We start from the raw sequence: 71,291 nt of genomic DNA, 5'->3' as shown, positions 1-71,291 counted from the left end.
GTTTACCCTTTAAAAATAAAACAAAAATAAGTGGCGACTCCAAGTCATTTTTCTTAATCAATAAAAATCATTTTCCAAATAAAAATTGAGTTTCGCCATCGAGTGGGAAACGCATTGAGCCGAAATGCGGGGTCCACAAAATGGAGACTCCGCTGTGGATCATTTAGAGGGTCAAGCTTGAACTTAAGATGAAAGAAACATGACATTTGATGAGTAGATTAGTGGGTACTCATCTCTTGAGTGCACATTGAGAGTTCCCGAGTTTTCATTTGGGACATCAGCATGTTGATCGTGTTTGTTGATATCTTGATTGAGGATCTTGATATAGCGATGCTTTTTGTGTTTCATTGATATATTTGGTTGATTTGACATGCTGATTGTGATGATAGATTTGTTTTGGTTGAGGATTCTAAGGTATCCATTTCTTCTGTGCTTCATTGCCATGTTCATTTGAGACATTGATATGCTAGCTGTGTTGATTGATTATCTTACATTGCTTAACATAGAGACTTTGATTTTGCCATGTTCATTGATTTGACACGTTGATTCACTTGCTTGTATATTCTCTCGATCGTCTTTGAGCATGATGTTTGTATCGCTTTTTCATCCGATCGTCATAGTTTGTATGTGTGCATGAGTGATATATCTTGTACTCTATCTGATTGCATGTTGCATGATCGCCCTCCCTCTGCATGATTGCATATCGCTTGTCCATGTGGGTTGCACTTTTATCCCCTTACCTCCAAATCTCTTGGTTTCGGTCATTCATTTCATTCCGGTTCTCACTATTGCAAGTGTGAGGCCTTCTGTGTGCTTGTTCTCTGACCGAGCCAGAGATTAGGAGTAGGGTCTACCGACGGGTTATATCGATGTACGGGAGCATCCTGGAGGTGACTGACACACTGATGTAGATTGGAGTCCGATCATTGAAGACCTGTATAGCCCGGAGCTAAGTTTTCACGGATATTTGTGTGGCTAGTGTGTTTCCTTTCCCGTTTTAGCTTCCTAGGGTTTTCGGATGCACCCACACCATCACTGTGCACTCTAGTTGACTATTGAGTGTTGAGAGTTTGAGAGGTTTCACCATAAGAAACCCCTTGGGATGTCGAGGTAGTGCATGTGTGGAAGTGATTACCACCTTGCATGGAAGCGCCCAGTCTCTTCGGAGGTGTGCAGAGGGTTGCATATCGCCGGAGGGTATGATCGCTTCTGCTAGGGATCTTTTAAAGTCCACCCATATCCATTTAGAGCCATCTTCACCTTGTAGGTTGAGCCGTAGATCCTCCGATTAGGACTCCCTCCCTACACGTGGGTGCATCTGAGGGCTTTCAGGGCCTCTGTGGTTACACTTCGGATTTGACATTCCCTCTTTTTAGTTTCCAGTTGAGAGTGCTTGGAGATCGGTATGAGTTTGAGTACAGTTGGATCACCTTTCATCTTGTCACCTTAGTTTGTGTTTTTCACTCGACGAGTTTAGCATGTTTTCCCCCTAGGGTTTTCGTTCTCATTTCCTGGCTCGACACACCTCTTTACTTTGTTGTCACTTACTCGATACTTTGGGATATGTTCATTGATCATTTTTTTTACACTGTACACCTATCACGGGCTCAGTACCTCATTCTTCGTTTGATCCTTGCTTCGATTTTTTACTCGATGCTCATATTTTCATTACAGAAAGGTGAAAGACACATTTTCATATTCACACATTTTTCGGGAGATTCACCTTGATCACCTTATCATTTTTTTTCCCTTATGGAGCTCGAGTTGAAAGTTGAATCCATGATATTTTGTTATAGACTGAGTATCGAGCTCGTGATAGTGTTGTTCTTCACACCCCATTTATTTCCTTCACACCCTGATCATTTTCTGGATCATCGATAGAAATTCTTTAGTCATTTTGTAGTTGTCTCATACTAGAGACTCATGTGACTCTAGAGTTTCTATCATACATCCAGATTTCTGATTGTCACCATATGATTGTGTATCACACCTTGTCATGTATTAGGTTGTATTGTGTCATGTTTTGGTCATTGTTCGTTGCATCCCGTGTCGTTGCATGAGTCGTGTTTGAGTCGTTTTGTTTGGGTTCTTTTGTAGGGGTCTGTTTGTAGTCCCAGTCTTGGTTGAGTGCCCTGGGTTGAATGGGATAGAGGATGATTCGTATCTCTGAGCTGCTATAGACGGATTCATAGTCAGTTTCGATTGGTTAGCTTATCGCTTCTGTGGTTTCGATTCAGGGGGCATTGACCAGTTTGAGTTAGAGGATGGATACTTAGCAGAGTAGGCATGTAGTGCTTGAGGACACGCCATCTGATATAGTGACACCACCTGTTCTACCCGTTTAGATGCCAGCTACACAGACTTTGCATGATCAGGCTGCTGTCATTCCACTTATTGTCAAGCCAGTTACCATTATTGAGGATCCTCGTTCTCGTATGGACAGACTCGAGCAGAGGATTAGACAGATGAGAGATCTTGATGAGATGATTTCATGGGATGACCCTGACGATGTGCCAGTGGCCACTTTGCCAGTCGGTTTCAGGATGCCTGATATAGAGAGATATACGGGTGTTGGATGTCCTTGTATTTATCTCAAACTTTATAACACAGTTATGAGGGCTCTTGGTCTAGACGAGGCACAGTTGCTAACTTTGTTCCCATTGTCATTGAGCGGCATGACACAGAGATGGTACACTTCATTAGAGACATCTCGTCGGAGAACTTGTGAGGATTTAGCACAGGAGTTTCTGGGACAGTATTCCTTCAAAGGTGATACGAGCGTTACACGTGGAGAGCTTGAGTTTCTTAGATAGGGATCAGATGAGTCTGTTTCTTCTTTTATCTCCCGGTAGAGGGAGAAGGCTGCGGAGATGATTGAGCGACCTACCGAGAGTGATCAGATGGGCATGTTTTTGAGGAGTTTGCATCCTAGGTTTGCTCGACATCTGATAAGAGTCCCATTCCAGGATTTCAGATCATTGGTTTAGGCTTTATTCGATGTAGATGATGGCATCTCTAAAGGATTATGGTAAGATATTATTCCTTCTCCGGATACTGAGGGGAAGGGAGTTGGTGGATCATTTGAGAGCTATGGAGGCGTATGTTCTGCGGACTTTCAGCATCGACGACCTGAATATCATCCCTATGCAAGATCATTGCAGATACCCAGGAGTGTTTTTCTACCCTTACAACATCGTCATCCTCATTCAGTTCAACAGTATCCTTCTATGCATCCTCATACTGTCCCGGCGCGACCTCCATTTCAGTTTCAGCGTCCACAGACTAGTATCCCACGACATGAGCAGTCTCATCCCTATCGGCGACGTTAGAGGACTTATTCTGATTTGAGGATGCCTTTGGATAGAGCTTTTGAGCGACTCAGGGCTACTAGTTTTTAGTACCATTGGCCCCCAAGCCACCCCCGAGTATCTTACCTCCACGTTTTTGTGCTCATGAGTTCTGTGCATTTCACCAGATGGCGGGCCACCGTACTGATTATTGTGCTTCTCTACGTCATACCATACAGGATCTTATTGACAGTGGTGCGGTTAGCTTTTCTATATCGACCACAGATACTGATCTTAGTCCAGATATGACTGCTGATTCCTTTCCAACCTAGTCCACACATGCAGTTCCTCTTCCTTCGGGCTTATGCCATCACGTTTTGGACACCCAGGGCACCGATATCCACATGACACTTTGAGACTTTGTTGGTGTATTTTGGGACTACATTGTTAGTTGGTCGTCTGGGTTTTTTGTTCTCTTTTATTTTATATTTGAGTCTTGTTTTATAGTTAGTGATTCGTGTTCATACCTTGTGTTTCGAGAGTAGACCTTAGTGTCTTCTTTTGCATGATGTACTCTCATTTCACTTAGTAATACTGTTGTTTTCTTGGGTATGTGTTTCTGTTTTCTTTTTATTATTATCATTGTTTCGTATCATGCATTTTATGTGTCGTTATCTTGGGTAGCATCGTGTGTTGCTTTGTTTTGTCTCGTGCATGTGTTTGCCTTAGAGTCTTGGACAGTTTTAGTGTCGTGACTGGTCCCCGAGCAGAGATTGATGGCATGATGGTTATGATATTTTCAGAGTACATTGAGATTAGACTTCTTCAGTTGAGGTTCACCATGTCGGACGAGATTGCACCCATTACTCTTACTACTCTTTATGAGATGATGATGGATTTGACACGGAGAGTTGAGAGGATTGAGCTCATTTTGTCAGAGTATCCATCGTTATCGAGAGGAGCTCCAGGAGTAGCGAGGCCTTCATTGCTACATTTGACTTCATCGGCATCTGTTACTTTGGGTGCCTCACATCCACGACCTCCATCCCGGTTTCGAGGCCCTCCAGTTATCACAGTTTCTCATGAGCGACTTCACCCTCGTCGACGATGTCAGAGACACTTTTCAGATTTGAGCACACCCTTGAGTAAAGTTTTTGAGACGTTTCGGGCCATGGGATTTTTGGCTCCTTTGGCTCCTAGGGCACTTCCGGATCCTGTGCCTTCACAGTTTCGACTTGATTTATATTGTACGTACCATCAGTCAACAAGACATCACATTGATCGTTGCACTGCTCTACGACATGTCCTACAGGACATTGTTGATTCTGGGACGTTTGGGCATCCTCAGTCCGATATGTTTCCTATTCCTACTTCAGCTCAGGCCATGCATGCAGACGCCCCTTCGCCAGCAGTCCCTGATCTTATTGATTTAGGCGATTGACTCATGATTGGCTTACCTTGGTACATTGGTGCTTAGATTTTGTTCCTTCTATGGCCAGAGATGTGATGACAAGACCTGTCGTTGTTTTTGTTTTTGTTTGTTTAGTCTTGTTTTGCTTTTGAATTTTAGAGACTATAACTCGATTCTTGAGTATTGTCTTTGTTATCCTTCTTTTGCATGATGTACTAATCGGATTATCCCATTGGATGCATTTTCTTTTATGGACATATCTTTGTGTTTTGTGATATGATGTGTTGTATTTTTTTTTTTTTTTTTTTTTTTTTTTTTGCTTGAGGCATCTTTTCACTTGCACATTGTGGTCTTGAGGATTGACCTATCATGGAGGATATTGAGCCTATTAGCCTAGGATTAGAGATTTGACTTAGGGAGTTCGAGACTGTGACACATCTTCTTATTATCAGAGCAGTACCTTGCTCACTTCCCACACCTTGCCTTTGTTTTGACCTACATCCATCCGTTATTATATTTGCACAACGTCACCTTTGAGACCATTATATGACCTTTCCATCCTCGACTTTTTCTAGCTTTGCATATCCCCTCTCTGATTCGACCAGGTAGAGTGTGAGGAGTTTGAGCCCATGGTTGATTTTGCATGACGAGGTTTAGCTTATGACCTTTGGGGCAGTTTACGATATGTGGATTGGTTGATTGCTTGATGAGACTATCACTTATTTTGCCGTGAGTACAGAGGTTGATATTGTATGATGAGAGTTGGCTTGTGATGGGCGGCCGTGCCTGATGAGATCGCCGTTTACTTTGCTTTGAGAGGATCGTCTTTGAGATTATCATAGAGCATTTGGAGTACGGTTGGTGCATGATTCTAGAGGGTTGATGTGGTTATATCAGACGGACATCGATCTCTAGTATTGATCATTTGAGGGTTTGATAGCATGATGTCTGGGACCGTGGTCCTAGGATGGGTGGCCTTCATTTCGGTTAGCTCATACCTTATTACCTTTATTGGCATCATAGTCCGTTGCTAGCCCATTGAGCCTCGCATGCGCATTATAGCCTTTCTTTCTTATCGCCTTGCTCACATTTTCACACCGGGATAGGGGCCCTTTAATGTATGCATGCATTGTTTGGGAGTTTCATGAGCCTTGGACCTAAGGGCACGTTTTTCTCATTATCTTTTCCTATCACTGCACCCCTGCATTTTCATCTCATCTCGTTGGTTGTGTTCCTCATCTCTTTTTCCTTATCCTATCTACTACTTGTTTGTTTCATATTTCTCTCCACCCTGAGTGGTGATCCTCCTCAGTTCATCACATGGAGGATAGTCACATCATTTCCACCATCTATCTCGCGGACACTGGTTTAGAGATCCTTAGTTTGAGAAGGTCATCTTGTCAGAGAGAGTTTGTTTGTTACCTCAGCACTTGGGAGTGTGTCTATTTGTTATTGATATCATCTTTGGGGTTCATTTGTTCACGTTCAAGGTACGCGTATTTGTATATATGTAAAAAAAATATAAATTATTATTATTATTAGCACATGTGTGTATGTGCATAGTGTTCTCGATCATTGAGTATGTATATTGATGTCTGGGGGTCATTTTTATCGAGTATGTTCGTTATTGGGAGTTCGTATGTGAGCTCTCTGAGATCCCATGTTATTTGTATTGCTTCGTCATATCTATTTGTGAGAGAGATGAGTGACCTTCTCCTAAGGACTCTGAGTCATTGTCCTTTTCATCATTATATTCATTATTGATGTAACTTCACTTCATGTTTGATATGAGTCGATCACCACCTTTCTTCATATATTCATTGTTTCACTGTCATTTTTATCGTCGCTTGTGTTTCACCTCATTCACTTCACGTCTTATTCTCTCCTTACGGCAACCCATCTCGGGTTTGATACTCACTTCGCATCATCATTACACATATCACTATCATTTCATTTTGCTTCATTTGTCTTCTTATCGACATCATTACACATATTCACGTTAGGCATCCTCAGGTCCATGGCTCATGAGATTTTCTATACATGTTGCATTTTATACATGAGGGCATGGGTTTTGATCATTGGGTATTTGGGCCTAGTTTCCCTTCATTTCTATCACCCTATTACCCTAGCCTTCGTTACGTCCTAAGTCTTAAGACCACCCTGAGGCCATGACATCACATTTTGTGTTTGACAGCTCTTATGTGAGCGATACTCGGGATTGATTTGAGAGCATTCTGTTTGTGATGGACTAGGAGTTATGGTATGGCCCTACACTGGGGCATAGCCATCTCAGAGAGTTTTTTTATCGGATGACCATTGCGTCGAGGCATACTCTTCTCAGTCGATGACAGATTTTTGAGCCATGTCCATTCCTCGGAGGATATCAGATGTCTTTTTTCACATTGGAGCGTGAGACATGATTGGCGCATTTCATCTGGAGTACTTTGCACGGGGGCATACCCCCTTTGGTCGATGATGGTTTTTTAGGCATAGTTGTTCATTGGAGGCGATTAGATTCATTTCACATTGGAGTACGAGATATGACCGGATGATTTCTTTGATGTGATTACAAGAGCATAGCCTTCTCATCATTGTTGACATATTTTTTTGAGATGATTGGATCAGGACACGCACACTTATGGGAGCATACAGCAGAGTTTAGTCATTTCAGGGTTTGCCCTATACTGGGGCATAACCCTTTCATTGGCGGTTGATATTAGAGATACCAGTTCACATTGGGACATGCTCTTTTTTTAGAGAAGGTCAGATACTCTCTTCACATTACTGCGATGACTTTGAGTAGCAGAGATTCATTTTGATCAGATAATGCATGATTGGTTGTACTCTTCTCATGGATGTTTGATTTGGAGATGCTTACACTGGGGCATAGCCCACTCATCGATGATGATTTTGTGAGATGACAGTTTATGCTAGACACATACTTCCCAGGGTTTATCTTGCACTGAAGGCTTACCCATTTTGAGGTGATGCATTCACACTGGGGCATAGCCACCTTGCTGATTTTGACATTGAGACTCCACCTCCTATTTACGATTGCTGCTTTTGATGGATCATAGAGTCGTTGACATCCTGGGTTCAGTCTTCTCAGCATACTTGGTCCGACTTGAGTACCCACTTTCTTTTGTTGCACACCCATGCATCCTACATTGGACACCGTTATACCTGCACCCATCTTATCAGAGCCTTACGTCTTTTGAGCCCACATATTTCATCGTTTTACATGACCTTATCCCATTTTCTTGATCAGAGGAAGATACAGACTAGTCTCGAGCTTTCTGGTTGAGTTTTCACGTGCCTTTGGACATTAGGTTCAACATCTTCCGTGATGGTAGGGCCTGTTAGATTGTTGATGTATTTGTGATGATGTTCTCATATTGATAGTTGACACGTCGTGTCTTGATTTGCTTACATTTCAGATCTAAAGTTTTGGTCAGCATTTGTTTGATCCATTATTTTAGTTTTGCTTCGTTAGCATAGTTTCGGTGATGCTTGGACTTGTTTTAGCATTTGTTCATTGAGGCTATGTATGTGTTTTTTCATTGCATCATCATTAAGCATATCCCATAGTGTCTTGTTTGGTAACATTCTGTGTCTTATCTTGGTTACTATTTTACACTGGGGCATACCCCCATCCTTCAGTTCATTAGATATTTTGCGGGCTTTCTCACTGCTCATTCTATTTCTTGATCTTTATGGGTCGTCACATTAGGGCATACCCCCATCCTTGAGTCCACAAGATCTTTTGCGATTTTTCTCATCACTTGATCCACTTCTTGATCTTTGCGAGTCGTCACACTGGGGCATCCCCCCTTTAGCACTTTTCTATTAGGGCATACCCCTCTCTTTGGGTTTACCGTGTCTCGTTTTGATTTCATGGTTGTTAGACCCATTTGTCGATCTTTACGAGTTATCACTTAGGGCATCCCCCTATTGTCAGTTTGTTTAGGGCATCCCCCTATTTTCAGTTTGTTTAGGGCATCCCCCTCTGTTTCAGATTCACCATCATAGATTTTCATCTATGAGCATTTGCTTCACATTCACCACCATAGATCGGACATCTATGGGCTTTGATAAGTTTTTCACCATCATAGATTTTCACCTATGAGCATTTGTTTCAGATTTCACCACCATAGATCAGACATCTATGGGCTTTGATCAGTTTTTCACCATCATAGATTTTCATCTATGAGCATTTGTTTCAGATTTCACCACCATAGATCAGACATTTATGGGCTTTGATAAGTTTTTCACCATCATAGATTTTCATCTATGAGCATTTATTTCAGTTATATTACCACCATGAGTTTTCATCCTTGGGCTTTCAGATTCACCACCATGGATTTTCATCCTTGTGCTTTCGAGATTATCACCACCATAGATCGGACATCTATGGGCATTTCAGTTATTTCACCACCATAGATTTTTATCTGTGGGCATTTGAGAGTTTCACCACCATAGACTGGCATCTATGGGCATTTCTATTGTATCACCACCGTAGGTCTTCACCTATGGGCCTTCTAGTTTAGCGTTTAGAGTTAGCTTTTTGGTTTGGCTTCTAGAGCTATTATTTTCTTAGTTTGATGCTTAGAGTCAGTCTCGTCATTCAGAGTCACAGCTCTTAGCATTCATATTCACTGGCATTGCACGTCTCACCTTCATGGATTTTCACTTATTCTCATTCTCCTCACCTTGTTACCTTGTGCTTATCGTTTCATCATTACTCTTCTAGGCTTCCCCTCCCATTGCACATGACATAGTCCTTTGAGTTCACGTCACATATTTTAGTCATATTGTTGGGCACGCATAGCATTCCCATGTAGTTCACATAGGGCGGTCCCCTTTAGACGCATTCTTTCTCGTACTCCAGGGTGGTTCAACTGTTACTCATCTTTGATATGGTTTTTCGAGTCATTTTTGGAGACGTCTTAGAGGGAGCCTAGGTCCTTAGTGTAGCTTCAGAGGCGCTTCGAGACATCATTTTTTTCTTTTAGGATTAGAGCCTTTATGTTTGTTTGTTGGCCTGAGTGACTTTGCGTTTCACTCGTGCCCCTATAGGGGTCCCCTTGGTTTTTCGGTAGAGTTCACTTCATTCCACTCACTATTCACACTTTCTTTTCATTCCAGTGTTCATATTTCTTACACTCGTGAGCTCTACCGAAGAGGGGCATATTTGTAGACCCCCATTTTGGGGCACTTTCTTTCTCACCTTTCATGCAGGTTATTTGGCTAGGTGGCACGATCTCGGAAGACCACGTGGCGTCTTTGGAGAGGCTGACAGAGAATCAGGTTAGTGCTTTGAGGAGCTATCGGAATTCGACACCTGTAAAGGGGATTTGGAAAGCTGCAGACTGTAGAGGTAGGGGACCCTCAGTTGAGGGTTTGAGGCCGGCGACAGTAGGTGTGCAGCAGTAGAGAGAGTGGTTGGGCAAGCCATGCTTGCTGACCAATGAACAGTAGGGTAGAAGAGTGGCTTGCAGGGGAAGACAAAAAAGAGAGAAAGAAAGAGAAATAAAAGGAAAAAAATCGGGAGGGGGGGAGGGGGAGAGAGAGAGATATATATATATATATATATATATATATATATATTCTGGAGAAGCGAGCTAAAGAAAACAGAGCATTTTCTAGAGAGAGAGGCAAGGAAGAAGAAAGGTGTTTTGCTAAGTTCTGGTCGATCTTGTGGGAGGCAATCATTTTCAGGTATGCTTTTCTTTTCTTTTTCTGCTCATTCCTCGGGTGATGTTTGTGGATTGAGGGCAAGTATGTCCATATATCTCTTTTATGGTTCTTGTTGAAGGTCATTTCGCCCTTATTTTGGTTTCCCCATTGATATATCTGCTACTATGCTCTGACTTTTATCTGGTATTCATTTGACTTCACCCACCTTCGTATGAGTTCATTGATTGATATATGAAATAGAGGCTCTTAGAAGCAACCGCGTCCATTTGGCTAGTGAATTTGAGGTCCTGCTCATAGAAATTGGTTCAAGGCTTGTTACCTTGTCAGAGGAGAGACTTTTAGTAGTGGTTAATGCTACCGTCTTCTTTCCATTTAACCCACGTCCTCTATGGCTTCCCCTCCCATATTTTGCCACCGCCTTCAATCTATTCTTTTCATATATGCCATATATCCTTCACCACCTTTTATATCTCTGTGCCTACCACCACCACCTTTCTTTCTCTCCCTTGCACATGCAGACGGTCCCCCTTGAGACGCGTGACATAGCTCGTTCCACCTCCTCCGGATGTCTCACATCCGGAATTTCTGTCCGGCCAACGTCTCCACCTCCTCCGGATGTCTCACATCCGGAATTCTATCCGCCGACGTCCCACCTCATCCGAATGTCTCACATTCGGAATCCTGTTCGGCCGATGTCCCACATCCGGAATTCTGTCCGCCGACGTTCCACCACCTCCGGATGTCTCACATCCGGAATTCTATCCGCCGATGTCCCACCTCATCCGGATGTCTCACATCCGGAATCCTGTTCGGCCGACGTTCCACCTTCTTCGGATGTCCCATATCCGGAATTCTGTCCGCCAACATCCCACCTCCTCCGGATGTCTCACATCCGGAATCCTGTCCGCTGACGTCCCACCTTCTCCGGATGTCTCACATCCGGAATTATGTCCCGCCGACGTTCCACCTTCTCCGGATGTCTCACATGCCTACGCCTGAACTGTCATTCTCTCTATGTTTCATCCTTATTTGTTTTTTATGAATAATCTCTCATACTTCTGTTTCTTACATCTTTTTCAAATTCAAGCTTTTAAATAGTTTTCCAATCTCTAAACCCTTTCAATAATTTTAGTTTTCTTAAATTCTCATCCTTAGGGTTTTAGGTCCTAAAAATCACATTTTTAATAAAAATTGGTTGCCACTTTCTTTCTGGCAAGCCATTTTCACACCTCATCTGTTTTAAAAATGTTTTGAAAAAAGCAAAGAATCAAATGTTGTAATTCTGAATAATGGAATTTACGGATTTGGTCCCCACATACATGATCTTATGATCGATTGATTGTTCTGATTGATTGACTTGGTTATCATACATGATTTATTTACCCTACTCTTTGACATGCATGTTATTATTCCTTAACTGTGCACTAACCTTATCTTGATAGCGCATGAAGGTTCTTTGCCCAGGTACGCACTCATTCTCGCTCTGGTTAGTCTATATGCATCTTTTGACTCTCATATGTGCATGATCGCTCTAAGTATTCATTGATTTTCTTATTGATTGTCACGTCAACTTCACCTTATTAGTAGAGATCTGACTTTAGGGGCTTAGAGGGGTGCTACGGTTTTTATCGTACCTTCCCGATAAGTAACCTGACCCCCGAACCCGATCCGGTTTTTCACAGACCATCTTTTCCAAATAAGAAGTCACACTTAGGGTTTTTCTTTCTTATTTTGTTTACCATTTAAAAATAAAACAAAAATAAGTGGCGACTTCAAGTCATTTTTCTTAATCAATAAAAATCATTTTCCAAATAAAAATCGAGCTCGCCATCGAGTGGAAAACGCATTGAGCCGAAATGCGAGGTCCACAAGGTGGTATTAAATTGGTGTGTATTTTACCCTTTACTTTTGAGGGTAATTATTGAACAAATTTAAAAGCACTATTGAAGTGTATGAATAGATAATATTTTTTCCCATTTTACACTAAAATTAAAAAAAAAAAGTACAGTTCTAAGATCTCATATTTTTTTTGTAGTTGGTGTATGATTACATGATTTCCTCTATTTTTATTAAATTCTATTGAAAATGATTTATTATTTAAATTCTTCAATAAAGGTATATGATTTATTTAATTTTTTTTATTTATCAAAATAAGATCTTTTCAATAATGGTATATGATTTTATTTTTTTTATTTTTATTTTTTTTATCAAAGTAAGAACATTTAGGTTACTCTTGTAACAATTTATTAGTTAACTTGGGAGATATCACTCCATTAATAATTTAAGGATCATTCAATAAGAAAAATAATAATTAATCCCAAAGGATAAAATATGATATTTGTCACATCCATGACAAGAAAAATGTGAGAAGATAAGAACGAAGACAAGTGTGTGACATTCAATTCAAAGAATTGTTTAGTCCAATTGAAGCCATTGAGTTCTCTATCACACTTGTCATGTCTACCTAAACTCTGAACCCTTCAATTTTAAATCTTAATTAGGTTGGCTGGCTTAATGCATGACCTGACATTTGGTGCCCTTGGGATGCATAAATATATAAAATAAGAAAATCATGATAAAATAAGGGAGCAGATGAGTGACATTCAATCCATAATAACTCTTTAAGCCAGCTAAACTGATCAAAACCCTTACGTTAGCTGGCTTTATGCATGGTGGTCATTAATTTGGTCCCCCTTGATGCGTTGACTTGATTTATCATGATAATAAAAACTAGCTCTCTTTTTTTTTTTTTTTTTTTGAAATGTTTAAGAAAAAATGGAAGAGAAAAAAAAAAAAAAGAAGAAAAAAGGAAAATAAAGATCAAAATAACAACATTTAATATATTAGATTTAAAATTAATAAAATTATTTTTTTTACTAGGTCTTCAAACTTATTTTACTTATTTTTTTATTTAATGATTAAATAATTTAAACATATATGAATTTGTGAATAATTTAATTATATTTTTATTTTTATATTTTAATACTAAATTAAATATGGAAAAATTATTATTTCTATATACTGATTTGTTGAGCTCAAACCAACAAGTCAAGGCAAGCCAGATTCTGGACCATTTTGTGTAATTGTCATCCCATTTTCATCACTTGACGAGCCACTTATGTGGGATATTCATAAAAGGTTTATAGCTAGGCATATAATTTAGAACAGCTTGTTTGAATAGAAGTTGGATGAAAGTTTGTCTAAAATGTTTTTTGAGTGCCAGAAACTAGTGGAGGGAAAGCACTCAAGTCATGATAGTATATATATAGGCTGTTTCCGTTTTGTTCATATGGAAAAGAACATCCAGGTATTTATGTGTCTATTAATATTGAATTAAAATAATTAAGTTTATTATTATTATGTCTCGAATTTTTTGAAAATGAAAACTTAAAACTATTAACAACTGAAGTGACCATATAAGTTTTTTTTTTTACTTAAATTTTAAAGTAATATGACATTGAATATCTAATAAACATGAAGGACCGTGAATGAATACAAAATTGATTGGATTAAAAGGGAATATTAAGTTCCTATAGGTTTATAACTTTTTTTTAAAAAAAACAAAATTATTTTTGAGAAACAATTCTTACTTTCGTGTTTTCTTGAAAATGTATTTGATTTTTATTGAATTACACTTTTAATTGTTTGCCACATTTAAGAGAAACACTGGTGGTCAACCTATAAAAGAAGGTGCATCCATTAAGAAGATTATATAGTACAAAGTGAGACTAAAATTTTTTAAATGTTAAAAAGATCGAAAACGCTTTTTAAAATTAGTACTAAATGCACTCTTAGAGTCTGTTTGGTAATGATTTCAATAAACACTTCTAACTTTTTTAGTACTTAAAATTTTTTATTTTTCAAGTATTAGGAGAGATATAAACACTTTTTAGAATTACTATCAAATAGACTCTAAATATTTAATTCCTTTAAATGATTCTAGAAGAGTAAAACATAATCACATACACTCTAAAGTTGACCTTGACCCAAAAAAAACCCTACTGTTAAATATTTTAGTTAAGAAAATATAAACATTAAAACGACGGCAATTGGTTTTTATAAATTATAACTCATGGTTTTCAACTCAATGTTGGCGTTATAAGGTATCGGATTTGTCATCCTACATTATATCAATCTCCTTTATGGAAATTTGTTATAAGGTTGTCTTGGTAGCCTACATGACTTTAGATGAAGGCTGTATATTTATGTTTATAGAGGGGGACATCACTACAAGAAAAAAGGGAATTAATGATGTTTTTTAAGCATCAAGAAAAGTATAAGATGACGCTTCTAAAAAGCGGCATCTTTGATTTATACTTTTAATGACAATTAAAGAAGTGTCATCTTTGAGTATTTTTTTTCTAAAATTATTTTTATAGAATTATCATTGTTGACACTCATACGGGGCATCATCTTTGGATTATTTTTCAATGACATTTTTAAAAACGTCATCCTTGGTTTATGTTAATAATGACACTTAATTCTGCATACCCTTTTTCAAAAGGCTAGTTTACATGTGACTGAACCTTTTGCAAATTAGATATCGCAAGAGGGTTGATTTGTAGATTGAGTTATACTACTGATTCCAACTACTTGGGGAAGATTTTGCCCATCCAATTTAAATCTTCCAAGAGAACCATATGCCCTTCCAAATCAAGTATGTTGATTCCTTCGGGGCTAAGACACCATTACGTATACTCCAATGTTGACCCGAAAAACTCGTTAAATATTTTAGTTAACAAATGGTGGTTATTAAAACAATGAAAAATGGGACCGTGCCGACAATTGCTTCCATACTTTTAAATTATAACTTATAGTCTTCACCATCGATCAGATTTGCCGTCTTAATCACTTATAAATTTCGACCCTCACTAGTGGAAATTTCATATATAGTTATTTTATTAAGTTTTATATAGTATTTGATAAAGGCTATACATATTTATAGAGAGAAACATACCTTTTCCAAAAGGCTAGCTTTTGGACATTTTCGCAAAATTATGCCACAACATTGATTTATGTATTGAGTTCTATTCCAACTGCTTGAGGAAGGACCCTATAAAGTTGTTTGCCAAGTGTTTTTTGAAAATAATTTTTAAAAATTGTTTTTGAAAGCTTAAAATGTTCTTAATCTACTTTTTATATTTTTATATTTTTATTTATTTTTAAATATCTTTTGTTTTGTAATGATTTATTTATTTTTGATTGTTGAACATACTTTCTTATTTATATCTTCCTTTCATTTCAAAATAAGATTTTATACTTTGCATTATTAATTTTGAAATCCAATTGAATTAGTAGTGGGATAATGCTTCTGTCAGTTGGATTTCAGTTAATTAGAACAGTTGGAAATTCTCTCTTCCAAGGGAAGCTTGTAAAATTCTGCAATCTCATATTTTAGATTCTCCAGAAGTGAAGAGCAGACCATGGTTCATCAAGTGTGCATAACACACGTTTTATTTTAAATGTTATTGTGATTTTTTTTTTTTTATTTACCACAACCATATATGCCTTGGCGTAACTGAAATATAAAACATCCATTTGCCCGAACTTTAAGTCTACTCTATTCAAAATTATAATTAACATGATATGGGCCAATTTATTTCAAAATAATTTTTTCCCTATATATAGATATATATCCAAAATTCAATTTGTACTCACACGTTCTATTACGGCAAGACAAACTCTTCTTTGTTCATTTATCACATAAGTAATATCATCATTGTTCTTTTTATATATATGGATGACATTCTTGTTGATGGTAACAATTAATGATCCCTTTATTATAGATTTAATTACCCAACTTAGTCGTGAGTTTGCAATAAAGAACATCAATTCACTATATTATTTCTTGGGTGTGGAGCTTTGTTTTTTCTCAGGTGGCATTTTCCTTTCTCAAACAAAATAAATTCAAGACCTTCTCGCTAGAACGAAGATGCTTAATAGCTCCCCCATAGTCACACCAATGTTCCTCCTAAATAAGGAAACTTCCATTGATGTCAATTTTACTGATACCATTAATTATCATAGTATTGTTGGTGTCTTGCAATATTTAACCTTTACAAAATTTGATATTATGCCAACTGTAAATCGGGTATGTCAACATTTCAATAATCCTACGTCGGTTTATTTACATGCAATGAAGTGAATCCTTTGGTATCTAAAGGGCACTCAATATATTACACTATCTTTCATAAAGTCCTTCATTATATGCCTTTAGTGATGGTAATTGAGCTGGATGTTCAATTACAAGAAGAAGCGCCATGGGTTTTTGTGTCTTCTTTAGGGCAAATTGTATTTTATGGTGTTCAAAGAAGCAATCGACAATTGCTTGTTCTAGTTTTGAGGCAGAATATTGGTCCATGGTATCTATAATCGTTGAAATTACTTGGTTAACATTCTTGCTACAAGACATTGGCACGACATTTCTCACCCCCCTTAGTTGTTCTATGATAAGTGTATTCCATATGTCCATCAACCTAATGTTCTATGCTTGATCTAAACATATCAAGATTGACTATCATTTTGTTCATGAGAAAGTTGTTATGGGTACTCTTGTCACCCAATACATTTCTTCATCCTCTCAACCCACCTATTGATACCTTCACAAAACCTTTGATGACATTCTCTTTCTTTTAAGATAAGCTGGGAGCCAACTTCCATTCCCTCTTCAACTTGAGGAGGGTGGTAAGCGACATTCTTCTATTAAAGAAGACAAGGAAAGTTGTCTTTGCTTATTGCAGTACTAAGGAAGGTTGTCAAAGATTAATCACACAACTGTTATAGAATAACCATATTCCTATTTAATTATATTAAATTTCCATACATGTATCCTCCTGCTATGTAGATTTCCAACTAAGCTTCAGCCATGTACATCTATATAAAACATTACTTGTCTCCTTGTAAAAACCAAAAATCAATAGATTAAAAAGGTTCCCTTACATGAGCTTATTAACCCTCCTAAGGTGAGCATTTATAAAGCAAATATACTTAAGGGAGGAAAAATAAAAAATAAGAAAAAAAGAAAACACACTAACTAATATTATCCAACCATTGTTATTTACATTATAACCTTTAAATCACTCCAAAATACTTCTATAATTAAGCATATGTTAATTAATATTAATTACTACCCATCTTTGATACATTTATAATTTGGGTTTGTATTGATGTAGAAATCTAAGACCTTCACTCAAGAATGTTTTCCATGATTGTAAGGTAATATTTGGTATGCAACAATGAGAAGTGAGAAAGGAAATATCATTCCTTTTTTTATTTATTAAAAAAATTATGTATTCATTTTGTTAAAAATAAATAATAATAATTCAAAACCAATAATTGCTAATACTATTTTATTTTAAATAATTTTTAAAACAAATAAATTTTAGTCTTCTAATATATAAATGAACCAAATTTCTCATTACATGCATACTAATTGATTGAAATTAATTGCTTAAAAAAACTTATATTTAGTTAATTAAAAGAAAAAGACCATTATTTATCAGATCCAATTTCTACACCAATAGTAAAAATGAAGAATTTTCTAATAATTATTATATGATCCTCATGTAGGTACTTTGTCCAATTAAGTGATTCATTATTTAAAGGTGAGAAATCAGATTTTTCATACTAGGTGAGACGGATTTACTTTTCTATTCCAATTCTTAATACACATTAATGAAATAAATGAAAATCACTCATTAATTTTATTTCAATAGAATGGCATAATCATGCCCATGATAGAAATGTAAAACATACTTGTCACATCAATAATAAGAAAATTAAATGTGTGAGATTGAAGCCAAAACCTAAGTAACTAGCCAAATTGAAGTCATTAATATCTTTATCATACTTGTCGTGTCCATGTATAACTTTCAACCCTTTCATTCTATATGTTAATTATGTTAGCTAGCTTTATGCATCATAGATCATTTGGTTCCCTTAAAATGCGACTTCAACGGCCCACTTCATTTTCATGATAATGAAAACCAAAGAAATTCCTAAATTAATTGATTTCTTGTATAATTTCTTAACAAATTATGTCAATTTGGCTACCATTTGATCAGTTAGACCCATTATTTACAAGCACTTAAATAAGGTTACCCATTTGCTATGTACATCATATACCAGCAGGTCAAGATAAACCAGAATATTTTGCACCATTTTGTCAAATGGTTATCCCATTTTCATCACTTGATTAAAAAGAGACTTGTTTGGAATTTTGATAATAGCGCCATAAGGTTATATTTTTATAGCAATAGAGGTTGAAATAAGGCAAATACATTGATCTAGTTAGTGAGAGGTTGGACTAAATTGTCCTTTAAAGGTCTGATGCTAGTGGAGGAAAAGCACTTCTGACAGATGCAAGTGTGTAGATGTTGAAATAAATCTCGGTTTATGATTGATAACATATATTGATTTAATAAAGGCAAATACACATTTTAAGCTTGATTTCACTATTAAATATATTTTTCATTTAGTTAATTATATGTTATCTTGTGTATACTCCATTTTTCATATTTTTCATTACTTGTTAATGTTTATAACTATTTTCATTAATAAAGATAATCTTAGAAACTTTTTGGGATATCTCGAATGTAAGGGTGGTATATGAATGAAATCGAGGGATCAAAGTCACATGAAGATAAATAATGTTGTCCTATTTTGATCAATAAAAAGTTTTAGGTTGGTTGAGAAGGTTAGAATATCCTAGTAAGTTCATTTCAAAGGTTTCCTAGGTTGTTTGTTTGTATATAATTAAAGATTATTAAAATTAGTAGTTAACTTAGAGAATAAAGATAAATTTTTTCTTGCTTTTTTGTGGAGTTTTTTTATCTTGTTTATAACATGATTGATTTAGGAGAACTATTAACGGTTATGAAGGTCAGGTTCAAGTATTATCTTACCTTACTCCACCTATCTTGATTATAAATATAATTAAATAAAAATAATTTAATTAAATTATTTTTTATTTTTCCATTTTTAATGCAAATAAAAGAAGATTTATTTAAAAAAAAAGTTCCCTTTCAAGTTTAAAAAATTAAAAATATAGTGTAGTGGGCATGGAAAATTCCCTTTCATGTTTGCCCCTAAGTTATACCCTTTAGATATATATATATATATATATATATATATATATATATATATATATATATATATATATATATATATATATATTTATAACTTTTGGATAAAGATCAAAATGACCATAAATAATCATGATAAGTTGGAATAAGAATGACCTCCAGAAGCTACTCCTGTTATCATACCATAGAAGAAAAACATCTATATATTCATGTGTTGATTTATATAAAAGGACAAAAATGATACCTACATAATCCATTTATCCTTTATTTAATCAAATTTATATGTGTGACATATTAGAAAGAGCTTGATATAGGAAAATAAGACTAAACATAAAATAAGAGAAATGCAAAATGATATTTTTGAAATATATAGCATTGGTTTCCTTCATGATTTGTAAATATTATCAAACAACCATTTTATAAAACCATATATTGCATTTAAAAAAGGCAAATCCCACTATTTAAGCTTGATTTCACTATTAAATATATTTTTCATCTTGTTAATTATATGTTATCTTGTGTATACTCAGATTTTTCATATTTTTCATTACTTGTTAATGTTTATAACTATTTCCATTAACAAAGATAACCTTGGAAACTTTTTGGGATATCTTGAATACAAGGGTGGGGTATGAATGAAGTGGAGGGATTAAAGTCGCTTGAAGATGAATAATGTTGTCCTATTTTCAACAATAAAACATTTTAGTTTAGATGAGAAGGTTAGAAATGTCCAAATAAGTTCAATATAAAGGATTATATTAGAGAAGAAAGATAGATTTATTTATTTATTTGTGTGTGTGTGTGGAGTTTTTTTTATCTTGTTTCTAAGATGATTAATTTAGGAGAACCATAAATGGAAATGAAGTGAATTTCAATTTTCTTTTTCCAAATTTGAGTTGGGTTTAGGTATTATCTTACCTCACTCCACCTATCTTATTATAAATATAATTAAATAAAAATAATCTAATCTAATTATTTTTATTTTTCCATTTTAATACAATTAATAAAAGAAGATTTATTTATTAATAAATTATAAATTGTATTTTATTAATAAGTTATATTTATTTTAAATATAATTTACATTTAAAAAAAATGAAAAATATAGTGTAGTGGGCATGGAAAATTCCCTTGCATGTTTGCCTCAAAGTTGTCCCCTTTAGAATTTATTTATTTATTTTTTCACTTTCGGATAGAGATAAAAATGATCATAAATAATCATGATAAGTTGGAATAAGAATGACGTCTCGAATCTACTCCTATTATCATATCATAGAGAAAAACATCTACATCTTCACATGCCAATTTATATAAGAGGACAAAAATGATAGATCTACTTATATATTTTTTATTTAATCAAATTTATATATGTGTGGCATATTAATTAGAAAGAGCTTGATGGAGTAAAATAACACTAAGCATAAAATAAGAGAAATATAAAATGATATTTTATATTATCGAACACTCATTTTATAAAACTATATATGGACAAGAAAGAGACACGTGTAGAAGTGTTTAATTGGTATGAAAAGGGTAGGTTTATTTCACTTCTTGTCCGCTTTGGATATGATCCATTGAAAGTTTGGGTCAGTTGTAGTCAGATGTTGAAATAAGTGTGTTTTTGAAAATCATTGTGCCTGGTCATCTTGCATTTTGTAATTAGCGATGCAAACAAGCAAGTGGTCCATTTTGCATCATCTGACAAATATGAAGTCATTTATGCCTAATTCCATGTTCTAATCCCTTTATGGGTTTCGCCCTTAACGAGTCGCTTATATGGACTAGGGTGCTCAAAACTTTAGCACTATGTTAGAACGGTTGCTTATTATTTTTCTAAAAATGAAGCTGGATGAACGAAATGTGTATGGATAAAAGACAAGGGTTTTTGAGGTAGGAAGGCTGAAGATTCTGAGTAAAAAGAAGGGTTTGATGCGAAGTTATTGACTTCAGGAAGATGTATCTGTTGACGACAATGGAAGGGTGAGGTGAATCGGGAATAAAGTGGGTGGGGATTTTTTCTTTTTCTTTTTCATTTTATGGATTAGGGTGAAATTTACTTCTTTTGCATTTTATGTTTGATTTGGGATGTCGATCTTGAAACTCATCTAAATCCATTTCTTTTATTGGCTTCAATGTATGATGCAAAAGGGAGGTTGGGAATTGCTTCAAATGGGAAACAATATGAAAATGAACATGATATTTGGGAATTCATATTGGTTTTTATTAGTTTGTGATGTTGATTAGGGTTCAAGGAGAGATTAGGTTAAGAGTAGGAAGAGTGTATAAAAGGACATTTTAGAGGGAAAATCTAATTAACTTTAGGGATGTTGACTAGATTATGGGGAGAAATGAGATTAAGAAATAAAAAGAAGAATTTAGAAGGGAAAAGATATTTGAAACAACTTCATTCCATCATGATATAAGAAATGGTAAAAATGTCATTTTATAATTTTATTTAAATACAATTAGGAGAAAAAGTTTGACAAAGAGGTTAATATAATATTTTGGAATAGAGGTAAATTTTGTAACTTAATATTTAGATGTGTCTAATAGTTTAAAACAAAGCAAAATTTTGTGTGATATAATGAAATTTGAGGAAGATAATCTCCGGTATAGAAAAGAAAAAAATTATCCTTATTTTACAGAAATTATTTGACAAGTGTACGTAATAAGATAGTAATAATACTACCCATCTCAAAGCTATAATCTTTCTAGGATCCATGCAACTGCCAAACCATAGCATACCATAATTAAACATAACCATATACATGTAGCCTGACTTCAGGTACTGTATTCTTCCTCATTTTTTATCTTCATATGCTCTAGATACGATTTTCCATCCAGCTTACGGGAGAAGAAATCTTTGCAGTATTTTTCCATGCCTACTTGTTTGAACAGTGGCGGATTTTGAGGATTTATCAGGCTGGGTGCAGGTTTAATCTGAGCTGAGAATTTGGGATTGAAGAACATGGCAATGGAGATCCTCTCTTTTGCTGCATTTACTGTTACCCGGTGCTCTATGCTGGTGTATACCCCGTTGCTCAGAATCTGCAAAATAGGAAGACGCGGAAGCTGGTAAAAAAGGGGGCATTTTTCCCCAAGTACTAGTCATTATTCGTTGTTGTGTGTGTGTTCTATTCTTTTTCTACCCCTGTATTATACTTTTGGTTTTAATGAATATTAAAGGGAAACACATGTCAGTGCCTGTAATCTCAAAGTGACAGCTCCACTAGTGCATAAAACCATGAAGCGTGGGGCTGCAAATGATATTTAATTAAAACACAAAAGATTTAAGTTTGAAAATGGTAGCTAGGGTTCGAAAATATAGAGCGGATTCCATTTAGCATTTTCTACTTTATTTTATTTTATTTTATTTTATTTTGAAAGAGAGAAAGGAGTCTGTGGGGAAACCTCGAGAACGTCTCCTACATTCACAACAAGAGCATCTGGAAGGAAGCTCACAGGGATCCAAACCCCATCCTTTTTAATTTGGAGACCATCCACTCCATTAATTTGGAGAAGGATGGTGATGCCGGATGCATCAGAGTGAGGCGTAAGCCCCATAACCAGCTCTGGTTGTGGGCATGGAGGATAGTAAGTCATCCTCACTGATTGCATCCCATCCTCAAACAACTCTTCCATCTCTCCTGTCTCCAACTTTAGGGCTTCGGCCATAAACCCTAGAAGCATCATGACTAGTTTCTGCAGCTCCGCTAAGTAACATTCCAAGCTATCCCTGCAGTTAAAGAAGAAAACATATATAAAGCTGAAAGAAGAAGAAGAAGAAGAAGAAGACGAAGAAGATGATGATGAGAGAGAACCTTAGCGATGAAGGGAGTTCTTGTAATAGATACGGCTTCCTCGTATGTATAGGGTTGGTTATCATATAAAACCTATCAGCCCAGTCAAGTTTTTGATCTTCTGACCGGATTGGAATAAGCCCGTACCCTTCAACATCACCGGGCCTCATCTTGTATTTCATTCTCTCTTCCAAGGGAAGTTTGTAAAATTCTCCGATCTCCGATTTCAGTTTCTCCACAAGTGAAGAGCTGACTCCATGGTTCACCAACTATGCATCCATGAACACACATCTTAGTTTCTGTATTGTTATTTGTCATTACTTTTTTCATATTGGATTTGGTTTAATATCTATATATGTCATGCAAGGTGCAAACGGATTATAGGGGTCTACTTCATACAAAATTGCAAGGGATATCACATGAGCCAAATCATTAATTTCTGAGTAATTTTGTCAGTCGCCCCAAATGGTCCTCTCCATTTGCCTGGACACAACAAAACAGCCCCTAAAGTTCAAGTGCAATACAGAAAAAACGATTAGAGATTATGGATGTTGAGAGAAACCTGAAAGAAACCCCATTCTTTGCATGTTGAGTTCAACTTCTCCAGCTCAGAACCTGCGGTTTCACTCATAATTAAATGTTTCATGTCAATGGTGGGGAGTAGTGGCAGGGGAGAGCTGGCTGAGAGAATTGGAGGCTGCGGATCATCCAGGATAAATGGCTGTGGGACTGCAGGGATGGGCTCTTTGATGAGCTCCTGAACACTTTGAATAGGAGCAGTACGAAAGCTTGAAGATTGTGTTGATGCCATTGCTAATTGACCTAATTTCAGTGACCTATTGAGCCATCTTAAGGTGGGCATTTATAATGCAAATATACTTGAGCAGCAAAAGCAAAAGTAACTGAACCGTGTCAAACCATTGTTACTCACGTTCCACCCCAGAATATTTCTAGAAGTACAAGGTGGTGTTTGAATACATGGATATTTTGTACTTCCAATGAAACATTCTTTCTATGCCCATCTATGATCCATGAAGACGGCTCGGTGCTCAAGATTTTTTTTTTTCCATGACCGTGAAACATGTGAACAATGTGAACAACTTGTACCGACATGCTAATCGTTTTTTTATTTAGCAAATACAGATATTAATGAATATCTAGTCGTTTGTTGACAAATCAAAAGCGAATAGCAGATACTTTTCAGCCAATGACATTGCAAATCGTGAAGGCCACCAGAGACGGCTAATCGTGTGGACTAAAGCAAATCAAATATTAACGACCCAATGTTTCTTTAAAAATGAGATTATTAGCGAGCAGTCAAACCACGACCAAATTAAGCTGCTGTCACACTCAAAATTATTTTTAATTAAACTATCATAAACAATAGAAAAATCATTGTTTTTTTCTTTCACAATTACGCCTTGGGCAGGTCTTGGTTGCAAGATGGATAGACGTCGTTTTCTCCTATTTAAGGCAGGAATTTTCTAAGCTTCTGCAGTACATAAACATGAGGAGTTTACAGATTTATCGCCAAACCATGCGGCGGGTTTTGACTAAATCAAAAAATATATATATATATTGAATCATGTGTGTGTTCCTGGTCAAGACAAACCTGTCTCAGGCTATATTTGTGAGGCCTATTATAAATCGTTGATCGGATGATATAGGCCGCATTTTTGAACAATAAAGGAATCTAAATGGAGTGGAAGAATTTTATTGAAGTGTCTAGAATAAGCATCCAAAAATGAATTCAAAATGAAACGTGATGGATTTGAATTGTCTAGAAACCACAGTGAATATATACATGACAAGTATTTTCCACATGTATACATAAAATAAAATAAAAAATCATGAGAAAATAAGGAAGAAGAAGAGTGACATTCAATCCAAAGAAACTCTTTAACCAATTGAAGTCATTGTGTTAGTTTCCCTCATCCTACTTGTCATGTCCATTTGGTCCCCCTTCATACATTAACTTGATTTATATTGATGATAAAAACTAGTCGTTTGTTTGATTTTTTGTAAAAAGAAATAATAATAAAAATAGTTAATAAATTGTTTTTATCTTTTTTCATCTTCAAACTTGCTTTAGTTACTTTTCTTTTTTATTTAAAGGTTCAATAATTCAAATGCATATAAATATTTAAATAATTTTAATTATATTTATTTTTATATTTTTTATTGCCAAATTAAATATGACAAAAAAAAACATTTTTTTATATTGCTTTTCTTTTACTCTGTATTTTTGGGAAACCAAACATAAGGAGATTCATAAAGTGATTGATTTCCTTTTTATTGGCAATTTAGATATCATTTGATCAATTATTACAAGGACATTATATTTAACAATAACTTAACGACTTGTTGAGCCCAAACCAGTAGGCCAAGGTAAGCCAGATTCTGGACTTCCCATTTTCATCACTTGATGAGAAAGACAGATTTTAAAAATAAAGCTTTTTTGAAAACCCTATATATCTTCCTCTTCCTTCCTTTCAAAATAAAATGTCTATACTTTGTATTATTAATTTTGAAATCCAATTGAATTAGTAGTGGAATAATGTTGCAGCCAGTTGGAATACAATTAATTAATTAGAACGGTTGTAAGTTAGGTTTGAAAATGATGGATGGGTAGGGTTTGAAAATGATCCCGAGCAGTATGGGAAAACCTCTAGAATGTCTCCCACATTCACGACAATTGAACTTGAGAGAAAGTTCACATGCATCCAAATCCATCTTTTTTTTTTTTTGAAGACCATCCACACTCCATTAGCTTGGAGAAGGATGGTGATTCCGGTGACGCCGGATTGAGGCGTAGGGCCCATGCATGACCAGCTCTTGTTATGGGCATGGAGGATAAGTCATCATCACAGATTGCATCCCATATTCCCATCATCAAATCAACAATCCTTCCATCTCCCTCTTATCCAAATTTAGAGCTTTTACCGTGAACCCTACAAGCGTCAAGGCAAAGTTCCTGCAACTCCGAGGAATAACAGTCCAATGTATCCCTGCAATAAAGAGAAGAAAACACGATGATGATGATGATGATGATGATGAGAGAAGCTCAGTGATGGAGGGAGCTCTGGCAATAGCTAGATGTGGATTCCTTCTATGGATAGGGTTGATTATCATCGGATTAGGGACATTCCATATCCTTCAACATCACCTGGCCTCATCTTGTATTTCCCTTGTAAAATTCTCTAATATCATGTTTCATGTTCTCCACAAGTGAAGAGCTGACCAGGGTTCATCAACTGTGCATAACAACCTTTTAGATTAAATAAGATTAATTATTATTTTTTTCCTGGTGCATTTTATGATAACCATATTAGACATGGCTCAACTGAAATATAATTAACATGATATGGGCCAAATTATCTCTCAACTTTGTAGAGAATTCACTATATCTATATAATTAAACACTATTTTGTCCCTTTTTTTTTTTTTTTTTGTAGAGAATTCACTATATCTAGTATCGAAGAGAAATATTTCTCTTGCCTCTACAATGACTGAAATTACCTGGTAGACTTTTCCTCTTCATGATACTGGTGCACTTACTCTTGTGTGATCATTTAAGTGCTTTAGATATTACTATAGACCCTACCTTCCATGGTCATTCTAAACATATAGAGGTTAATTATCATTTTATTTGTGGAAAAAATTAGTGTCCAACCCTAGCCGCTCATTTCCTTCCATCTAAATTACAAATCATAGATGTTTCTACCAAGGGCCTTCCTAAGAATTTGTTCCTCATGTTTCACTACATGCTAGGCGTGCACAAAATCCCCTACACAAGCTTGAGGGAGCATCATAATGTATGAAGTTTAAATTCAAAGAATAATATCTTCTGTTAAATTGGACGATTAGGATTAAAGTTAATATGACATTGTGATGCTCAAAACGAGGAAGAGAAGAAAAAGACAGTTTAAGGACGTTAATCCTCCTTTTTAAGTTTAAGTCAAAGTCAAGATAAATTTACAAGGAACTCGACTACATTAACCTAGATGATAAGTATTTGGGTTGACGTTTCTCGCTGGCTTCATTTGATCCAGAAAAGTATAGGAACAAGAAAATTAAAAAGCAATAATATTTTGAATTTCCTTATTCAATAGTATCTAAAACAAAAAATTAATTATATATATAACTTCTATTTTTCTACTCAAAATTCAAATAAGTCTTAATCTTATATTAAGATAATGTCATTAAGTTCTAATTCATTGTCTACACGTTTTAAATAATACGTACAATCATCAATCTACTTAATACAGAATTTTGGGTTGGGTGAAAAAAGAAAAAAGGAAAAACTCGTTATAGTATAGGGTTGCTTCATCCTTATGATTTATCATTGAAAGTATGGTATCAAATAGAGTAAAAAAATTTATAAAATTATGAATTCTATTTTCTTTATGAAAAAAAATTGTGAGAATTATATTATATGATCAAACTTATTTTTTTTCTATTTTCTTTTTAATCTTCTCTACTCCTTTCTACCCCTTATGATATCCAAGCCAAGCTTAGAGAAGCGGTGAATTAGTTTATATTCATATCCTAAAATTGGTGATGTGATATTTGCCCCATACCATAATCTAAATAGTAAAAGGATGGGACAATTAATTAGCATATTCCTCTATATTTCTTTTTATAAATATAAAAAAATCACCTTTAATAAAGTGATATCATATATAAACACTTTTGAATGTCATTGTTTTGTATGTTCTCCCATATCATAATCCCATTTATTTTTATTTTCATTCAATAATCTATATTTCACTACACATCTAATGACTTAACCGGGGAATTTGATAAATATCAATTTCATACCTTGATATTAATTCTAACAAGTAATTTCTTATTAGGATTTTCATGTTGATGTGAATTTTGAGCCTAGTATTATTATCTTAGTTAGGTTTTTCATGCACATGCACGATGGGTAATATGGGAACCTTGGGACTCATGGACTTGGCTAGCCCATTGGACCATTCCATTTATCTGATATAAAAACCCTAGGAAGTTCCTAGCTGATTGACTTGTGATTAATTTTGTATGTTATTGCCAAATTCTTGTTAATTATTTAACTCTAGATGGCGTTTTGTCACCAACAAATTTATCTCCAGGACACTTAAAATGATAGCCTTGCTTTGTTTGTAGGAACATTAACTAGTCAAACAATCTTGATTTGATTATGATTACTTTTATCAAATTGATATCTTGTTTTAATCACGTTATTGGAAATTGACGTGTTTGAAATTTAAGGTTACAAAATAGCTTATAAATGATTTTTTTAGATTGAATTAATTAATTATTTGGAGTCCAATAGGGCCAATTAATTAAGACCCAATGAATTAGATTAAGTGACCCAAGTCCAAGATGAGTTCAAATCACTTAAATTCATAAACAAATTTATATAAACTCTCTTAGGGTTTAGGGCTTGTAAATTAAGTCATTCTTTCATCCAAAAAGAATAGTGAAACTTAATCTCCACCCTTATGAAGAGAATTTCACTGTTCTAACGTGTCAAGGTCTAAGTGAGCTCTATTAGGTAGAAGATTGTGAGTTTTTCGAAATTTGCACCATTTTCTTCTTTATTTAGAGTTTGATTTAGGAACATTTTTTTTTTTTTTAAGGCTGGTGTTGTGAAAATGTTTACATAAGGCATAAATGGTAGAGTGGTGGTGTCCTGACACTTTCAGCCAAGGTTATGGGTCGAATCCTCATGTTGTATTTTATTTTTCCTGTTTTCCTCAATCCCACGTCGGAATGGCATGAGGAATAAAACAACTTTATATTGTTGGCTTGCCTAAAGTATGGAAGTGTGTGAGCGGCCCATGTTGTAGCCTACTCGCCCAACTGATTAAACCAGTCAATCTGGTCCTCGAGCACTCAAGCGTTCCTTAGGGAACGTGTAGCGTGGGTTTTAGGGTTTTTATGAGTTTCTAACCCTAATTTTTTGTTGTAAGGGTATTTTAGTAATTTAGTCATTTTTGGATTCCAAATTTTATTAACAAAATTTGCAACAAAATCCCTAAACGCCACGTGAAAATTTAATTAATTTTGATATTTATGTTTTTTATACATTTGTTATCCATGGTATGTTAGGCATAAAAAAACGAGTTTCTAGTAAATCTTGACAAGAAATAAATTTTCACAAAATATTACTTTTTTCATTTAGAAAGTGCAAGAAATAAAGAAATATTTTTTTATGGAATGATTTTAAGAAAGGATTTAGATCATTTTTTTTCTTTTTTTCAAATTAATTCTTAAAGATTTTATTTTTAAATTCTTCTCAATTTTTTGAGATCTTAAGAAATTTTTTTTTTTTTTTAGGAAAGATCTTATTTTCCAAATCTTTATAAAAATACATTTTTTCTTATTTTCACAAGATTCCAATTCAAGAGAATCAATGTTTTTGGAAAATTAATGATCAGTAATTTATTATTGAGAAGATTAATACCAAAATGATTTTGGAAATTTAATAATGTTATGAGAATAAGATTCTTTTAAAGTGGGTTTCAAGATAGAATCAATTTGAAATAATGTCTGAAAAAGAGAGTTTTATATTTTAAATTATTTTTAAATAAAATGCTCTCATGTAAATTTAAATTTCTTTTTAAGATTATTTCATCCTTTTACATTGAGATTTCAATTTAGGAAATAAATATTTTTGAAAATTTTCCATAAAGGATATTTTATTTATTAAGAAATTACTAAGGTTCAAGCCCTTAATTATTTTAAATGATCATTTGGGAAAGAGCCTTAGCAAAGTCTATAGTCTCAATTATCAAGCTCATCTTGATTTTGGACCATCACCACTCTAATGGTGGGTTGGGTCCAAGGAACTAAAGGATATTGATTTTACATTTGAACAAGACTAGACACATTTGTAGTAGACATCCTAATGGTGGGGTTCCTCACTCGGTAGCATTGTTTTCAAAGATAATAATTGCCCAATGTGGTCCCACTTGCATAGTCTAAGAGTTAAATCAAAAGGTATGTTGATTTATCTTTAGAGATAAATGAGGTAGGTAAATCAATGTGAAAAGGTCTTTAACTAGTAATAAGATTAAGATCTGCTCAATGTAGACTTGATTTTTATAATACTAGAATACCTAACACATAACTAAGAGCTCTACATTTTTTAAAATTTATTTTTGCTTTTATTATGAATGCTTAGTTATTAATGTATGTTATTTATTTTCTACAACAACAATTACATAGTATAATTCAATCACCCCATTCTCACAAGTAATAAATTGATTGACCTAACTATGTTGATTGAAAAAAAAAATTGGACAATTCTCATATTAAAGGAGCTAAAATGGGCAACTTAGGAATTTGTTCCCAATACCTCTAATGAAAAATCCTTATAGGAAGAGAAGAATACATATCATAAATGGCATAAAAGTAGATAAGAAATCCAATTGTATCATCTTGGATCTTTGAATGATTTGTTGCAATGGTAGCATGTGTACGTCTCATTAGTCTACAAGAAATGTTTGGTGACAAGTGCAAGTCAGCTAGATAAGCTACCCTAAGGATTATCACGAATACTAAGATGAAAGAAAGAACTCTTACTAGAGATTGTATGACACATATGATTGGACTCTTTGACAAGATTGAGATCCTTGGAGCTAAGATCGATGGGAAAACCAAGATCACTATGATCTTAATGTAAGGAATCTTGGATCTCTCTGTTCCTTATCCCAATCTCAAGTTAGGTGTATAAAACTTTTCTTAGGCCTCTAGATCCTAAGCAATGAAAGCAAAAACAACACGTTTAACAATAAAAAAAAAAAAAATCTAGATTTGTGCATTGGAAAACTTTTCTTGTGATCTAGATGTTCCAGATCAATTTCCATCCAATGAAGACTCTAAAATCATGGTGATCGTTGTAGAATTCGTCTAACCAATGATCTTCCACCTAATCTCTCCCTCCATGGGTTTTGGCATGAGAGAAAGGTGGGTTTCTCTTTTTCTCTCTCTTTTTCTCTCTAGAGGGTGGCTAGTCCTCTCTCTAGAGAACAATGGTAAAAAGGGCAAAAACCTAAACCTTAAACCTTTAAGGGGGTTTATATAAGGCTCCTTGTGGGCTTAAGTAATTTGAGCCCAAATTGGGCTTGGATCACCTAATCCCCCATTGGGGTCCTAAATAATTAATTAACCCTAATGGGCTTCAATTAATTAATTAGTCAACCCACTAATCAAAAATACAATTCATAAAATCTAGTGCAACCTTATGTTTTTACTAAAACGCCTTTATGCACACTTATAAATTACATACCTAAAATACCCTCAAAGTGTGCCACCATGAAATAGGAGCTCGAGTGGGACCATTAAGACTTATAAGAAAATATTGGCTCCCTTATAATCCAATTTTGAAGTTGACTCAACACTTCACTAAAGAAGGTCAATTGCACTATAGCATCCTATGAAATTACAAGACAAAATTCGAGGATGTGATCTACTATGCATTGCATGTAGATTCCTCATGAATTCGTGTCCGTAATCTAACAAGATAGTGTTATCAATCCATTAAGATTACCTTTTAAATCCTTAAGTTACAAATTTCTCTATTATGTGATCAAATAGCATACTCTAGCTCCAAGGAGCATATGTCAAATTCCACCAAAGGAATTACTGTGACCATAGATTTTGTGATCACACATGCCCTTTAGATCACCGAATGGGACATGTTATCTCAATCCTATGAGATATTATGGTGTCTCTATTAAAAATACATGTTGCCACCAGCTTCAACTATCAATAATGACCAACTCATAAGGAATATGACTAATTTAAGATATCGTTCATAAGTTAAAGTCCCCTGTCGATTTTAACAAAAGCTCAGTATCCTTTTAAGATTAAGAGTCCATACAACATAGTAGCTTGGTGAATTATAACAATATAATAGTTTTACATTATGATTCATTGTAAATTATGTTCAATATGTAACCATACACATTATTGCACTTATATATCATGGGAACCTCATCCCAATGGTTAAGATAAGTCATCCCTCAAATTAGGAGGTAGTACATTATAGTCTCTAATGGATTGCCCAAATCCTTGAATTGATTGTAAACAACTTATCATCTTGTAAGGAACCCATGAATTCTATCATCTGTGTAACTCCTAAAGTACCCAAGTCATGTATAATGCAAGTGTTATGGATTGAATGAGCAAATCAATGTCAATACATAAAAAGGATAGCCAAGGGATAATGAAATCTAGCCTTACATCATGTCATGTTTTTAGGGGCTTAATCCCAACATTGAAAGACCTTATTGGATTCCTTTAAGCAATTCAAGATAAACTATTCTATGTCTAAGTTGTTGATGAACTTTGCTTGAGTTTATGAGGGAACACTAGATGGTTGGGGGGATCTTCAAAGATTAAAAGGATTTTCACATGACAATCAAGGGTTCTTGAAGATCTTCTACCAAGAAGAAAAAAACATAGGTGTCTTAAAATGTTTAGTTGACTCAAGCCCAAATTTCTTACATATTAATTCCCTAGTATATTTTGATTGAGATAGAAAAATTCCATTCTCAAGTTGCTTGATCTGCAAACCTAGGAAAAAAGTTAGTTCACTTACTATGCTCATTTCAAGTTCCTTTTCATCTCCTCAACAAAACCAACGGCAAATCATTAATTCAAAGTAATTCTAAAAACATGATCATTAACATAAATTTGTGTTATAAGAAGTTTAGAATCAACCTTAAGTACAAATAAAGTCGCATCAAATCCCCCTCTCACAAAGCCTTGTTTCAAGGGGTACTTAGTGGTAAGCCTCTCATACCAAGCTTTAGGAGCTTGTTTGAGACCATAGAGAGCTTTCTCTAATCTATAAATATGATTAGGAAATTTAGGATAGGGTTGCTCTCCATATACCTCTTCACTTAAAATTCCATTCAAAAATGCACTTTTCACATCCATTTTATATAACTATATGTTTTATGAGCATGATAGCTATGGCTAGAAGTAACCTAATGGACTCCAGACCATGGGGTTAGAGATCGTAGAATACAAATCCATTAGTGAAAGAAAAGTAAACAAATTTACCTAGTAGGTGTTATTCTTAAGTCTTACTCCTCGATACCCTATACTAGTCTTCACATTCGCGACTAATAGTGCAGTGCACCTAATAGATTACCTCATCACCTAAGGGGATGCAGATATCTCACAAACCTAAAGAATAAGAATCACCAAACATTTGAAATTTTTGGGATGTGAGAAGGTTAAAAATTAATTTTTTTTCAAAGTTTTCATAAATAAATAAACCAAAAACCCTTATGACACAGTATTTATAGGAAAATTTTCCAATATACAAAATCTAGAATTTTCCTAAAAATATTAAAGGAATTACGTGTAGAATTTTAAAGAATTCTATTTTGAGTGCTTGAGTGCTCTAAGGAGCCATTGAACGCTAAGTGCACTACTTGAGCGTTTGTGTAGATTTTTAAGATCAATTTTTTTTTTGTCTTAGTTAAAATCTAAAGACGGTTTAATATCATAAATTATCAGTTTAGTTTTTTTTTGGATCTCTCTATACTTATTTATGTCATTTCGGGTATATCGATCACACAATAATGTTGAATGTTCAATGAAGAGTAAGATACAATTAATTAAAAAGTCCTAAGTCAAGATATGGAACAAATTTGCCAATATATGCTAAGTAACATGCTGCATTAATAGTATTAATTTTAGGAAAAATGATCAAAAAGGGTGGTGAGACATTGATAAGGATTCTAAAGAGTATAGGTTATTTTGATAAGCCAAGAAATGTTGGAAAAAAAAAAATACTTTAAAAGCCATGTGGGAAAATATTGGGTAAGAACACCACCAAGAATACCCCTCAAAACACCATGTTATGGTGATGTGGCATGATAATCCATAACAATATCACTTTTTTTTTTCTATTTTTTTTTTAATCTCAAACATTTCAAACCCCACGTCCAAAACAAATTGGGTTACTGGGCCACAACAATATCACGTGACTTTTAAGGTGAATTTAAAAATAATTGTTTCAAGTTAAGGTGCAATCAGAGATTGAAAAATCAGAAAATATCGCCGATATTTCAGAGAAATGTCGGATATCGGGCGGCACCGAAACGATAATCATCACCGATTATCGATCGATGGAAAAATCGGTAAAAAATCGGCAAAATCGTCGATATATCAGCGAAATATCGGTGAAACACCGATAAATTGGAGAAAAATCGCGAGTGGATCTGACGCGCGGAGCAACCGGAGGAGAATTTCAAAAAATCGCCAATATTTTGGTATTTTTTACCGATTTTTCGGAAAATTTCCCGATATTTCCTATCGGTCCAGCCCGCGCACAGGATACAAAATCTGGCTCAAAAATCGTGGATTTAGGGTTCGTGAAATTTAAATCCAATGGCACAACAGCAAAGAGACCCTTAAAACAGATCCAGAAAACACAGGGAGTAAAAGAAAAGCAAATTTTTTGGTTTTCTTTGGGGGTTTTGAATGGATTTTCTCGGAAATCAAACGAGAATGAATTTTCCTGGAAATCGAATAGGGGATGGATTTTCTTGGGAATCAAACGAGGATTAGATTAGTTCCTGCGAGGATTGAGAGTGGCAGAGGAAAATAGGTCTTTTTTAGGAATTCTCTTGGCTGGAGGGCAACTTCAGAAAAGGGGAATTCTTTTGGATGGAGGGCAACTTCAGAAGTGGGTGGCCCTTTTAATTTTTAGATTTAGTAGAGGTAAAAAAAAAAAAAAAAACAAATCATGAGAACAATTTTCCTCTATCCATATAAATAATTATAAATTATCGAATTTTATTTTGATTATTAAATAAATTAATATTAATAAAAAAAGTTGTTACTATATATTTTTAATAAAATTTTAAAAATTAAATCTCAAATAAAATATTTTATATAAATTAATTTAATTTTCATTTAAAATATAATAAAACATGTTTCAATAAAAATATTTTAAAATTTTTTAAATAAATATTATCTTCAACCAGTTGGGTCCTCTTCATCTAACAATATAATGAAATCACATCGATCTCTTCCTTAATATAAGGACTATTGCAATCTCATATATATTATATTTATGTATAAATTGTTTTTATTCAATAAAATCAAATATTTTTTAACTCAATTATAACTTTATACACTTTCAAAATTCATATATATTATTTTTAAAATTCAAATATCGAATCTACCAATATATCTTTATTTACTATATATTTCTTCTTAATTATATATATATGTCAATTACACTTACAAAATAACTTTAAAATGTGTATTTTTACTTATTTTATCATTTTTTGAAGTTTTTTCAAGCATTCCTATTAATTTGAAATAATTTTCACTCTATCGATATTTGTGAAAAAATATCCATCGATATTTCTCCGATATTTCTGATATATCAGTAAAATCGAAGTACCGATATATCCGTAAAAACCGATATTTCAATCCTTGGGTGCAATAACAAATAACTTCTCTCTAAAAAAAATTTTTTTAAAAAATCTCAAATCAAACATATTTAAGTATCACCGTTGGTTTCAATGTACCTTTGGGTTTCAAATAAGATAATAACTGTTTGTCAATGGCTTAGAAAATAAAGGTGGGAGAAACATGTTTGAAAATGGGAAAATAATTGAACAAAAAAGTTGATGAAATACTAAATAAATTATATAATTTTTCATTTACATTTATCCCCATGGTATGAAATTTATATATTTTCATTCTTTTAATATTTTTTCTTATTTATTTATTTTCAATTTTTTTGTCATCAACGTATTGAGTAGATGATGCTAATACATTGATATGATATGTTAGACATCAATTACTATTATAAAAAACAATATTTTTAAAATGAGATCAATTATTGAATTGAAAAAGTTATCGATGATTAAACCGTTGTCAAATTGGTGATTGAATTGCGGTCGAACTAGTAACATCATAAATATAAAACTTATATTTTATATAAATTTAAAATTAATTTTAATTTTTTAAAATATATACAATTAATGTTTTTAAAAATATTTTATTTTTTAAAATTGATATACCAAATTAAATTATAAAGATAAATATAAATATATTAATATTTTTAATAAAACATGTAAATATTTAAATACGAAGATATATTTAAGATGAAAAAAATACGATATTTTAGTTTTCTATGTATTTTATTATTTTAAATTTTGAAATTTATTATATTAATTAATTATAATATTTTTCATACTTATTATAAAAATAAAATTGAATATAAATAACTAAATATTTATATTTTTAAAAATATTTTATATGATAAAATTTAAAAAAGAGACTTGAAAGTTATCTCATTTTATATAAAAAGGGTTACCCACCATAGTCCGAGCCCTCTAAGGACTGTGTTTATTTTCATTATTTGAGTAAATCCCACATCGACAACTTATGGTTTATAACTGCAATAGATATACCAAGTAGATGCAATTTTTATGTAAGTTATACGGTGGTAAATGGGCTTGGGCAATCAATTCAACCTTGAGCCGCTGGCATTTTTGACTTATTTCAGAATAAGACAAATTGATTAAATTATGCTTTTTGAATTGATGTGTCAACACAAGATAATTCATGGCAGTGATATAAAATTATAGACAAATTAATAATGCAAAATTTATTAAATTATTTTCATGATAATCGTAGCATCGGATTCGACTTTTACATGCAAGTTGATGGAAGTAAATAAAATAATTCTAATAATGACTATTATCTTTGACTTCTCTTTTAGAGACCAACGTCATCAAAAAAACTTTGTTAGATGATAGGTTTGATTATTCAAAAGGAATCTGCATTGAGGTATCCATCGTTGATTCATGGTTTCTATCGAACTTAGCAGATCTGCAACTCATAATGGAAACAGATTCTCAAAAAGTAGTGTTGGGGAAATCAATAATAGTACCAAGTGTTAGCGAGTTGGTCAAAGAATCCATAACCAAAGTTCCTCCTCGGTATGTGTACCATGAGCAGGATCCTCCAACGGCCGCTGCCGGCGAGATCTGGCTTCAAGCGATTCCGGTCATCGATCTTCATGGCTTGCTTCATGGGGACTCCATGGATTCTGAGTTGGAGAGGCTTCACGCAGCTTGCAAGTATTGGGGTTTTTTCCAGGTATGTGCTTTTGGACCCGATAAGGCTATGGGTTGGACTTGATTTCGACCCATTTGTTCTGGTTCCTAAGACTGGCTCTCTGGGTGCCGTCTTTGGATTTGACTCGGATGTGGGTATATACCGAAATTTGATTTTGTGGCCTAGAGAACTTCTAAGTATATTATATAGTCCATAAATTTCTCACATACTATCTATGAGTGGTGTTTGAGTGTATGAGTATCATAGAATTGCCATAGCAGGAATATCATAGAATTGCCATGGCAGTTAAAAATCCATATGAAGTTCCTCAAAAATTGGCTCTTCCACCGTTCTTTTTTGGTGCCTGTGGTTTAACTGTCTTAGAATTGTCAAAGCTGAAAAACCATTTTTTGACTTTTAAGAACCATGAAATTGTTTTTAACAATAGCTTCCAAACAGGGCCTTGATTTTTGAGTTAGCAGTTCTGTGCTTCTTGTTTTGTAAATGCAGGTTGTGAACCATGGAGTGAGTAGTTCATTGTTGGAGGAATTCAAAGGGGAGGTTCAAGATTTCTTTGAACTTCCACTCGAAGAAAAGAAGAAGCTTTGGCAGCAGCCAGATAACCATCAGGGATTTGGGCAACTCTTTGTGGTGTCAGAGGAGCAGAGGCTTGATTGGTCAGACGTCTTCTATCTGACTACCCTCCCATCGAATCTAAGGAAGAGTGACATATTTCAAAAGCTCCCACAAAAGCTCAGGTCCATTCTTTCTCAAAACAAAATTCCACATTGTACAACTTAATTTTAAGAACTCTGTTGGTGGCGTAGCACATGAACTCAGCGGTCAGCAAAAAGTTGGCAAATTGATCTGATTTTCTACTTATACTTTGCTGCAGAGGATCTTTAGAAGCTTACTGCATAGAAATGAAAAGGTTAGCCATGACCCTCTTAAGTCAAATGGCTAAAGCTTTAAAGATGGAGGCTGAGGAGATAAGAGACATGTTCACTGATGGGTTTCAATCAATGAGAATGAACTACTATCCTCCATGCCCTGAACCAGATATGACCATTGGGTTGACTCCTCACTCTGATGCTGGTGCTCTAACAATTCTCCTTCAGCTGGACGACACCGACGGCCTCCAAATTCAGAAAGAAGGGAGATGGGTCCCTGTTAAACCACTTCCAAATGCATTTGTTATCAACGTTGGAGACATTATGGAGGTATTATTTTCCTCTGTTGTAAGTAACATAGCTTGAGAACCATTTGTATGTGATTGAGTCTAGGCTGATCCAGCTGTGAAAACACAGTGAATTTGCACTCGGCCATGCTAAATTGGATACTCTGGCTGAAACATTATGAGATTTAACTCATTTAATCTAGGTAGCAGACAGCACTATTGGATTGTATATATGGGGGTCAGAGTGTTTGGCTGAGCCCCAGTTCCTATTAGGACCTGGAACTAGCTGTATCCCATAAGAGTACCAATGTTCAAATTTCTTCAAGTCTTAACCTATAGACTGTTAACAACTTTGTATCAAGATGTGCATATAAAGCTCCATCAAATAATGCAAATTCTCCAATTTATCTTTGCATTGATATTCATAATTCTGATTTCCTTTGCAGATTGTGAGTAATGGTGTTTACCATAGCATTGAGCATAGGGTAATGGTGAACTCTACGAAGGAGAGGCTCTCTGTTGCAACATCTAATAGTTCTAATATAAACTCAGAATTAGGCCCTGCACCTAGCCTTATTAGCCCACAAAACCCAGCAAAGTTTCAGCGGGTTCGAACAGAGAAATATTACAAGGACTTCTTTGCTCGGAAACTAGATGGCAAGTCACACCTCAAGTTCCTGAAAATAGATCAAGATGGAGGCCATACAAGTTGAGTTAGCATGTAATCATGGATGCAAGGCGCTGCCACACTGCCTGAAGTGTCCCTTATAAAGGTAAATTGCAATGACGATTAGGCATTTATGTTACAATTTGGAACACGCATTCAAGAATCGACATGGAGAGCTCCACAAAGGTGCAAACTATATTTATACCAAGCCATGAATTGAGCATTCTGGTGTGGTTGAGGCATCGGAATGTAACAGTAACCTCTATGTTTTGTTTGGTTATGTTATCGTATCTCTTTTGGTTTACAGCTAGCCCAAATGTGCCTGCAAACTTGGTTGTCAAGGATACAAAAAACCCAACAAGCATGATGAAGATGATGTTTTTCAGAGGAAACCACTAAAATATATGCACCGTAATGTATAAAATTTTGTGACTGAAGTATATCTGTTGGAAACGTGCCTTAGGTTGCTACAGTTCTGGGCAAACAAAAAAGTGTTGAATAATTGGTCAATAGAACAAGTCTTTAGGAAATATTTATATATATATATTTGGCTTGATATTAGGAATTGGTTAGACATGGCTTGAAATTAGCAAATTCTCTTGACTTTCTTTTATGTTTCAGCTCTATATAAAGAGCAATGCAGTGAATAAAAATATACTTCCAGATACCAAGTTTTTTTTTACTGAAAAAGTTTTGTTTTTCCTTTGCTGTCATAAAATTTCTGCCCTATTCTTATGCCATATATCAACAATTTGGTATCAGAGCAATTCTTCTTGAGGGATCTATGAGTTGAGTGAATCCATAAATGGAAACTGAAACAACTTTCTCCCATGTTGCACCACCGATTTTTGATGGTGATAACTATCAAGCCTGGGCTGTTAGAATGATAGTCCATCTTGAAGCATTAGATCTTTGGGAAGCTATAGAGGAAGACTATGATGTTCCCCCATTGCCAGCGAACCCTACGATGACTCAGCTTAAGACCCATAAAGAGAGAAAGACTAGGAAGTCCAAAGCTAAAGCCTACTTATTCTCTGTAGTTTCAAGCACTATATTTACAAGAATCATGAACCTGAAGTCAGCAAAAGATATTTGGGACTACCTCAAAAAGGAATACCATGGCAATGAAAGAACCAAAAATATGCAAGTACTCAACCTGATCAGGGAGTTTGAAATGCTGAAAATGAAGGAGACAGAACCCATCAAAGACTACTCTGACAAGTTGCTGGGCATAGTAAACAAGGTGAGGTTGCTAGGTAAGGACTTCTCTGATGAATGAATTGTGCAAAAAATTCTTGTAACTCTGCCTGAAAAGTATGATTCTAAATTTTATTAATTAGAAGAATCTAAGGATTTTTCAAGCATATCCTTGGCAAAATTGGTGAATGCATTGTAGGCACAAGAGCAAAGTAGAATGATAGGAAAAAAAAAATCGATGGAGGGTGCTCTTCAAGCAAAGGCAGAAAATTCAGGAGGAGGCAAAGACAAGAAAAACGACAATAAGAAGAAGAACAACAAGACTGACAACAACAACAAAAACAAGGATGAAACCTATCCACCTTGCCCACACTACAAAAAGACAAATCACCCATAAAGGAAATGTTGGTGGAGGCGTGATGTCAAGTGCAGGAAATGTGGTCAGATTTGACACATGGAGCGGATTTGCAAGTCACAACAACATGAAGAGGCAAAAGCTTCTATTGAGCAACATAAAAAAGAACAACTTTTTGTTGCAACATGCTTCACAACAAGTAATAGCTCTAGCGATTTATGGTTGATTGATAGTGGTTGCACAAACCACATGACCAATGACTAAGAGCACTTTAAGGAGCTTGATAAAACTATAATCTCCAAAGTAAAAATTGGAAATGGTGAATTTATTTCAGTTAAGGGTAAAGGAACTATGGCTATAGAAAGTTTAACAGGTTTGAAGTATATTACTGATGTTCTATATGTGCCTGACATTGATCAAAACCTGCTTAGTGTTCGACAACTGATTGAAAAAGGTTTCAAAGTCATATTTGAAGACAAATGGTGCATCATCAAAGACGCGAAAGGTAGAGATGTATTCAAAGTGAAAATGAGAGCAAAAAGCTTTGCTCTAAATCTAATGGAGGATGAGCAGATAGCATTTTCAAACACTGTAAGCAATGCAGAATTATGGCACAGAAGGCTCGGGCATTTCCACCATGTTGGACTTCTATATATGCAGAAACATAATTTGGTGAAAGGTGTGCCATTGCTGGAAGACAAGCTAGCTGATTGTGTCGCTTGTCAATATGGCAAGCAAACTAGAAGACCATTCCCTCAAACAACATGGAAAGCAATGCACAAGCTGCAACTGGTACACACAGATGTTGGAGGACCTTAGAAAACACCATCTTTAAATGGTAGTAAGTACTACATTGCATTTATTGATGATTATACCATATTTTGTTGGATTTATTTCCTCAAATCCAACTCTGAGGTTGCTTATGTATTTTGGAAATATAAAGCATGGGTGGATAATCAAAGCAGTTGCAAGATGCAAAAGATAAGGTCAGATAATGGGAAAGAATACACAAATGAAATTTTTTATAAGTTATGTGAAGAAGCTGGTATTGAGCACCAACTCACAGCATCTTACACTCCACAACAGAATGGAGTAAGTGAGAGAAAAAATTGAAGTATTATGGAGATGACAAGTTGTATGCTACATGAGAAGGAGTTGCCAAAGAAATTGTGGGCAGAGGCTACAAACACTGTAGTTTTTTTGCTGAATAGGCTGCCAACGAGAGTTTTGTAGAAAAAAAAACTCCATTTGAAGCCTGGTTTAGTTATAAACCAGATTTGCATAATCTAAGAACTTTTGGTTGTCTCTGTTTTTCTTATGTGCCGCAGGTGAAAAGAGACAAACTTGATAAGAAGGCAGAACTAGGAGTTTTCATTGGTATAGCAACTCTTCCAAGGCTTACAGAATTTTCCAACCACAAAATGGAAAAATTCTTGTAAGTAGAGATGTCAAGTTCATGGAAGATAGACAACGGAACTGGGAGGAGTCAATAAAGATGCAATTGCCAAAGGTTCCACAATACTTTGATGAAGACATAGATGATGTCCCAGTTAGAGGTACAAGGTCCTTATCTGATGTTTATGAAAGAAGCAATGTTGCTATTTTTGAGTCTGCAGAATTTGAAGAGGCAGAGAAGGATGACAAGTGGATTGAAGCAATGAAAGAGGAGCTTAGAATGATTGAAAAGAATGACACCTGGGAGTTGGTGGACATACCTCAACACAGAAAGGTCATTGAAGTCAAATGGGTTTATAGAACCAAACTTAATGCAGATGGTTCTGTAAATAAATACAAAGCCAGGTTAGTTGTGAAGGGGTATAGTCATGTGTTTGGAGTGGATTTCTTGGAATATTTTGCTTTAGTATAATGCTTGGATACAATCAGAATGTTGCTTGCTTTGATAGCACAAAAGAGATGGAAGACTTACCAGTTAGATGTAAAATCTGTTTTTTTAAATGGTTATCTTCAAGAGGAAATTTATGTAAAGCAGCCTGAGGGATTCCAAGTCAAGGGACAGGAGGAAAAGGTCTACTTGTTGAAGAAGGCCTTATATAGTATTAAACAGGCTCCTAGGGCCTGGTATAGCAGGATTGATGAGCATCTTCAAAGTTTTGGATTTGTTAAAAGTCCAAGTGAAGCTACATTATATGTAAAAGGAACAGATGCTAACTTAATTGTAGTTTATGTTTATGTTGATGATCTGCTTGTAACAGGTAGCAATGAGAAAATGGTAAAAGAGTTTAAAGCTGAAATGCTCGAAGTATTTGAGATGACAGACCTTGGCTTGATGTCCTACTTTCTGGGTATGGAGGTGAAGCAAGATCATGATGGAGTCTTCATAAACCAAAAGAAGTATGCAAAGGAAATACTTAACAAATTTCACATGGAAGATTACAAAAGGACCAGCACACCAATGAATCAGAAGGAGAAATTTAGCAAAGATGATGAAATAGAAAAAAGTGGATGAAAGCCAATACAGGAGCCTGATTGATTGCTTGATGTATCTTACAACCACCAGAGCAGACATAATGTTTTCAGTAAGCCTGTTTTTCAAGAGTCATGCATTGTGCCAGTGAAGTGCATTTTCAAGCTACCAAAAGGATTGTAAGACATATCAAGGGCACAACAAATTATGGCATTAAATATTCTTACTGTCAGAATTTTAAACTTCATGGTTATTCTAATAGTGATTGGGCATGTTCTATTGATGATATGAGAAGTACAATAGGATTTTGTTTCAGCTTTGGATTCAGAATTTTTTCATGGTCCTCAAAGAAGCAAGATGACATAGCTCAAAGTACAGCAGAGGCAGAATATGTAGCAGCCAATGCTAATGTAAATTAAGCAATTTGGATCAGAAGAATACTTGCAGATCTACACATGAAGCAAAATGAGCCAACACAGATTCATGTAGATAACCAAGTTGCAATTACAATTTCAAATGATTCTATTTTTCATGGCAAGACTAAGCATTTCAAGATCAAGTTGTATCACTTAAGAGAAGAACAAAAGGATGGTGAAGTTAAACTACTTTATTGCAAGTCTGAGGATCAAATTGCAAATGTGTTAACCAAGGCTCTACCAAAAGCTAGATTTGAAACCTTAAGAAGCAAAATAGACCTCTGTAACTACTAAGGCAAGGAGGAGTGTTGGAAACATGCCTTAGGTTGCTACAGTTTTGGGCAAACAAAAAATTGCTGAATAATTGGTCAATAGACCAGGTCTTTAGGAAATATTTTCTGCATATATATATATATATATTGGCTTGATATTAGGAATTGGTTAGACATGGCTTGAAATTAGCAAATTCTCTTGGCTTTCTATTATGCTTTAGCTCTATATAAAGAGCAATGCAGTAAATAAAAATATACTTCCATATACCAAGTTTTTTTTTACTGAAAAAGTTTTGTTTTTCCTTTGCTGTCATAAAATTTCTGCCCTGTTCTTGTGCCATATATCAACAATATCCTTGTGTTTGATGCTTGTTGCCCATTTTCAAGTCTTCTTAATTTCTCTTCTTTACATTGCTCAAAGCAGGTTCAAGCTCATTTAAGCTTTTAGAAGGTTAGCTAAAACTAGTAGATTTGATTCCTAGTAGTATTTCTTCTCCTCTCCAGTCCATTCAACTGGCATACTTCCACTTGCTAGATATATAGTTCACTTTGCTTGGTTACTATGGCAGCTTCCCCACAACAAACGATGCCTCATCAGGAAAGACATCATTAATCCAAGTGTCCTCAAAAGCTGATCGATTTTTTTCTTGGAGAGATCCTCTTCCACCATGTTTTCTACCCCTTACTTATCCTTTATCTGCAATTAGAACTCTTCTAGCAATAGGATCCATTGAATGAGACTGGCCTTGGTGTCATTCTACTATCTCTATTAGTGAGATGCATATCTATTTTCTATCATTTTTCTTCTAATAGGATCTAGTAAAATTGAATGAAATGTTGGATTATATGACTGGTATGTATAAGTGTCATTGCATGTCACACTATTTACGATCGTTTTTCTTTAATGATTTTTCGTAGGTTTATTATGCAAAATGTGACTTTTTTTCTTTATCATTTTATGATTTTTAATTGAGGTGTGGTCTTCTTTCTGATAAATGATGACTATCATGGATGCATGACTTATTTTATACCACAATTCAAATCACATTTTGGTCCTTGGCCACATTTCTAATCGGTTACATTCACTTCCGAGAATGACTTCAATCTAGTTAAATAAGACCGATGATTTTTCATGAAAAACTCATTATTCTTACATATGTCTAGTCATAATGAGCTTTTTGGGGAGAAATATAGTCTTTTGGTGGTTATATATCCCTCTTCATATCATTCCCTACAATCAAAGGGCTATTAAAGGCTATATATTTACCATGATACGTATAAGGATGTTACATTCCTTTCCCTAATTTTGATAACAATTTGGTCCTAACATGTCAAGAGTTATAAAATCAAATTTGTGTGATATTTATGACCAAATAATACAATGGAAATCATTCATCAACTAAACTTGTTTGAAAGAAAATAATAACTCAAACAAAATATTGTAGAATGAATGAAACAATCATTGTAATTTAACTCCTAATTATATTAACTAAAAAACAATCAAATAAATGCATAGCTCTTAGTTATAATAAATAACATCCTTAACGTAGCTTATAGCTAAAATGTTTATTTTGTTGTTTTTATAACTTCAAGTTATCAATAATTTCTTATCACAATTCTATAACTTTCTATATAACTTCTTGCTATGAGAAATTATATAGTATTAACTTGCTATATAGCGTTTAGCAATAATAACATAAAAAATAATAATATCTCAATAATTTCCATTTATAAGAACATAACTTCAAGTTATGAAAATATTCTACTCAATTTTATAGCTTCGGACTATAAGAATATTTAAATCAATTATTTCATATAGCTTCAGGTTATAATAATATATAAATTATTTTTTGTATAGCTTATGTGAAACCAAAGTTTGGTTAATATCGGAATTTAATGATAACAAAACAAAGTTTGAAATTAATGATTTTATTTTAAGTATGTTTAGGTAAGATGATTTCCAAAATAACAATTACAAATTAGATAAATAAAATCAAAGAAAAATCATAAAGAAGGGGAATGCTTCAAAGAGAAGATCAATCAAGATCTATTCTCTAACGTCTCTTTGTAAGGTTGTAATGTATTGGGTTCATATTGCATTTACATTTTTTAAGCACCTAAATCATCAAAGGGCCTAAATTGATTTTATTTTTTTATAAATTGGATGAAAAATCTTCTTAAGTGAAAACCACATTTGTTTAATATTATTCATAGTTAAAAAGGCTTACAAAATGACAAGAATTTATCTAGTTAGATTTCCGTAAGGATTTTATGTTAAAGGTGCAAAAGTTACAAATACTAGTTAATTTATGTATCTTTGAATGATTTTTATAAAAATTAAGATTGATTATTTTAAAAATAAAAACTCATGTTTTGACATGTATTTTATCATTAAAAAAGAGGTTTTCAATCTTAAGTTTCATACTGAAACAATCTAAGACATTAAAGATCATTTGTATATCATTTTTTTTTCTTTTTTTTTTTTTCTATTTTTTGATTGAATAATGGTTGACCAATAGGTCATTTGGTTGAACCAATAAGTTGAACAGGTGGATCAAGAGGCCAACCGATTGAACCAAGTGATCAAAATGGCAAAAGATTGTCTCAATCAATTGAGGTGTAACCTCGATTGATCGATCAAAGTACTTATTGAGCTAGTTGCTTGACCAATCAAGCTCTTATAGAAATGGTCACTTTTGGTACCTCTTTTCATCAAATAGCTAGGAATCTATTCAACCATATGATCGACCAAATAACCTCAAATTGTACCTAATGACTAATTTAGGCTTTCAACTTTTATTTAAAGACTTCAAACTTACTGTATTAATAAGAGAAGTATCTAAATCATTATTGAATATCACTTGAGCCATAGAGGGGTATTTTTAAAGTATACTTGCTTTGAAACTTGCATTTCATCTTAATGCACCATTCAACCCTAGTTTTTTTCCTTTTGAACAAACAACATAAACTAAGGATCCTTTATTCATTTCTATATCTTGTGAAAGTGCTTTGGAACCATAATCTAAAGGGAAGAGTTTAGAGATTTTGTCTTGAAAAGTCTTATTGTAAAAAATGTTTGGAACCATAATCTAAAAAGGTGTTTGAAACCATAAGTCTAAGAGAATTAATTGAAACCATAATCCCATTGTAAAGCTTGAATGTTTGGGTTGAAAGCTTTATTAGTAAACTCTCAATCGATTACGAACTTGAGGAGAATGTACGTAGGCATTGCATCGAACAACTATAAAAACTAGTGTTTTGCATTATCTCTTCTTTATTTTTTTTATGCAATTGTTTTTCCATTATATTTATTATATTATTATTATTTATATTTTATAATTATTAAATTTGAAAAAAGTAACAATCACCCTATTCACCCCAACCTTTAAGGTGATTAGGTCGGTTTAACTAGAATTCTAATAGCTTCAACTAGCTAAATAATTATTATGAAACTTTTAATTATAGAATGCATAAAAATATATATTTTTCTTATCCGCATAGAAGCTATGTAATATTATAAAATACATATTTTTTTAGGAATAACTTAATATTTCATATTATCATAATATGAAACAATTAGAAATTATCCTAAGCTTAGCAAATTATCATAATAATTAGAAATGAAATAATAAAAAAACGAAAAATAAAGTATATCAAAACATCTAGCTTTACAACAAAAAGAAAAATTTACCGCAACAAAATATTCTTTACATTGATATTGGTTATAAAATTATTAATTGATAATTTTGTTTTAAATAACTTTTAGTTATACAATAAAAATAGAAATTGTTGGTATTTTTTATAACCATAAGATAATTGTCAATAAAAATGACCTCTATAGTTTTTCATTGCCAGACAAAGTAAATATAAATTATAATAATAAATATAAAATATGATGAGATATCACTAATTAGAGTCTTTGAAGACAATAGATTACAATATAAATAAAATCACTTTTGAATAAATTCATTTTTTTTTTTAATCTTTTTGTCTTGTAGGTTTAGAAGGAAAGAAAATAGATAAAAAAAAAATTGAGAGAGAATTAAGAAAAAATGTAGTTTAAATTTTTCTATTTATATAGTAACCTTAACCCATTTATAGGATTACAATCATAACTACAATAAATATTTTTATGATAACTAGGAAAATTACATGGATGTTTGAAAAGGTATGCGATATCCACAAATTTTTAGACTCATATATAGACTAGTATTTACATTGAAATTATTTTTTAAAAACATAATTTCGGATATAATATAATTAAATTAAAATTGTCCGAATTAATTTTCAGTATTTTACACTAGAAATATTTTTATAAATTCCAGTTGATAAATATTTTACAAATATTTTTCTGAAAACATGTGGCACAAAAAGATGGCCGCCGCAAGAGTACAACGGGAGAGTTCCTATTAAGGACGAGAGGCAAGCTTCAGTTTGGTTGCTCTGCGTACCGTACAATCGTACTAGGGGGATTTGCACACCCGTAATGGAAACAGAGTCTCATCAAGTAGTGTTCGGAAAATCGATAATAGTACCAAGTGTTAGGGAGCTGGTCAAAGAACCCATCACCAAAGTTCCTCCTCGGTATGTGCACAATCAGCAGGACCCTCAGACGGCCGCCGCCGCCGCCGCCGACATCTGGCTTCAACCGGTTCCGGTCATCGATCTCCATTGCTTGCTTCATGGGGACTCCATGGATTCCGAGTTAGAGCGGCTCCACTCAGCTTGTAAGGACTGGGGTTTTTTCCAGGTATTGACTTTTGGACCCGATAAGGGTCTGGGGTGGGCTTGGTTTCGACCCATTTGATTCTTGTTCCTAATTCTGGTTGTCTGGATGCTGTATTTGGATTTGACTTTGATGTGGGTATTTACCAAAATTTGATTTTGTTTCTTAGAGAACATCGAGTGTTTATATATTCCATGAATTTCTTTTATACCCATAAATCTATGAGCAGAGCAAATTGAAGAAACGGTTTTGGGAGGAGGAAAAAAAAAAAAGAAAGAAAAATGACAGGCCACTGAAATTTTTGGGCGTACCGTGGGGTTCGAGTATATAAATACAACGAATTGCCTTAACAATTAAAAATCCATAGGAAGTTCCTAAAAAAATTGGCTCTTTCACTATCAGTTTTGGTGCCTATCGTTTGGGTATATGAATTTTATAGAATTGTCATAGCTGGAAAACATTTTATTAATATTATTATTATTTTAAAGAACATGAAACTGTTTTTAACAATAGTTTCCAAACAGGGCCTTGATTTTTGAGTTAGCAGTTCTGTGCTTCTTGTTTTGTAAATGCAGGTTGTGAACCATGGAGTGAGTAGTTCATTGTTGGAGGAATTCAAAGGGGAGGTTCAAGATTTCTTTGAACTTCCACTCGAAGAAAAGAAGAAGCTTTGGCAGCAGCCAGATAACCATGAGGGATTTGGGCAACTCTTTGTGGTATCAGAAGAGCAGAGGCTTGATTGGTCAGACATGTTCTATCTGACTACCCTCCCATTCAATCTAAGGAAGAGTGACATATTTCAAAAGCTCCCACAAAAGCTCAGGTCTCAATCTCTCTCAAAACAAAATTCTACCTTGTAAAGCTTAATTTTAAGAACTCTTGTTGGTGGTGGTGTGACACATGAACTCAGGGGTAGGGGAAAGGTTGGCAAATTGATTTGATTTTCTACTTATACTTTACTGCAGAGAGACTTTGGAAGCTTACTCTGTAGAAATGAAAAAGTTAGCGATGACTATCTTAAGTCAAATGACTAAAGCTTTAAAGATGGAGGCTGAGGAGATAAGAGACATGTTCAGTGATGGGGTTCAATCAATGAGAATGAACTACTATCCTCCATGCCCTGAACCAGATATGACCATTGGGTTCGCTCCTCACTCCGATGCTGATGCTCTAACTATTCTCTTTCAGCTCAATGACACTGAGGGCCTCCAAATTCGGAAAGAAGGGAGATGGGTTCCTGTTAAACCCCTTCCAAATGCATTTGTTGTCAACATTGGAGACATTATGGAGGTATTATTTTTCACTATTGTACATTACATAGCTTGAAAACCATTTGTATATGATCGAGTGACTTGAAACATTTGTATGTGATTGAGTCTAGGCCGATCGATCCAGCTGCATCACACAGTGAAGTTGCACTTGGCTATGATAAACACTGGGGGAACTGAATACCCTGGCTGAAATGAATTAGATTCATTCATTTAAACTAGGTAGCAGTCAACAGTACTGGATTGCATATATGGGGTCAGAGTGTTTGGTTGAGCTCTAGTAACTGTAATCTGATACAAGGGACACCACAAAAGTTTGGAAGCCCTACCCACAGGGCAGACCTGGAACTAGATGTTTCCCATAAGAGTACCAATGTTAGATTTCTTCAAAGTCTTAACCTATTGACTGTTAACAAGTTTGTATCTAGATGTGCATGTAGGGCTCTATCAAGTAATGCAAATTCTCCAATTTATGGTCACGGTGGTATTCATAATTCTGGTTTCCTTTGCAGATTGTGAGTAATGGCATTTACCAGAGCATTGAGCATAGGGCAATGGTGAACTCAGCGAAGGAGAGGCTCTCTGTTGCAACGTTTTTTAGTTCCAACCTCGACTCAGAATTAGGTCCTGCACCTAGCCTCATTAGCCCACAAAACCCAGCAATTTTTCAGCGGGTCCCTATAGAGAAATATTTCAAGGACTTCTTTGCTCGGAGACTAGATGGCAAGTCGTACCTCAAGTTCATGAAAATAGATGAAGATGGAGGCCATACAAGTTGAGTTAACATGCAAGTATGGATGCAATGCGCTGCCATTCACTGCCTGAACTATATCCCTTACAAAGGTAAATTGAAATGACAATCAGATAGTAGTATTACGGTTAGGAACACACATACAAGAACCAATATGGAGAGCTCCACAAGGGTGCAAACCATATTCCATGCCAAAGCAAGAATTGGCACTGGTGGCCTAACAACATTCCGAAGGAGCAATTGGAGGATTGTATTTGAACAATTTCAATCACCTATTTGGACTAATAGGAAGAATATGCTCTTCTTGTTAATTTAATTTGAGCTCTGGATATTAATAAGGGCTTCGTGAAAACTTCTGTTTGGCTTAACTGATGTTTGTTTTTTTGACTTTTTGCTGTGAAAGCAATTTATTTTTAAAATTTAGGTTATTTGGTTTTTTACTTTTTTCATGACTTATTATAAACTTTTTATGAAATATATATATATATATATATATATATATATATATATATATATATATATAGCTTTTTTTAAATAGAAGAAATAATATATTGATTTTTCTTTTATTTTTTAATACTTAATAGAAATAAAATACTACAAAAATAAACAACTTAATATTTAATACTATTAAACATTAAGGTTCTATTTAAAATTAAGTGAAAAAACAAACTCTACCTTAATATATGATGAATCTCTCATGTTATTATTGCCAATCTTAAGCTGTTTTCTGTAGTCAATGTGTTTTGCTTGGTTAGGTTGTGATATATCTTTTAGTTTAAGGCCCAAATGTCAGCAAACTTGGTTGTCAAAGTTGCAAAAAACCCAGTAAGCAAGATGAAGATGGGGACTTGCAAAGGAAACCACTAAAATATATGCCCTGTACTGTATAAAATGTCCGTTGCCCAATTTTCAAGTCTTCTTTCTCTTCTTTATATAGCTCAAAGCAAGTTCATTCTCTTACGAAACCACAGCAATAGCAATGCCGATTATCTTTTTAAAAAGCCTTGGATTACGCTTCATTTTAAAATTAATCACTTGGGGATAAAACTACTAGTTCAGGCTTATTTAAGCCTTGAGAAGATTTGCTAAAACCGATACATTTGATTACAAATAAAGTCTTCTTTCTCTTAACTTTTTTCCCCTTCAACATATGATATGGGGTTTCATGGCCAATATCATTATCTATAGACTATAGTTAGGTATACAAATTTCTGAAATCCTTTAAGGGATATGTCAATGAAGTTGTAATCTAGGCCTGCTAAAATTGCGCCAGGACTTGCTATTAAGTGGCGTAAAGTAGATCAATTAAATTTGGATTGGATACTCCCTCAAACCTTTTTTACTAATTCAGGTAATAATTTGAATTATTTATTTATTTATTATATAATTTAATCTAAAATTTGATCATTTAGAGCATACCAACACGATTAATTCATGTGTGAGTCAAATTTATGTTGATATGTATTACTCGTTTAATAAATATGTTATTTTTATATCAATCTATATAACATAAATTTGATCAGAATTGACTAATTTAATAAACATATTGATTAATTTGATTATAATTATAATCTATTTAACTCATTTAGAATTTAATTTCAAATAAATAAATGAATGGAGTCATAAATATTAAGAAATGTTAGTCATACCAAAGAATATAAATTGGCATGAACTGTGATCCTTAATCCTAAGGTTTTTTTCTTTGCTGGTTTACAGCTTCATAAGCAGGTCTAGTAAAAAAAGTCAAACAATTTGTGGGGTGTCCAATTATTCAAATAATTTGCTTACTCTGATCTCATTAGAGTATGATCCGAAGCTATGACCTTCAAGCTGTTTTTCTCTGCCATCACATCACGGATGAAACTATTAGACCCGTGCATTGCCCCGTTCAATTTGGCATTGAAGTTCAATGAACCGTGGGCTCTGAAACGGTGGTTGAGCAACAAGAATCAACGTAGGGTGTGTATAGCTAGCTATAGGCTTTTATGTAATTGGATGTACGTACATGGATTCATTGGGTTTTGGTAAGTAAAATATAGGGCCAAACCATAGGCAAAATTAGGGGTGGACCCCATCACCGATATTTGATACAATCATACAAAAACTAATCAACTTGGCATCAAAAGTTAGTGAAAGGTTCTCCCTAATCCTCTCAACCCGCCGGCGCTTTTTGAAAGCAAAGGCTAAACTGTGCCAGCTCTATGATCCCTCTGTGGTTGGCATGCGTTTACTCTACTCTTCTCTTTCTTTTCCCAATACCTATATAAGGGCATCCCCACACCAATGCCCACTCATCTCTACTATCTCTAGGCGCCTCTCTCTCTCTCTCTCTCTCTCTCTCTCTCTCTCTCTCTCTCTCTCTCGCACGCACACACGCACACACTCAAAAGATGGAAGCTTTTTCTTCTCCTAAAGTTTCATCACTGCTCTTATTTTCTCTCTTTGTGAGTTCATTAATGGCTACTGCTTCTGCTGGTAATTTCTACCAAGACTTTGATTTAACATGGGGTGATCGACGTGCTAAAATAGTTGATGGAGGAAAGCTTCTCATGCTTTCACTCGACAGGGCCTCCGGCTCGGGCTTCCAGTCCAAGAAAGAGTATCTGTTTGGAAGAATCGACATGCAACTCAAGCTTGTTTCCGGTAACTCTGCAGGCACCGTCACTGCATACTATGTAAGGCGTCCCAGTACTACTTTCCACATTTCTTCTCTAATCTTGTACTAGTCAAGCTAATATCACATGATGAAGTGGCATGGATAAATTTTTTTGCAGTTGTCTTCTCAAGGGCAAACACATGATGAGATTGATTTTGAGTTCTTGGGAAACCTTAGTGGAGACCCTTATATTCTTCATACCAATGTGTTTACCCAAGGGAAGGGAAACAGAGAGCAGCAGTTCTACCTCTGGTTTGATCCAACAAAAAATTTCCACACCTATTCTATCATATGGAATCGCCAAAGGATCATGTAAGCTATATGTTTGCCATTCTCCCCTTTTTCCCCCCTTCAAATTTGTGAAATGGTAACTAGCTAGCCCTAAATGCATGAGGCTTTACATGCTTTTGGGCTCTGTGGGACATCAAACAAATGCATTTCCCGGAAGTTAGTTAATTTTATTTGAAGTACAGATGTCACTATGATAGTCATGTTCCTTCTGCAGGTAAAAAAGTTTGCTTTTCTTCACTAACATCTCTTTACTTTCCAGCTTCCTGGTAGACAACTTCCCCATAAGACAATTCCAGAATCAAGAATCAATTGGTGTTCCTTTTCCAAAATCTCAACCCATGAGGATATATTCAAGCCTGTGGAATGCTGATAACTGGGCAACCAGAGGCGGGGTCGTAAAGATTGATTGGTCTAAGGCTCCTTTCACAGCCTTCTATAGAAACTTCAATGCTGCCGCCTGTATTTGGTCCTACGGTTCTTCATCTTGTGCTTCCAAGTCTGTTAGTCCAATGTCAAATATTGGTTGGCAGACTCAAGGACTAGACGCAAAAAGCAGAAGAAGACTCAGATGGGTACAAAGGTATTACATGATTTACAATTATTGCACTGACATGAAGCGTTTCCCAGAGGGTATCCCGCCAGAGTGCCGACGTTCAAGGTCCATTTAGAGAGAAAGTATTACTTATTGCATGAGTACTTTGTGAAATATCTGTTGGTGAAGGGATGCTTATCGCCAATATTCTAGCTTAGGAGATTGTAAATGAATTAAATAAAGGAAGTTATTTAATTTGAGCTACATCTTGTTTTGGAAACTTCTAAAGCATGCACTGATGAAAAATATTATTTAGATAGCCTGGTTGACTATGGTATATCATGACCAAACAATTATTGAATTCCACCCATGACATCCCATGTAGACCACTGTATTTCTTATCCCGAAAAAAAAGGGCTGAAGAAGTGTGAAAATCAGATGCCTAAAGACGAATAAAGCAAGCATGATTGTCTTGGTAGGTGGTATGCTGAAAAAGTATGAAAATGAGATGACTATTCATATGGATACAGCCACTGAAGTAAGGGACGGTAGCATCCAGCTGAGCCTGGAGGTTGGATGTTATCCACGCACACTGCCTTTGGCAAGCATTGGAGACAATAGGAATAACTCTAAAATCCCAGTAATTTGCTATTTTATGGTTAACTGTAATGGAAAAAAGCTAGATGCTTAGATTGACATTCTGTAATTACTTACAAGATTGCAACCTAATTATTAGTGTGGTGAATTGCAAGAGATAGCGGAGCAAGTGAACCCAAATATGATCAAAGGGCTTTAATCCCGAAAGAGTTATTTTTATTTAAAGCCCATATCATTGGAAAATATTCCTTCATTTACATTCATAATCTAAGGTGATTTTGTCTCTGAATTCAACATTTTGTGGGCTTGTAATCCAAAAACCATCATGCTGAAATTTACTCCATTGACCTAATTAAGGAAAATCTTTCTAAATGATAAAAGAGATTTGCTTGGAGAAGGGTTTTGAAAAAGATGGATGTGGATTCTTATTAGAACCCCATTAATCCTAATGCTTTCATTGTCAACAATAGCGGAGATATTTTGGAGGCAACAGGTTATCTCATTTGTGGAACATTAGGAATCACGGGCACGGTTATGCTCATGCCCTAATATTTTTCAAGGCTGAGGCCTTCCTTTTGATGCGTGAAGTTTCGTGGGGATGAACATATTTTGATTATGGGTCAACATTTTAGATCGTACACCCAAAAACTGACAGAATATAGGTACCATAGATTATTTCAGTAGATGCTTTTCACGTGAACACTCTTGTGGTAAAGAGATGGTTATCGGTTTGGTTGTAATATTCTTGGGCAATTCTTGAAGTTAAAATAGATTAAATCCAATGAATACCCCTTAACCAACTTGTTGGCATGCGACTGGCCCAGAAAGCAATATATATGTTGGACTATTCCAGCTGGCTGAACAACTTGCAGATCACTCTGATGATTGATTAATATAATCAAAAGGTACAAAATTTCTTCAGGAAGAGAAATAGCTGTATTCTTTTCCTTTTCCTAACAGATCCACCGCCTAATGTTCTTTCTTACATCCATGCATGGAACCAAAACTAGCATGCCTTGGCAGCTCTCTGTCGGTGCCTTGTGTTCAGGCTGGTACAGCGCTCACCCACCAAGATACCTGCTTCCTGAACAAGACCCTCAATTCTTATCCAATTCTACTACAACTTCGATGCCCCATTTTCCCATCATCAACTTCCGCTGCTTACTTTCTGCAGATTTCTTGGATTCAGAGCTAGAGAAGCTGCACCGTGCCTGCCTAGAATTGGGCTTTTTTCCGGGTATAATATCAGTGTATATTATGTACAGTATCATCTCTTATGCGGCTCTGCTTGGGATATATACATATGATCCCGACAAAATATATGTTCAAGAGGGACAGTTGGGAATTAATGTTAAGAAGAAAAGTGAAGTTTGAATGTCCAAAACTTCCAACCATTGGGATCCTGGTAACAGAGGAAGCTAATGGTACTTTACTTCAATGGCTTATATGTTCTGTGATTTTCTCTCAATCAAATTGAAGATGACTGCATCCCAGAGGATAATAGAATTAGTCATTAAAATACTAAATATAATCTAAATTGGATGTTCGATCATCTCCTATAAGCTGGAAAAGGACTCAAATTTCTTCATTAATTTCATAAGGCAGTTTCCATCTCGCATTTATGAGATGGACAATAATTTGGTGGCCGGTCCCTAATTCTTTAAATCTTTGAAAGAAAAACCAAGAATCGATCGATCCCAAAAGTTTCATTTGACTGAATGAATCATTTTACATTTTTTTTATAAAAAAAAATAACAAATTAGTTAATCCAAGGGGATGCTCATATCTCTTGATTCTCTTATTAAAAAATTGTGCTGGTTGGTTGTGGTTGTACCTTGGTAGTCGTATAACTACTCAATCATAAAATTGAAAGCCCAATTTTCCTAGAAGGATTATTAAAAACCAAGGCAGCCCGGTCACCTTGCCTAGTTTTTCTTTTTCCTCTTTTGTTTTTTAAATTATTTTTTACTTTTCATTAAGTGATTTGAATTTCCAGGGCACATTTTAAAAAGAGCCAAATTAACTTGGTTGAAGTGTATATTACAACTGAAGTTTGAAAATAGTTGGGTATAGTAGGTACAATGAGATCCCTATACATCTTGATGATGTGGAAAAAATATGGCGTTTATAATGGAAAGGGGACGTATGACTACCAAGTCATGGCATTTGGTCGGAAACATGCATATGCTGGAGCAACCTTCCAGACTCTAATGACCAAGCTATTTGAGTAATAGATCGGGAGACAAGTCACTACCTCGTCAATAAAATGGGTAATTTGTTAGGTTGAATGCTATATGCTGGTAGATCGAACTCAATGAAGATCACGAACTACCCTTAAAGGGGCAGGTACTACCTGACTTTGTAGCATAATTCTTCAGGCCGGCGCGCGGGGTGGGGGAAGGGGGAGGGATTGGAAGAGCACAAGCAAGATACGAAACAAAAAGAGGAAGACCAGTTCATGAGGGTGATATGTGTAGACGAAGCATCTAATTTGAAAGGTGCCGGCGCAAGAATATACATGGACCATATTTGTCAAGGTACGTGCGGGCCGGGGAGAGGTGTGATAGGTGAGAACCATTCTGGTTAAATTTACAGTTTTTACCTCCTTTAAGACACCATCAAAATATATACCAACTCAGTAGCTATAAAGAATGCAAAATCCCTAAATTTTGTTTAAAAAAAAAAAACCTAATTCTAACGAAAAATAAACTCTTAATAAAATTAGGATTTCAAATCCTAAGAAATAATCAAACTTAAATATTAATAAATTAACTTTAATAAACCAAAGAAACATGGGTTTCGTTTAATTAGTACTCCGACAATGTAGCAAATCATCGAGGATGATATGATGTTTGAAATACTGTTGATGATGCTTGTAAGTTCTATGGATGACAACCTTAATTTACTAAGTGGTCATTTATTTTGTTTACATATATAGCATACTGGTGTTTTTTCCGCATTGCTAGGTACTTCTCAGTTATTTTGAGCTTCTCCAGTTTCAGTCCTCAGGACTTCGAGGTATGACTTTCCATGGAGTTCACGCGAAAATAGTCCCTTGAAGTAATCTGCAACGCCAATCCTTCTGAAGAGAGACGGGGAATCAGGACTGACAAGGCTAGGCGCAGGACCCATATCTCCGTTGAGTTTTGGGCTGTAAAATGTTGCAACAGAGAGCCTCTCCTTGATTGAGTTCACAGTTGCGCGATGCTCGATGCTCCGATAAGCTCCATTTGTCACAATCTGCCAAGCCATGGAAGAAAACAGATCAGAGAGAGACAATTACAGTCGACTGTTTGTTGACATCATGATGATGAAATATATTCATTCTAAAGAGATTTCAAAGGAAGAGAAGCTATGGCTCTAGGCTTCATTACGGTTGATTTCCCAACTGAGCCTGAATTACACAAAAAGATTTTGAGTATGGCCATTGCCCAACTGGTTAAGAAAATGAGACGCTATTACCTCCAAAATGTCTCCTATGTTGACAATGAAAGCACCTGGAAGGGGTTTAATAGGAACCCACATCCCATCTTTCCTTATCTGGAGACCTTCCATTTCATTGACTTGAAGGAGTATAGTGAGGCCCACTGCATCCGAATGAGGGGTTAGGCCAATGACTTGATCGGGTTGTGAACATGGAGGATAATAATTCATCCTCATTGCCTGATGCCCTTCTTCAAACAATTCTTTCATATCATTGGCTTCCATTTTTAGAGCTTTTGCTATGAACCCAAGGATTGTCATGGCAAGATTTCTCAGTTCAACTGCATAAATTTCCAAGGAATCCCTGTACGAAAAATAAAGTTAATTGGACCCTTCATTAATGCTAATAGCTCAAGGTATTGTAAGGCCGCACATTGAACAGGTTGAGCTAGGCCCAAGTAGCTTCACCTGAATACATGTATTGACTCTATGTTTTTTACCTACTCAATCTAATCAGATTCCACTATATTTGTGTTCAATTGGGGAATGGACTAATGCTTTCACAACTTCTGTTATTCAACTTGAAAAGACGATATTTCAACCTATCAATCATAGATCGAGAGAAAGAGAGAGAGAAAGAACCTAAGCGAGATAGGTAGCTTGGGGAATAAGTGGGGTTTCCTCAAATAAGTTGGAAGAGTGATCATGTAGAACATGTCTGCCCAATCAAGTTTCTGCTCTTCAGAAATAACAAAGGCCTGTCCAAATCCCTCTAGATCTTCTGGCTGTTGCCAAAACTTCTTCTTCTCTTCCATTGGGAGGTTGAAGAATTCTTGTACCTCTACCTTTACTTTCTCCACCAAAGTAGAGATCACTCCATGATTTGTCAACTGCAATGAATACATTTATGTTATTATTTACTTAAAGTTATTATGATCTTTTGAATTAATTATATACTTAAAGCAAATGAGAATAAACAATTATAAATTCATAGAATTATCTAATGTCTTATTATTTAATTATGTAAAATTTGTTCCTTCATGCAGTACTCTAAAGTGCATACCACCATCCCCCCTTCTCCAGTTTTTTTTCTTTGCTTTTAAGTGTGCAGTTTGGTCGTGATTTTATACAAGTAAATTGGTTCCATACCTGGAAGAAACCCCACTCTTTGCAAGCGTAGTGCAACTTGTCCAGCTCTGAATCCATGGAATCTCCGGAAACCAAGCGGTTAAAGTCGATGACTGGGGCATGGATTGAAGAACAAGTAGTGCTAGAATCGGATAAGAATGGAGGGTCTTGCTCAGGACGCAGGTACCGTGGTGGAACTGTGGTGAGCGTCTTCTTTGCTAGCTCCTGAACACAAGGCACCGGCAGAGAGCCTCCGAGACTTGTTAGTTTTTGCGCATCCATCAGTAAAGACTTGTGAGACCACAAACTTGGCAGATACTGATAGGACTTCTCTGGCCACCTTATATGCCTTGACAGCTAATAATTATGTGTAGAAATGTGTTGTGGCTGAGCCTGCATGCAGGCACGTGGACGTCAATCCTTGGGAAAATGTTTAAAACGGGGAAAATCCAAATCTTATGGCTTCGTCATGCATGTACGACCCATTGAGATAAAATGTTAAGAAAACTGAACACGTAGGTGCTTCTTAACATACAGTTTTTTTCTCTCTGATATAAAAGACGGTGCCGTTTACTTTCAGCAATCTTAAGTATGACCAAGGTTTGAACCGTGTATATGTATATAAAAGAAAGGTATTGCAGATATATGTTTCTGCAGAAAAGTAAGCCAGATTTTCTAAAATTCAACAGATTCAGAAGCGTAGCCTTCTGGACAACCCGGCATGGATAAGTGAAAAATGCACATGGGTGGCGCCTTGGGAATAAGCTGAGTTAAATGATTACTAATGAAGTGTTGGAAGGGCTTGACACAAAACCGAATGCAGCCCTCCACTTTTACGAGGGAGCATTGACCGGCATGAATTGGAGAAAGCATGGTTTGATTTTCTTAAATTCCAAATTGATATGATTAGTGTTTTGGTAAAACAATACTGTATTTCATATTTATTTTTTATAATTCCATGAAAAGTGGTTTTCTTATAAAATGATGAGAATTGTTAGGTATATATATTTTATATTCTAAATTATAAGACGGATACGTTATGAAAAGGAATAGATATATAAAATTTATGTTTAATTAAGAATGACAATGAGATGGATTTTTTTCGAATACCTATTATAGAAAAAGAAAATATGGCATATGTGTTAGAAAATATGAGAATTTATTGGATTATGAGAATTTGTGAATGATCATTCATATTGATGTATATTTCTTTGTGATTCCCTATAAAAGGGAGATGCCTCTAATGAAAATTTATTATATTATCTTCTTACATTCTAATTTCTATTTCTTGTTTTCTTCTCCTTTTACTTTATAATTTTACAACACACTATCAACACTATAGTCTCTACTAAAGAAATAGAAAGATTTTTCTCAATTCAGAGAAATAGAAAGACATTTTCATTTTCAGATAAATAGAAAGACTCTTCTCTCTTTTTTCTCACAAAAAGGTACGTGATAAACTTATATCATGATTTTTTATTTTATTACCCTTTGATTTCTATTTTTATTTATTTTATTTGAATATATAAATATGTATAATCCCTATAACCAGAAGTTATGGGGTAATTTCATAACCAGAAGTTATGAAAAATATGTGCAATTCTTATAACCAGAAGTTATGGGGAAAAATTATAGAATTACAGATACATGAGTAGAAGTTATGTATATGATCCCTACTTATTTATTTTAATTATACGGTATAACTGGATGTTATACCAAACAATATTATATAGTCAGAAGCTATAAAATAAATAAATAAATAAATGTTCATAACTTGAAGTTATGTACAAATTTACATAATGAAAGTTCACAACCCGAAGTTATGCACAAATTTACATAAAATAATTCATAACTTGAAGCTATATATTACTTTGCACATTTTTGTTATGATAAAATAATCATAGCCCGAAGCTATGAATATATATATATTAAATTTTAATTCTTATTTCATATTTATACATTTTTACCATATTTATAATTGATAAATTTTAGGTCATTATATTTTTAGATATTGTTTACTTGAAATATTGTTAAAGCATTTTATTAATAGTTTATTATAATAATTGAAATATTTATCTAATTAATATTATATATAGCTTTCAGATAATGTCAAACCTTGCAAAGCTTAAATTTGTTGCCCTTAATATTTCGGGCAAGACTACTTATCTTGGATTTTGGATATTGAAATTCATCTATATGCGATGAATCTTAGAAATACCATTAAAGAAGGAAATGACGCATCCCTGCAGGATTGCGCCAGAGCTTTGATATTCTTTCGCCATCACATTGATGAAGGATTAAAAGGTGAATACCTTACGGTTAAAGATCCTTTCATCCTTTGGAATAATCTAAAGGAACGATATGACCACCAAAAGACTGTAATCCTTCCAAAGGCATACTATGATTGGACGCACTTGAGATGACAAGATTTCAAGTCTGTTAGTGACTACAACTCGGCCCTATTCAAAATTAGCTCACAATTAAAATTGTGTGGAGAAAAGGTCACTAAAAAAGATATGCTTGAAAAAACGTTCATGACTTTTCATGCCTCGAATGTGCTCCTGCAACAGTAATATCGAGAGCGTCGTTTCACTAAATATTTAGAATTGATCTCATGTCTTTTTGTGGCTGAACAAAATAATGAGCTATTATTGAAAAACCATCAATCTCGTCCTACTAAGTCTATGTCATTGCCTGAAGTCAATGCCACATCTGTTCAAACCCTTGGACATGGACAAGGACGTGGATATGGACAAGGTCGATGACGTGGTGGTGGTCAAGGTCGTGGTAAACACAATTCTTCTCATCGTAGTGGTTCTCAAAGTAAAAAGAACAACTCAAACCACCAGAAGTGTAATAATTCAGAGGCACAACCTGAAAAGGGGAGTGAACCACAAAGTAAACATGCTCGTAAGAATAAGTGTCATAGATGTGGCATGAAAGGACATTGGTCACGTACTTGTCGTACTCCAAAATATTTTGTTGACCTTTATCAAGCCTCAATAAAAGCAAAAAGAAATGAAGTTGAAATGAACTTCATTGATAGTGATGGTCCAGTAGATCTAACACATTTAGATGTTTCAAATTTCTTTGAGAATCCTAATGGGAAAATTGGCCATCTAATTGGTGATGGAAATGTTTGTTATGATTAAATGTTATGTTCTTATTTAGTTCTTTGCAAATAAGTTTATTTTGTTTTCATCTTTAAACACATTGTTTATTATTCATCTTTTATAGTTTATTTCACATTTTATTATTTCTTATTTAAATTCTTCTCTTTATTTATACTTGAAGATACATGGATCTTTCTGATACCTTGGTATATCATACGACATCCAATGTAAATGCATGTCTTGCAAATTGTGCCACAACACACACAATCCTTCGTGATATAAATTATTTTTCCAACATATCGTTGGTTAAGTCTAATGTTAATACAATATCAGGTCCTGTAGACTTGATTCAAGGCTCCGAAAGAGCAACTATTATTTTACCTAGAGGAACTAAAATCCACATTAATGATGCCCTTTATTCTACTAAATCCAAGCGAAATCTTCTTAGTTTCAAGGATATTCACCGAAATGGATATCACATTGAAACTATGAATGATTGATTACTACTCAAAAAGTGTTATTTCATAGCTTGTAATTAACTCTTTTAAACACTTTTGAGTAGTAATTATTACCTTTTAACCCAATTAACATGTTAAGGACCCTTGCAATCGTTTCTAATCAAATTGTGTAAGTTTTGGTGTTTTTGTTAGTAATTTGATCACCAAAGCAATCCAAGATTGAGGGGAGTTATTTGGAATCCATGGAAAAGCAATGGAAAGCTCAGAAACATGAAGAACCAAAGCTTTGAAGTCCTTTGCCATAAGCAAATCCGGAATGCAAGGAGAGAAGCAAAGAGGAGAAAAACAAAGAAGAAAACAGAGGATAGCAGCTGCAGTCTTCTTTCGCACTTTTGGAGCACTTCCCGAAGTCCATTTTCTACATGCTATATACCATTTCAAAGCTCATGAAGTCAAAAATCCAACGCTTCAAACCGTGTACGATTTGGAACTGAAATGAGGAAGTTACAGCCTTTGGAAGACAACTGCTCCAAGTTGAAGGAAGGATTCAACAAAGTGCTGCGAAATCACCCTTTTATTGCGGAATGATTTCGCAGCCTTTTTGCACAGTGCTATGGAATTCCTCCTGAAGTTTCACGGCAAGTTGGAAGCCGAACACTGCAAGTTGAAAGACCACTTCGCAGCGGTGTGAAATCAGCCGTTTGCTGCGAAGTAATTTCGCAGCCCTTTTTGTGCGTCTGCGAAATCTCGCAGACCTCGTTTTCACCTGCGAAATGGTCCTTAGTGCTTCCCGATATTTGTGACCGACACTTTGAGATATTTTTCTTCAGATTTTTATGTCTAAATCCCCATTTTCTCCTTGTAACCCACCAATTATAGGGTTCCTTAGTTATTAAGTTTGGAAAATAGGTGAATAACCTCAGATATTTTGTTTTGTAATTTTCTTTATATATATCTCTCGAGAGCTTGTTCTTGAGAAGGAGGAGGACGACGCATCCTTTGTACAAATTTGCAAGGAAGTAAAAATACAGAGCACTTGCTCTGCTTTTCATATATATTTTTGTTTTCTCGTTATTTTTCTTTCTAGCCAATCAAACTCTGAGGATTTTTCCTCAGAGGATGAGAGGCTAGGTTCTTTGTCTCTTGGAGTGAAGAAATCCGGGTAAGTTTTCTCATACATAAATTGGAAGTTTTGTTGTTTTAGTTTTTAATGAAGAGAAAGTGTGACCCGTTAATGGTTTTTATCTTTTTAGTTAACTTAAAACGTCTTTAAATCACCTGGGCCAACACTTGGTAAGGCAAGTGATCTTCGTCCATGGAGATTCACTAGTTTACCCCTTGCGAGCCTCTGGGAGGTGACTTGAAGGTAGGATTTTCTAGAATTGCCAACACTTGGTAAGCTTTTGGACTCTAAGGAGACATCCATTAGTTATCTCTTGCGAGCTTTTGACGGGTAATCCAAGGTTAAAGATCACCTTGAATGGCAAGTGCTAGGTGAGAGGTATGAGCCATTGCAAGGTGCATCAGTGAGAGGGATTTAGTGTTTGAACCCATTAATGGGAAGCATCTGTACAACACCGGTTGGAGAAGGAACTATATGTTAATTCTCTAATGCGAGGAAAAGAAACAAGTGACCGGAACTCCCTTTCTGTATGAGGAATCTGACCCTAGTGATCTGAAACTCCAAGAAACACTTTTCTTTGTAAGTAAAATCAGTTACTATTTTTTGTTAGTTTAAAACCGAATCTTTTTCATTCAAACATCTTTATGTTTTCTTTTAAAGCTAACCTTGAAATGAAAAGGCACCAATTCAGCTTTGAATTAATATCATTTGCAAAGTGAAAACTCATCCCAGTGAACGATCCTAGAGTCACTATGCTATATTAGCTTTGTCTTTGCTACCCTAGTACATGGTGTAATAGGTTATAAATTTTGTTGATTAATCCCTCAATCAAGGAGCACCAGCTGGACACGAATCAGCTGAGACACCAATTAGGCATGAATCAAATGGCGCCGTTGCCGGGGATGGTGCCACTTTGCAGTGATATGATCTTTTGAGAACACTTGTGATCTTCATCACAAGTTTGGTGACTTTTCTTTTCCTTTTACTAATTCTTTTTATTTGTTTTTGTTTCTCTCTTTGTTCATATTTTAGTATACCTTTTATTTAGTTTTTAGTTTACCTTAATTTTCTTTCTTTGAATTGTTTTTCTTTTGTTTTCTTTTGTGTTCTCTGTTTTTAATTCACAAATTGCTAGTTGTGCATGCCATATTGAATATGAGATAGCAGAGGAAGCCATGAACTTCATGAGTTATGTGGCTGAACTTTCAAGAGGATGGTATGAACCAAATGCTAGAGATATGGGAAGAATGGTATCTCAACCTAAAGCTAAGGGTGAGATGTATATTTTGAATGATGGCATAGACATGAAGGCAAAGATTGCAGCTATGGAAAGGAGATTGGATGAGCTAGAAATGAAGAACATGCAAGAAGTGCAAGCCATCTCTCAAACACCATTGCAAGCTATGCCTTGTGCCATTTGTCTATCTTATGAGCACTTGGTGGAAGAGTGTCCTATCATTCCAACGAAGAGGGAAATGTTTGGTGATTGCAACACCTACAATTCCAATTGGAGGGACCATCCAACATTCTCTTGGAAACCACAGCCACCTCAGTATCAGCAACCTGCTCAAGCACCACAGCAAGCCTCAAACCTTGAACAAGCTATGATGAATCTTAACAAGGTCATGGAAGACTTTGTTGAAGCTCAAAAATCCATCAATGCTCAGCTCAGTCAAAGAATTGACAGTGTAGAGAGTTCATTGAACAAAAAGATGGATGAAGTGCAACATGATCTATCTCAGAAGATAGATAATCTCCAAGATTCAATCTCAAGGTTTGCCAACCTCAACACAGTGCAAGAGAAAGAAAACTCTCCTTCTCAACCTTATCAAAATTCCATGAGTATCCATGAAATAGAGGCTAAGGAGGGAGAATCTTCACAAAAGAGGGAAGTCAAAGAATTAATCACTCTGAGGAGTGGTAAAGAGTTTGATCTGCCCACATCCAAGCTAGAGCATGAGGTTGAAAGTGAAACAGAGAAAGAAAAGAGGGAGGAAAGAAAAAGGAAAGAAAAAGGGGAAAAGTACAGAGAAAGATGGCTATGATCTTAAATTAGATGAAGAACCACAGAGGATAGTCATCAAGGAAGAAATGATGAAACACATGCCTCCACCTTTTCTCCAAGCTTTGTATGGAAAAATCATACAAACCAAGTCTCAAGTGAAGGATGCAAACTTCATATGGGATCCGGGCAAGCTAAGTCAAGATCAAATTTTTTGATGGACTTAGTCTTTTTAAAGACTAGCTAGCTAGTCCATATCTTTTTGTTTTACTTATTACTTGTTTTAATTTTGATTTCAATGTTTTAATTTTGATTTCAATGCTTTAATTCTAATTTGTTTTGATGTAATATAGGTTTTTGGATAATCTCAGGTGGAAGAAAATGAAAAGGAAGAAATCGGAAAGAAATCGGAGCGAAAACAGAGCAAAAACAGAGCAAAAACAGGGGAGAAAAAAAGCTCTGCGAGATTTCGCAGCCAAAGAGGAATTCTCTGCGAAAACAGCCATTTGTTGCGAAATCAGTTCGCAACACTTTTGAATCCTCTGCGAAAATTTTCGCAGCTGCGAATCCAAGAATGGCACACGAGTGCCACTTCGCAGCACAGGAGCCCCCATTTCACAGCTGCGAAGTGGGCTGCGAAGCTCTAAGGCGTGAAAAATCCCAATTCCGCAGCAATAACTCCATTCCGCGGGGTGTTTCGCAACTACGAAACAGATTTTTGGTACACGAGTACCATTTGGAAGCCCCGTACACTCATTTTGCAGCTGCGAAATGGCTGCGAAACCTCTACACCTTAAAATCCTTCAGCGTGCACACCATGAACAGACATGTCACAGCCGCACCCCCATTTCGGCAACTATTGGACACATTTGGATCACTTTCCAAAGTTCATTTCATGCATACCATATATCGTTTGAAATCTTGGGAAGTCAGGAGTCCATAGCTTCAAACGGTACTCGATTTGGATTTGAAACGGAAAAGTTATGGCTGTTTGAAGACGACTGTGCAAACCATGAGCGAAAATTTAGCACCTCCATTTCGCTACTGTTGGACACATTTTTGAAGCACTTTCTAGAGCTCAAATTATGCATACCATATCTCGTTTCAAAGATTGGGAAGTCAGGAGTCCAGAGCTTCAAACGGTATGCAATTTGGAGGTAAAATGAAGAAGTTATGGCCGTTTGAAGACGAGCGCGCAAAGCTGAGCAGGAATTTTGCAGTCGAGACGCCATTTGGAAGGATGTTTCGCAGCTGCAAAACCACTTTTGGCACACGAGTGCCATTTTGCAGCATAGTGATCCTCATTTTGCAGCTGCGAGACAGCTGCGAATGTAAAAACTTCCAATTTCGCAGCCAAAGCTCCATTTCGCAGGGTATTTCGAAACTGCGAAACCACTTTTTAGCACATGAGTACCATTTGGAAGCCCCATACACTCATTTTGCAGCTGCGAAATGAGCTGCGAAATCACTTTTGGGCTGTCAAATCACTTTTGAGCTGCGAAATGACTATGAAATGATCTCCAAGCTTCAAAATGGCTGCGAAATCACCTCAAAGCTTCGAAATTGCTGCAAAATCACCTCCAAGCTTCGAAATGACCTTCAAATTCCGAAATTGACTCGCAAAATGGAGGGAGGTTTGCAAAAACACCTTGCAAAGCCAAAGGAAGTTGCTAAAATGCCAACAGAGCCCCACGCACCAGCTGAGTACCCTCTGGAACTCATGAACAGCCACCTCTCCATTTCAGTCATGGCCAAGACTAGAGGAGAGCCCCACGCACCCTGGAATCACACACATAAAGCCTTTCATTCCATATCTGACCTCCTTAAAACCATCAAATCCCATAGCTACCAACTGAGAGCTCCAGTTGAGGAGACTATGCCACCTAAGGAAACTACCAGAACAAAGGTCAAAGTCTTGATCCAACCCACTCAACAGGCCACCACAGATGCATTATCTCCACATGACTCTACCATTACTTGATCATCTTTTTATTTTTTGTATTTACTTACTATATTAGTATAAATAATTCCATATTTTGATGTCTTATATTCTAGGATTGGATGTATTACTGATGATGCATCATATATAGACATCAATTCTTGTTTAAACTTGGCATTTTTCTATTTCCTCTACTCACTAACTCTTATGTTTTCTTTGAAACATGTGGTTTCTCCTATACAACTCAGACTCCATGTCACTCAGGAGGTACCACTTCCTCCCTTTATTTTTTAATCGCTCTTGAAACATTGAGGACAATGTTCAGCTTGGTTGAGGGGAGAGTTGAGGAAGGAAGTTTTAATTATTAATGCTAAGTTATTTTGGTAATTTAGTTGCTTTTTGCTTAATTTTAAAATTTTTTAAGTTTTTATTCTACTCTCCATGGTTATTAAGGAAAAATTTTCAAAATGAAATGGGAGAAATTGAATTTTTGTCTTTTTACTTAACTTAGAGTTTGTATTATGCTTATTAAAGTTGATGAATTGTTGAACTCCTATTGATTTCAACCTTAGTTCTTCCACTTTAAGCTATCCACACACTGTGCACAATAGGTTCCGATTATAAGATGAAAAACTATTTCCCTCTTGACTTAGGAAAATTTAGACTTGGTACCTTTGACCTCATTTTAATAGTGTTGGGACACCTTGTAAAAGGCCAATGAGTCTTTGAAAAGAAAAAAAGAAAGAAAGAAAAATGTTTACTTGCTTTGAAACCTGAGCAAGGTTTGAGGAGTATATGGTGAAAATCTTTAAAACCTGGTGCCCTAAGCCTTAATTGGTTGGGAGTCACCGACCTCAATGCTCGTTATAAGGGTGGATAGGTGGATTTTAACATACTGTAGGTGCTTGGGTATTAAAATTCATTCTCAAAAGTCCGGGGTGAAATCCGAGGAGTTAGTGGTTGAAAAATCCTTAAAGCTTGATGCCCTAAACCTTGATTGGTTGGGAGTCATCGATGGACCCCCGTTACATGGACAATTTAGAAAAGAATGCCTTTAAGCTTTGCACTCCTACAAGAAAAAAAATTGTGAGAAAAAAGAGGTGCGTTCTTAGCCTATTGGAGGTTGATTAGTTTGTTAAGCTTTGAAAAAGAACTAGGTTGGGGGGAGAGATTAGTTTGACATACTATATCCGGAAACTAATAAATAACACATAGATTTTTGTGGAAGAGTAAGGGTTGGACCTTTAGGAGTGGAAATTATTTTGAAGCTTAAATTTGCATAATGCCTACTCTTTAAGAATTGTGACTAGACAAGTTATTTGATAACTCTTGTTGAAATTTGAGTTTATATTTCTTTAATGTTCCATGTGAGAGTTAGATCATCATGCCACTTGAAAATTGTTTTTTGATCAACATGATGCTGTAAATTATAGTACTTTTTATTTTTATTTTTCTCTCCTTCATTGCTAAGGGACTAGCAATATGTCGGTTGGGGGGAGTGATTACTACTCAAAAAGTGCTATTTCATAGCTTGTAATTAACTCTTTTAAACACTTTTGAGTAGTAATTATTACCTTTTAACCCAATTAACATGTTAAGGACCCTTGCAATCGTTTCTAATCAAATTGTGTAAGTTTTGGTGTTTTTGTTAGTAATTTGATCACCAAAGCAATCCAAGATTGAGGAGAGTTATTTGGAATCCATGGCAAAGCAATGGAAAGCTCAGAAACATAAAGAACCAAAGCTTTGAAGTCCTTTGCCATAAGCAAATCCGGAATGCAAGGAGAGAAGCAAATAGGAGAAAAGCAAAGAAGAAAACAGAGGACAGCAGCTTCAGTCTTCTTTCGCACTTTTGGAGCACTTCTCGAAGTCCATTTTCTACATGCTATATACCATTTCAAAGCTCAGGAAGTCAAAAATCCAACGCTTCAAACCGTGTACGATTTGGAGCTGAAATGAGGAAGTTACAGCCTTTGGAAGACAACTACTCCAAGCTAAAGGAAGGATTCAACAAAGTGCTGCGAAATCACCCTTTTGTTGCGGAATGATTTCGCAGCCTTTTTGCACAGTGCTATGGAATTCCTCCTGAAGTTTCACGGTAAGTTGGAAGCCGAACACCGCAAGCTGAAAGACCACTTCGCAGCAGTGCGAAATCAGCCGTTTGCTGCGAAGTAATTTCGCAGCCCTTTTTGTGCGTCTGCGAAATCTCGCAGACCTCGTTTTCACCTGCGAAATGGTCCTTAGTGCTTCCCGATATTTGTGACCGACACTTTGAGATATTTTTCTTCAGATTTTTATGTCTAAATCCCCATTTTCTCCTTGTAACCCACCAATTATAGGGTTCCTTAGTTATTAAGTTTGGAAAATGGGTGAATAACCTCAGATATTTTGTTTTGTAATTTTCTTTATATATATCTCTCGAGAGCTTGTTCTTGAGAAGGAGGAGGACGACGCATCCTTTGTACAAATTTTCAAGGAAGTAAAAATACAGAGCACTTGCTCTGCTTTTCATATATATTTTTGTTTTCTCGTTATTTTTCTTTCTAACCAATCAAACTCTGAGGATTTTTCCTCAGAGGATGAGAGGCTAGGTTCTTTGTCTCTTGGAGTGAAAAAATTTGGGTAAGTTTTCTCATGCATAAATTGGAAGTTTTGTTGTTTTAGTTTTTAATGAAGAGAAAGTGTGACCCGTTAATGGTTTTTATCTTTTTAGTTAACTTAAAACGTCTTTAAATCACCTGGGCCAACACTTGGTAAGGCAAGTGATCTTCGTCCATGGAGATTCACTAGTTTACCCCTTGCAAACCTCTGGGAGGTGACTTGAAGGTAGGATTTTCTAAAATTACCAACACTTGGTAAGCTTTTGGACTCTAAGGAGACATCCATTAGTTATCTTTTGCGAGCTTTTGACGGGTAATCCAAGGTTAAAGATCACCTTGAATGGCAAGTGCTAGGTGAGAGGTATGAGCCATTGCAAGGTGCATCAGTGAGAGGGATTTAGTGTTTGAACCCATTAATGGGAAGCATCTGTACAACATCGGTTGGAGAAGGAACTATATGTTAATTCTCTAATGCGAGGAAAAGAAACAAGTGACTGGAACTCCCTTTCTGTATGAGGAATCTGACCCTAGTGATCTGAAACTCCAAGAAACACTTTTCTTTGTAAGTAAAATCAGTTACTATTTTTTGTTAGTTTAAAACCGAATCTTTTTTATTCAAACATCTTTATGTTTTCTTTTAAAGCTAACCTTGAAATGAAAAGGCACCAATTCAGTTTTGAATTAATATCATTTGCAAAGTGAAAACCCATCCCAGTGAACGATCCTAGAGCCACTATGCTATAGTAGCTTTGTCTTTGCTATCCTAGTATATGGTGTAATAGGTTATAAATTTTGTTGATTAATCCCTCAAT

The 71,291-nt window shown here is 35.1% G+C and overlaps 6 protein-coding genes across 6 annotated transcripts; 4 read left to right on the top strand and 2 right to left on the bottom strand.

The window, feature by feature from the left end:
* Positions 1 to 22,096: 22,096 nt before the first annotated feature.
* LOC117924339 (protein SRG1-like) lies at positions 22,097 to 24,089 on the bottom strand. The gene is made up of 4 exons (XM_034842952.1): positions 23,838 to 24,089; positions 23,297 to 23,544; positions 22,887 to 23,211; positions 22,097 to 22,523 (listed from the first exon to the last, which is right to left on the bottom strand). Exons 1-4 carry the CDS (start codon positions 24,084 to 24,086, stop codon positions 22,257 to 22,259), a joined length of 1,089 nt encoding a protein of 362 aa, XP_034698843.1. The 5' UTR covers positions 24,087 to 24,089; the 3' UTR covers positions 22,097 to 22,256.
* Positions 24,090 to 37,068: 12,979 nt separating this feature from the next.
* On the top strand, positions 37,069 to 39,679 carry LOC117924338 (protein SRG1-like). The gene is made up of 4 exons (XM_034842951.1): positions 37,069 to 37,405; positions 37,874 to 38,121; positions 38,259 to 38,583; positions 38,987 to 39,679. The coding sequence occupies exons 1-4, from the start codon at positions 37,148 to 37,150 to the stop codon at positions 39,251 to 39,253; spliced, it is 1,098 nt and encodes a 365-aa protein (XP_034698842.1). The 5' UTR covers positions 37,069 to 37,147; the 3' UTR covers positions 39,254 to 39,679.
* Positions 39,680 to 40,012: 333 nt separating this feature from the next.
* Positions 40,013 to 40,486, top strand: LOC117923126. The gene has a single exon (XM_034841367.1). The coding sequence runs from the start codon at positions 40,013 to 40,015 to the stop codon at positions 40,484 to 40,486; it is 474 nt and encodes a 157-aa protein (XP_034697258.1).
* A 7,772-nt stretch (positions 40,487 to 48,258) lies between these two features.
* LOC117924336 (protein SRG1-like) lies at positions 48,259 to 50,969 on the top strand. Its single transcript, XM_034842948.1, has 4 exons — positions 48,259 to 48,622; positions 49,174 to 49,421; positions 49,564 to 49,888; positions 50,379 to 50,969. Exons 1-4 carry the CDS (start codon positions 48,359 to 48,361, stop codon positions 50,643 to 50,645), a joined length of 1,104 nt encoding a protein of 367 aa, XP_034698839.1. The 5' UTR covers positions 48,259 to 48,358; the 3' UTR covers positions 50,646 to 50,969.
* Positions 50,970 to 52,937: 1,968 nt separating this feature from the next.
* Positions 52,938 to 54,371, top strand: LOC117924342 (xyloglucan endotransglucosylase/hydrolase 2-like). The gene is made up of 3 exons (XM_034842955.1): positions 52,938 to 53,292; positions 53,392 to 53,585; positions 53,824 to 54,371. Exons 1-3 carry the CDS (start codon positions 53,008 to 53,010, stop codon positions 54,230 to 54,232), a joined length of 888 nt encoding a protein of 295 aa, XP_034698846.1. The 5' UTR covers positions 52,938 to 53,007; the 3' UTR covers positions 54,233 to 54,371.
* A 3,066-nt stretch (positions 54,372 to 57,437) lies between these two features.
* Positions 57,438 to 59,526, bottom strand: LOC117924343 (protein SRG1-like). Its single transcript, XM_034842957.1, has 4 exons — positions 59,266 to 59,526; positions 58,759 to 59,006; positions 58,156 to 58,480; positions 57,438 to 57,933 (listed from the first exon to the last, which is right to left on the bottom strand). Exons 1-4 carry the CDS (start codon positions 59,524 to 59,526, stop codon positions 57,667 to 57,669), a joined length of 1,101 nt encoding a protein of 366 aa, XP_034698848.1. The 3' UTR covers positions 57,438 to 57,666.
* Between the last annotated feature and the right edge of the window lie 11,765 nt (positions 59,527 to 71,291).

Source organism: Vitis riparia, chromosome 10 (assembly GCF_004353265.1).
Source record: "Vitis riparia cultivar Riparia Gloire de Montpellier isolate 1030 chromosome 10, EGFV_Vit.rip_1.0, whole genome shotgun sequence".
NCBI lineage: Eukaryota > Viridiplantae > Streptophyta > Magnoliopsida > Vitales > Vitaceae > Vitis > Vitis riparia.
The sequence above is the reverse complement of the archived record's forward strand: the minus strand, read 5'-3'. Positions and strand labels throughout refer to the sequence as shown.

Coding starts and splice junctions, on each gene's coding strand:
- LOC117924339 (XM_034842952.1), bottom strand. CDS start 24,086: ATGGCATCAACACAATCTTCAAGCTTTCGTACTGCTCCTATTCAAAGT. Junction 23,212..23,296: donor GAACTCCCTTCATCGCTAAG/GTTCTCTCTCAT, acceptor CTTTAACTGCAG/GGATAGCTTGGAATGTTACT. Junction 22,524..22,886: donor ATGTAGGAGACGTTCTCGAG/GTTTCCCCACAG, acceptor CCTATTTTGCAG/ATTCTGAGCAACGGGGTATA.
- LOC117924338 (XM_034842951.1), top strand. CDS start 37,148: ATGGAAACAGATTCTCAAAAAGTAGTGTTGGGGAAATCAATAATAGTA. Junction 37,406..37,873: donor AGTATTGGGGTTTTTTCCAG/GTATGTGCTTTT, acceptor TTGTAAATGCAG/GTTGTGAACCATGGAGTGAG. Junction 38,584..38,986: donor ACGTTGGAGACATTATGGAG/GTATTATTTTCC, acceptor TTTCCTTTGCAG/ATTGTGAGTAATGGTGTTTA.
- LOC117923126 (XM_034841367.1), top strand. CDS start 40,013: ATGGAAACTGAAACAACTTTCTCCCATGTTGCACCACCGATTTTTGAT.
- LOC117924336 (XM_034842948.1), top strand. CDS start 48,359: ATGGAAACAGAGTCTCATCAAGTAGTGTTCGGAAAATCGATAATAGTA. Junction 48,623..49,173: donor AGGACTGGGGTTTTTTCCAG/GTATTGACTTTT, acceptor TTGTAAATGCAG/GTTGTGAACCATGGAGTGAG. Junction 49,422..49,563: donor AAGCTCCCACAAAAGCTCAG/GTCTCAATCTCT, acceptor ACTTTACTGCAG/AGAGACTTTGGAAGCTTACT.
- LOC117924342 (XM_034842955.1), top strand. CDS start 53,008: ATGGAAGCTTTTTCTTCTCCTAAAGTTTCATCACTGCTCTTATTTTCT. Junction 53,293..53,391: donor GCACCGTCACTGCATACTAT/GTAAGGCGTCCC, acceptor ATTTTTTTGCAG/TTGTCTTCTCAAGGGCAAAC. Junction 53,586..53,823: donor TGGAATCGCCAAAGGATCAT/GTAAGCTATATG, acceptor TTTACTTTCCAG/CTTCCTGGTAGACAACTTCC.
- LOC117924343 (XM_034842957.1), bottom strand. CDS start 59,526: ATGGATGCGCAAAAACTAACAAGTCTCGGAGGCTCTCTGCCGGTGCCT. Junction 59,007..59,265: donor AAGAGTGGGGTTTCTTCCAG/GTATGGAACCAA, acceptor TATTCATTGCAG/TTGACAAATCATGGAGTGAT. Junction 57,934..58,155: donor ACATAGGAGACATTTTGGAG/GTAATAGCGTCT, acceptor ATGGCTTGGCAG/ATTGTGACAAATGGAGCTTA.